The following is a 72,089-nucleotide window of genomic DNA, read 5'->3' on the forward strand; positions in this document are numbered from 1 at the left end:
CACTGATGCCACGCTCACACACTTGCCACCTGCACGCAAAATACTACGAGCCTCAATAATCTCTCGAACAATCTTATCATTGTGGCGGGTTATGATTTGGCTCTTCTTAAAAAGTGGCATGCACGAATTTGGAAGGTCCCGTTTCTCAGCCTCGACCTTGCAATGACGACAGTGTTGGCTTAGGTGGCCCGATTTGCTTTCATTAACATTGTAGTCATGTTCTTTTAGCCTGCTATTCACACATCTCCCTGTTTGCCCAATATACTCATGGCCACAAGACAACGGTACGACCACACCGCTAGCCGCGAGAAATCATGGAGTCTGCGCTTACGTCACGTTTCACGTCACTGCGTCCTGTAACGTCATAAGAGTGCGCCGTGAGGTCATAAAGTTCCCGAGTATGAATCGGAGTGGCGAGAAAAACTTTTTCAACTTTGAATCCAAATTTCTTTGAAATAAATGCACCTTTCATTCCCGAACAGGCGGCAACAAAGCCTTGAAATGCCGAACTATCAGATTTTGCTAACAAAAATAATTTGATAGAGTTCTCCTAACTGCCCCTTTAACAGAACCTGCGCTTATCCGCTAACCAACGTATTAGGTGGCGGCATCTATGCACGCCACTGGAACCCCCCGCCCACTCACTGAATAAAAAAAAACCTGTGCCGATGCTCGGAATCGAACCAGGGCAATTGTAGTTTGAGGCGGATTCTACCACTCCGCCACGACGGCTCAAGATTTAACCATGAATAAAGGCGCATCTAGTGAGTGCATTCTTCCGATGCAGAAGTCTCCGCGCTTTCGCTACGTATATGCTGGCCTAACAGAGCTAGGCCATCAGCATATTTTTCTTAACTGCCTCGTACCCTGTCTCCCGTCTCTAACAAAGAATTTTGGTTAAGTAGTTTGAAGTTGACTGGCAGAGCCAGGAATGTTTCGCTGGGCGAGTGTGCGAAGACACCAGCGCTCTTTGTACTACGCACTGCCTTGTACGATCACCGACCATCGTGCCATCATGGTTTTTCATCGACCGCGGCAATCATCTGACCAGCCTTAATAGGCTCCTTCAAAGGTTAACTAGCACTTGAAGCGGCACTTGGAGTTCCTCTGCTGTTCGGCGCTTGTAAATTGAGACGCCTCAAAAACAAAACCATGAGGCACACAAAGCTCATAGACGCGAAGCGCCATAACAAGCATCGGCTTTCTTTGCTTCCAACATTCAGGTTGTCTTTTGTCTGTCTTCCTTGTGTGATAAAAGTGCACTATCGGTTTTAAAACAAAACTTACTTCAATATTGACCCGCGCATCCTTCTTATGTCAGCCTCAGATTCGCAGCTTCATGTCGGAAGGAAAATTCCTCCAAGGTGGCGTCTCTTTTCCAATGACGTCATTACGCTTGTACTTGCGAGGTTGCCCTGTGGCGGCGATACCTGTATTTTGGCTCTTGCTATTTTCTACTTTACAAGAGCTTTGTTTTTCAGTAGGAGGGGCGTTTTTGTGATCAGGAGCTTATATTCTATCGATACAAGGCAACCTCAATTTCTCCTCAGTGTTCCTTTAATTGCCATCTCCAGGGGATATTAAAGCACTTTGAGTTTACTATCACATTACACTTCTTGAAATTTGTCTCAGTTGCAAGAAATAATTCTGCAAAATAATGAAACGTCAACAACTAGAACACAAACAAAAACTGCATTTCGACCACAAAGCCATCGCTAAGCAAAGCTGCTCTGAGCTGCCACAGGTTAAAATTGTGCCTAGGGCTGATCTGCAGGCAATTTTTTTGTGCTTCATATCATTCGGACAGAAAATTTCCCATTTCCGAGAGGTGTGCAGAGATGCTCATCCCCATGTTTCCAGTTTCTAGATTGTTTGCCTGCATTTAACAAGGATGAGAGCTAAAAGCATTTCAAGCTTACAAAATCATTCTTGTAAGATCGACAATTGGGCTTTGATGCCCCAGCGCCCCGTGCTGAAGAAGGAGCAAAACACAGGCGGAAGACGAGGCTGACAAAGTTCAGTTTGGCGCACAGGAACGCTTGGCTATCGAGGTGCGCTGTACTAGCAATGATTGTGGCCGTCGACACTTCTTGTTAGCACGGTGCACCCAGCCCCTCCACAAGTGTAAAGACACAAATCAAACAAGAAGTATGGACGGCCACAATCTTTGTTAGCACGGCGCACCCCGGTAGCCAAGCGTTCCTGAGCACCAAACTGAACTTTGTCAGCCTCGTCTTCCGTCTGTGTTTTGCTCCTTTATTAGCACTGGCCGATGGGGCATCAAAGCCCACTTGTCTTACATTCTAAATATGCGACACCTTCATACCTGGCTGCTGACCTCAGCAAGATATCCGGGTTCTGTGGGGCAGCAGGATCCATGCTAGTGGAAGACTGCAAAGTATGAAAAGTGTTCACATTTGCTACAAAAGACTAATGTACAAGGTAAATTAAAGGGCAACTTCAGAGTATTTTAAACATATTCAGTTTACTATCACATTACACTTCTTGAGCCTGGTCAGAGTCCTGAGAAATAATCTTTCCAAATAAGGAGCAAAGAAATAATAAAATACCATTAACTAGAACACAAAAAAACTTGATTTCAATCAACAGATCAAAATATGATGTTAAAGGGTTTGACTGGTAACACTGGTGACTCACATTCTGTAATGCACCAACTAGCTTTAAAGGAGTATAAACACCCATCTTTTGGGTGTGTGTTTTTGCTTTCTAATGAGGCATCAGGCATTATCATACATGGATTACCTTGTGGTATTCTCCTATTCTCAAATCTAGCAAGAGAATAGCAGTTCACAATTGGTAGCAAGGTAAGGGAAGTGGTAAAGGAATACGTCTATTTAAGGCAGGTATCAATAGTGACAACTGATCCGGATCATGAGGGAATAACTAGAAGGATAAGATTGCGATGGAGCGCATATGGCAGGGTCTCTCAGGTCGTGAATGGCAGTTTACCAATATCCCTCAAGAGAAATGTGTACAACAGCTGTATCTTACCAGTACCCACCTATGGGGAAGAAACGTGGAGGCTAACAAAAAGGGTTCAGCTTAAGCTGAGGAGAACGCAGTGAGCCACGGAAAGAAAAATGATAGGCGTAACGTTAAAACAGTATAATATCTACAGTTTGGGTGCGTGTTTTCTTGTTTGTAATGATGCGTAAGGCATTATTATACATGGAGTAGCAGCTAGTAATCTCTTACGACTGCTTAATAATTCATAATAGCATTTCTTTTTCGTCCAGTTTCGGCTTCAACGCTTGAACAAGGACAATGACGTCAATGTGTGCTTACACGTCACGAGACATGAAAAAACAGCAATATAATCGCTGCTTGCACTTTTGTTGTCATTTCAGCAATTGAGGAAGGCTGATTTCAACACTGCAGTAAATTAAAACAATGAAGCAGCGATTCTATGGACACTTTTCCATGGCTCACGTGAAGGAAAAGCCCTCTTTGACGTCAGGGCCATCGTTCGGCTGTTCTAAAACTGAAACAGCATGACAGAAAAAAACAATTATAAATTATTTAGCGGTTGTAGGCAAACATCACATGGTGATTCATGCATAGTGGCGTCTTCTGCATCATTGAAGAAAAGGAAACATGCCACGAAAATTAGGTGTCTATACTCCTTTAAGAGACCGGAAGCAGGAAGAGTGGTTGAGGGAAAACACGCGGGTTAATGACATCCTAGCCAAAATCAAGAGGAAGAAATTGGCTTGAGCGGGGAATGTAATGCGAAGGTAAGATAGCTGTTGGTCCTTAAGGGATTCCAAGAGAAAGAAAGCATAGCAGGGGGCGGCAGAAGGTTAGGTGGGCGTATGAAATTAAGAAGTTTGCAGGCATAAGGTGGGCGCAGCTGGCAAGACATGGTTAATTGGAGAGACATGGGAGACGCCTTCACCCTGCAGTGGGTGTAATCAGGCTGATGATGATAAAGATTCTCCCATGACTACTAAATAATTTATAATCGAATTTCTTTCTCGCGGTGTTTCAGTTTCAAGAGCTGAATGGGGACTATGACGTCAAAGTGAGCTTATAGGTCATGCGAGGCATGAAAAACAGCAATATAATCGGTGCTGCTACATTTGTCATTCCGACTATTGAGAAAGGCTGGCTTCAACATTGTACTGAATTAAAACGGTCAAGCAGCAATTATATCACATTTTTTCCATGCTTCACGTTACATGTAACCTCTCTGATGTCACAGTCTTCACTCCGCTGTTGAAACCGAGACAGCATGACAGAAAAATTCGATTATAAATTATTTATAGGTCCCAGGCAAACACCACATGATGATTCATTCATAGTAGTGTCTTCTGAATCATTGTAGAGAAGGAAACATACCACCAAAATTAGGTGTCTATACATCTTTAATGGACCATTGGGCTTTTTCAAATTGCTGCGCTAGGAGAGCCTGTTCGCTGCCAGAAAATTCACTCCTGACAGGAAGGTGCATCATGCTCACATGAACTGGTCGCCGCCAGAACCAGCCTGCTGGCAATCATTGCGCCAAGGCCGTCCATGGATCACGGAAGGCGAGTGCCCTCTGCTGCTTTGCGTGCTGTGGCGTCTCATTGCTCGCATGCGTACGGTAGAAATCTGATCCTTGGGAGCGAAAGAAAGGACGTTAGTTATTCAGGGCAGCTGCGGACTCTTGCACTCAGATGCATACATCGGCGGCAACAACGCAAGTATATGTCCTTCAGTGCATTGTGTGCATTCGTGAGGTCTGCATGTATGCTCCGAGATATCCTCAAAAGAATATGTGACGGGCAGTCACACTCTAAAGACATGCATTTGACACCACACAGGAGGATGAATTGGACAGCGTTAATTGGAAAGACATGGGAGAGGCTTTTGCCCTGTAGGTGTAGTGAGGCTGATTATGAAGAGGAGGGAAAAACTGCGCATGTACTGCTCAAACAACATGCTGTGGTCTCAGATTATTGCATATTTGTTAAGTACACACTAATTACTTGGGCGCCAATGATCGACCCTGCCTATACTGACTCTCCTGTGGTAGTTGAAATTTCTGTTTGTGAACTAATTCCTGTGGGCTGTAAGCAGAAAACAATCAGGATATGTTCCGCTCAACTGCAGTCTGCCACCCTCCAGCTGTTAATATTGCTGCCAGCAAGTAATGCACGCATAATTTTGACAAGCGTGCATATCAGCTGGTTGAACATTTTTCTGAAGTGCGTGTACTGTACAAATATAGCTGCACATCGTGTCTGTATGCTATCGCTTTTACTGCAAAGCTAGCACTCGAATGAAAGGCATTACAATCTGGTCTTGCATATCGGCCCCGCACTGTGTGTGCAGGCATGATGATCCACACTAGGAAATTTTTCTTTTTGATGAGTCAAATGCAAGGTGAAGTATGCATACGGTATTTCTCAGGTATTTTAAGCACTTGTGGCAGAAGACCCGAGCACCAAGCTTTATGGCAACGACCGAATTGGCACACGCAAGGTTATGCTTCATCTTCAGCTGTCAAATGAAAATTACCTCCGTAGAGAATAAAAATTTTTAACAACAAATTTGGCAGAGTACACATGCACGCCAGCCGGCAGCCACTACTTAAAGGGCCCCGACCACCCTCTGGCTGAAAATGTCCTCTACCAAGGTTGTTGTGAGGCACCGTCCCCGGAACACACAACCGCAAATAATTCTTTAATAAAAGACATTATATTGGAGTTACATATATGGCAAACTAGCTACTTTTCCATGCTCCTCTCCTTCCATTCCCTCTCAGAGGTTTTTCTCCCTTCCGCTTGGTCTACTAGCTTTAGTCCTCCATCCCTGCTTGTTCTGTGTGGCTGCCCTTCCGTTTACAAGAGTAGACAGCACACCTTTTGTTTGCAAGTCAAATGGAGAGCTTTCGGTGGCGTCCGCGTTGGGCCTGTTATGAACGGAATGCACACCAGCCGAAGAGGATTAAGATGCAGATCCCATCGACAGGGATGACCACAGTGGCGCAGCAACAGCAGCGGCAATTCCGACAGCGTCATCAGGTGGACGACGACTGCACAAAAAGGATGACTAGCTGGGAAGGAGCCTGTTTTTCCTACGCTCGGCTCGATGCAAATGACCTTCCTCATTTGACTGGTTCCCTGCAAGAAGCGAGCGACGATGGACAGATCACGGGAAGAGGGAAACGGTGCCTTCCAGTAATTATTCGTGTCTTGACAAGAGCCGCCCCGACCGGAGAGAGCCCACCGCAGTTGTAGCCCACAGGGCGGCACCGGTGTTTTCGATAGACACGTGAATAATAATTATCACCCCTCGTGATTAATAATTATGAGAGGCCCTATCCGTGTCTCACGCGGCCCGGTTCGCTTTGGTAAGCCGCATAACCGAAGAATAGCAGGGCTTATAAATTTCCAGCAATACATATATTTAACCAGCATCATGGCACTGAGAAAACAGGCCACCGAGTTTCAAGCCGTAGCTAAGACAACGTGCTGCAATGAGAGAAGTGCGCTGTCCCTCAACGCCGTATCGGTGGGCTCGCTACAAAGCTCTCTGTTGCTGAAGGCAGCCTGGCTGCTCCCCTAAACAATAAATATTTTAGACAACAATGCGAGGGGGCAATACGAAAAATGAAACTTTGACCTGACATGAAGCACACAATATATGAGAGAACAAAAAACATAACGATGCTTCCATTCCACATGCGGTTCTCTAGTGTCCTACGCAATCTTTTACAATGGTAGCATTTAAGCAATATCTCTATACTACAATTCAAAAATCCGCTACAAAGCTCTCTGTTGCAACCATAAATATTTTAGACACACACAGACAGAGAGGCGTCTGGCTCTGAAGTATGCTGCTATGTAATGTACATATTGCGACTGGTAAGCGTGCGAGTGGCAGTAGCAGAGGCATCCGCAGTAAAACTTCAATCAGCACATACATGTATCTGTGCAACTGTTGTTGCTGGCTCATACTTTTCAAGTTCCATTGCAGTGATTTTTGCTCTTCGACATCCTCTGGATAAGCTCCGCTTTTGTTACTGGAACACAAGAAATGAGAGATAAAATAATGAAAGCGACAGCAAACACAGGGCAAGCTACGGAAACGAATCAGTTAGTGTGTCGCGTTCATTGCTTTCCAAAAATCATATAATGCGAAAAATGAGCTGATCTGAACACAGCCGATTTCTCCCTGCCTCATGCAATTACTTGAATTCATGAAAAATTCACGAAATATTATTTCGCTCAGAGTGACGCTCACGTCGAGACCTGCTACAACGCGACCACGCAGTTTTCCCTTCTTTGGGAAGCGTGCGCTGGGCTGCTGTGTGCTCGGATCGCAAGCACAGAGGAAGTGGTATCGTAAGCGTTCTGCAAGTGCTCGTAACAGTAAAAAAGCATGTGCATCGACTTTATGTAAAACGCCACCAAGCTTTGCTAAAAGCGTTAGGCTTGACTGTACACTCATCACACGTTTGGCACTTCTGAAATCTGACCACGAAGCGAAGTAACTGCAAAACTCACCTCCAAGCTCCATTACTTGAGCGGAATAGAATGCCTTCTCATCTTTTCCGCCGCGCCAGTAGGCGTCCTTTTTTCGCCAGGTCGCTAACGCCAGTCGGTGAGGCACCATGGAGAGGTGCAGCGCAAAGGAAGCAAGGACGACATAGAGACGTGTACGATAGCTTTTGCACCGTCGGTCGAAGTATTTCACGTATGCATAGCTCGCCGCAGCTGATGAACCCATAGTGGAAGTGTCACATGTGGCTGCAAAACACACAGTCCAATAACTGTAACAACCACGCACACCGACACGAGTGATCAACGTTGGACGCAAACGACCACAGACTTGGATTGGCTTGGCGACGCGCACCGCACAGGGCGCTGCATACTATGATGATGATACCTCTTCGTTACAAACCAGAATAATAAATACGTTTTATTCGTTCAATTTCGTCTGTTTATTTCCTGCGGCAGAACTTGCGTCTCCGACCGTGATCTCTATACCCTCCATGTCGCAGCCTCCTCGTGCAGCGCATCCGGCCATCCAGTTGACTGCTGATTGACCGCATGTAGTAGCAGACGACGCGGGGCTCTACGCACCATGAAATACTTATACTTGAAAAGTTACAAATACTACTTTGAAGGGGGAATAGTTATCAGGTCCGTGTCAAGCCCTGCCACAGAGCGTTGGTCCAACATAAGCAGAACCAACTATAGAACCAACTAGCCCGTCAATTCGGTCTTGCACCTGTGACTGCCCATGGAGTGTGAATAGGGCGGCTTAGTGTAACTCTATAGGCTCTATCATGTATGAGCTTTATGGTACCGCTTAACCTAAATGTCTGAAGTGTTCTGCGATTTTTGATCGCCACTGCATTACACAAAGTAGTCGCTATGTGACAAATCGCCTTCGGTTTCGGTTTCAAAGCTCGTACCTATAGTGGCTCGCGGTGCCTGATTGTGCTTTGCGCTTTTTACTTAGTGCTTTAAGCAGGAAGTTTTGTGTGGCTTACGACAAACAGGAAGCACTATAAAGTCTGGGCCTAGCCGTCAGACGACGCTAGAACATTTTCAGTTTCGGTTTCGATATATAAAAGCTCCTGTTGCCCGGTTATTGATCATAAATAACGCTGGGCCCTTCCCTGTTCTCTGCGCTGTAAACAGCAACTTCTGTGTTATCTACGATAAAATAAACACTTCTTTTAGAACTCTCCTAAATGCAGCAAGTGCTTGAAAAGTCTGTAATTGCTGCAAAAAAGTATTTTCTGGCACGGTGCGTAGTAGATATCATAATTATGTACTATATTGCCACTGACCTGAAATCAGCGACTTAGGACCAGCAGAGGGGGAAATATAGATTGCTGAATAGGTAAGTTGATGCACTGAAAGAATTTATGTTAAGAAATCAGAAGTGTGCAAGGTACGAGGAGGAAGAGGCTCTCAAAAATAAACTGCTAGTGTGCGCTAGAACACGGAACTGGGTAGCACAACCGCGCCCTCGATCGAGGTGCTTCGATCGAGGTGATCGAGGAGCTCTATAATTATAGTTTCGCAGTGTTCTCTGGCACACCGCTGTCGCGTCCGGGTCGTAATGGCAGCGGGTGAAGGTTTGGGCTATGCTCGAGACAATTAGTATAGCGCAGGGACTCCGGAACTCTTTTTTTTTTGTGGGGGGGCAGGACTTCGAACTTATTTTGTTATTTATTTATTTAATGCTCATTTACATAATAAATTGTATATATATATTTTTTTCAATGTTCAAAGCTTGATGCAAAGTATCACGTTGCGGTGACGACACTCCAGCTGTCAGGAAGACAACAAAAAGGCTTCCAAAATTAACTGTTTAAGGGGCTGACTCACGCCCACTAAGAACTGAATTACTCGGCGGCTGCAATAGGCTTAATTACGAGTGCTCGGCGGTCATCGACCTGAATGCCATGCAGTTCTTGGTCGTGCTGAATTTAAAGCTGGCAAGGAACCTTCGAGATAAAGAACCAAAAGCAGCAAGAATCTGGAAAAATGTGGAATCATTTGCACGTGGCCATGATCAACGGCATAAGTCTGGTCGCACCTCGTATTCCAAAACAAAATGATAAAGCCGCGTGCCGGAGGTTGTAAGTGCGAACGAACAAACGGTGCAAAGATTTATGGCAATATAAAATTAATTGAAATGAGGAGCTTATAGGTGGGAAGCTGCACGCACGAGGAGTGATCAATTCCATTAAAAAAGCCTGTGCATAGTTTGTTTAAATTCTGCTAATCATGATCATGTACACGGTCAGGTCGACATATAGTCGACCGAATTCTGTAGGGACATGACCGGTTTAGGTTACTCATATACCAAATGCTTTACAACTGGCTACTAAGCCAAGCAGCTCATGCAGTCCCACTGTGCTTTGAATTAAGAGTCCTAGAACTAATATGTGTTTCAATTTTCAGAAATCTGATACAAGTAGAAGCAAATGGAGATTGAGGGGGCACTTCCCCCCTGAAAAATGTGGGGGGAGGTGACCTTCCCCATTGCCACCCCCCTGTTCCGTGGTTCTTGAGTATATCCCACCTGAACTCGGGTAGGCGGCCCTATAGATACGTGATCGGCACACTGGAGTGGGTATATCTCGCATATTGTATATCTGATATTGGTCGCAAAGCCGATGTATATTGGTAAACAAGTTTAAAAAATCCGAGGTGTTCTGAGAGATGTTCGATCCAATGAAGCATTCGGTCGGGAAAGACCTTTGAAGGCAGTTCGCAGTGTATACCGGATTGTTTTTTCCGAATATATAGCTTTCGTCGAACTATAGGAACTTTTTGGAATTCTTTTATTGGCATATCTCAAATAAACCCTTCATTTCAGCAAGAAAGAAAAACACACAAGGGGAGCAACCCTATAGATACGTGATCGGCCCGCTGGAGTGGGTATATCTCGCATATTGTATATCTGACATTGGTCGCAAAGCCGATGTCTATTGGTAAACAAGTTTGAAACATCCGAGGTGTTCTGAGAGATGTTCGATCCGACGAAGCATTTGGTCAGGAAAGATGTTTGAAGGCAGTTTGCAGTTTATATCGGATTGTTTTTTTCCGCATATATAGCTTTCGTCGAACTATAGGAACTTTTTGTAATTCTTTTATTGACATATCTCAAATAAACCCTTCATTTCTGCAAGAAAAAAAACACACATGGGTAGGCGGCCCTACAGATACGTGATCGGCCCGCTGGAGTGGCTATATCTCGCATATTGTATATCTGATATTGGTCGCAAAGCCGATGTCTATTGGTAAACAAGTTTAATACGTCCAAGGTGTCCTGAGAGATGTTCGGTCGGACGAAGCATTCGGTCAGGCAAGATCTTTGAAGGCAGTTCGCAGTGTATACCGGATTGTTTTTTTCTGAATATATAGCTTTCGTCTAACTATAGGAACTTTTTGGAATTCCTTTATTGACATATCTCAAATAAACCCTTCATTTCTGCAAGAAAAAAAAACACACACGTGTAGGTGGCCCTAGTAATAGAATGGTTAACAGAATAACAGAATGGTTAGAAAGGGCCAATGCAACATATTTTTACTAAGAACAGAAATTATGTGGACATGTCCTTAGTGTCCCTTTGAGAAGCAGTATTTTCTTCTGGGTGTTGTGTAAATATAGTTGAATACAACTCAAGAATGAAGTGGCAAATGCTTCTCTATAAATCACTTCGCAAGTTGTTTGCATGGAAGGTACGACAACCTGAGCCAATCAGGATGGCGCACACTATATAATTGGGTTGCTGCATGCCTACCACACCCATTGCCTTGTGACAGGTAGCTCCATTTCTGTGAATGAAGGTGTACTAGTGTTTAGGCTGTTTATTTCTTCAGCAAGTGACACTTGATGTCTTTTTATTTTTATGTTTGTTTTCCGATGGGTAACATGTTCACACAGTGAAGAGGGCATATATGGCCCACTTTTCGTTTTGTCATTACCTGTCCATATTCAGTTCTTTAGTTGTCACGTCACAGTTGTTTGGATGGACATTTATTCACTCCATTGTGGTCTATGCCCAAGGAAGCTGAGTCAAATCCAGGCGAAAGCAGCCAAATGTTTATATAGGTGAAGTGGAAAATACGCCTCTTTGCTGTGCTTTGTCAGGGCATATGCAGTTGAAGTTAATCTGAAGCCCTCCACCATGGCGTTTACAATATCTCATTAGAGACATTGTCATTCTCATTTTTGCTAATCTCATTGTGGCAGTGCTCGATGTGCTCGTCTTGTATACGCAGACGTTTAATGAATCACATTGGCCTGTTAACGGGCTCACATCTCATCGTCATCATCAAAACTCGCATGCATTGCTGGTTGTGTCCTCCTCCGTGCTCATTACAATGCCTGGTCCTTTGAGAGGTATCTGCCACTTCATTTTTAAGTTGTATTTGAGTATAGTAAATATGGAGAAATGTAACTAATATTGTATGTCACTTGCTGCTGTGTTGTTCGTGTGGTCTGTGTACAAAACTCTTACTCTTGTTCCATGATATATTATTATATATGTAGTGTTTTTGTTTATTATGTAGGGTTGTTTCATTAAACAGATGGTATTGGTGGATTCTGTTTATACGAGGTGTGATCAGTGTATTTTTTACCTCCTGGTCTGTAACACATTTATTACCTCATGAAAGGGAAAGACGTTACAATGAAAAGAAAGTTTGATGTTCCCACTTTTCATGATATTTTCATTTTGCACATGGCACCACTGATATTGAAGTAGTCACAAGGAAAATGTTAGTATACATCTGTGTACGGTTATAACAGTTTTTCGAAACCAAATTTTGAATGGCAGAAGGTGTTCTCCCTATCATTATCCACCATCGAATGAGTCCAATTTATGATAATGGGTATGTTATGTTTCCAGTCTGAAGGTGGGTACAAACTGTACGTACATGCAAGATCCAGCTGTGTTGAGTGTGAAAGACGAGGAGTGCAGTGGATGCCTACTCTCTGCCTCTCGCATCTGAGCTCGTGGCACATGTGGATGAATTTATTTGTGATGATTGTCATATTAAGCAGACGGTTATTGCGGGCATTCTTGAACTTGAGGATGCAGAAGGACCGTGCACTTTTTCTTATAGTTTGTCCTAAAAAATCCATCATTAAATGTGACAATGCTTGACATGACAACAAGTTAGGTTGCAATACCGCCGTGTTGAATAAGCTGCAGTTTCGGGATGTTCTGCATCACCCACCAATAGCTCTGACCTAGTGCCTTGTAGCTACTGGCTATTCCGTAGCTGAAGAAACATTTGAAGACCTTTAGTGTCCAGTTGTAGCCATCAGCCTCATTCTTCTCTGAGGGCATGTAAACAACAATAGTGCATCGATGACGCAAGGGCATCAGTGTATGTGGGGGACGATATCAAAAAATGAATTACACCTCTGAAAAAAGACATCTGAAGCTTTGTTTATAATATCTTTCACTTTCAGTAATTACCATGTTATAGACAAGGAGGCAAAATATTCAACACACCTCTCAAGCTTCGGATATATGTATGGGAAATTTTTGCATCTGTATAGTCACTTCCTTATTATTGGAAGCTACTTGAGTCATTTATGCCATGAACCAATGTTTTGTGGCCTTATTATCTACTATGTTTTATATGGTGTCCTTGGCTTAATTTTACTTTTCCTGAGGGTGTTCTAAACTTTTTTTTCGAATGTGTGCGCTTCAGCTGAGATGTAGCTTTGAAACATGACAGTATTGGAATGCCATATGCTTGCCCATTCATGTGCTAAGCTGATACAGCGTAAAATGGTACTATACACGGGATTTAACATCCCACCACGTTAGAGGGATCTAATTTGATCACCTGTGTTTTTTAATTATGAGCTCAAGTGCACCGCGTGAAAGACAAGATGAAAAGTTATCCATTTAATTTCATACGAGCCTTATAAAAGACACACATATTGTTACGTGACGGATAACAGATTGCGATGGAATGATTTAATGGCGGTGGGCCTAGCGCGGGAGCTCCGTGCCGCGCCACTGCCCACTTTGTCGTCTTCGAGTCCGTGACACTACCCGGGGCTGCCGAGCGATCGTCCCGATCGCGCGAACTGAAAGACCGGCAGTGAAGACGAAACGCAGGGCGTGACGATGAGCGTGACAGGACGGATGAACACAGAAGAGAAGAAGATGTAGGGTTTGCCGTCACGATGAAAGAGATGAACAGATGATGATCAGATGAGCGCTGGTCCAGGAAGCTTCCGGGCCGTAGCTAGCTAGGTCACCTTGAGCCGACGGCCGAGGCCCATGATCACACCGAACGGCATGGGCAGTGGCTGTGTTCGAATATGTTGGCGGCTTCTAGGGTCAGCGGGGTCATAGGTTCGAGTAGAGGCGGCGTCATCAAGTTGTCGTGTCTTCTGGTCGGGGCCGGGGACGGGGCTGGGGTGAACGACATGGTCGGTTCTGGTCTGGCGGGCTGGGGCACAACCGGGCGGTGCGGGCAGGAACACACGACCGACGACCACGGCACACGCAGGACGCCGAAGCTCCAGAACCAGGATGGGGATGAACTCCGCACCTCACGCCAAATGTTACGTGACGGCAAGCAGGTGAAGACAGTACTACATAACAGATGGCGATGGAATGATTTAATGGCGGTGGGCCTAGCGCGAGCGCTCCGTGCCGCGCCACTGCCAACTTTGTCGTCTTCGAGTCCGTGACAGTATCAGCTGACTGAGAGATGCAGTTCAGCCATATGAGTGATACGAGAGCTGCATTATGGCTCAAATGAGTGATACGAAAGACACATCGCCCATTCGGGTGATACAAAATCCATATTTCGGCTCAAACAACTGAAACGATAGACACGTATCAGCACATAGAGGCAACCGAGGGACACATATGCCCATACGAGGCATACGAAGGACACATATCAGCCCATACGAGGGATACGAAGGACATATGGCCATACGAGGCATACGAAGGACACATATCAGCCCATACGAGGGATACGAAGGACACATATAAGCCCATACGAGGGATACTAGGGACACATATCAGCCCATACGAAACACATATTGGACACATATCAACGCGTTAGACCACATACTAGACAGATATCATCTCGTATGACCACATACTAGACACATATAAATTCATACGAGACACATACGCATCCATACGAGATTTTTCGATAGGGCACCCTTGTGTACCTGTACGAATTAGTTTCTACCGGAGTAATGCCGGGATCTTTAATCTTCACTGACATCGCACAGCACAGTGACTTATTTTTATTTTTGCCTCCATCGAAACGAGGCCGCCACAGGCGACCTTTGACCCACCGTGCTTTTGCTCGACAGCCAAGCGCCTTACCACTCTGCCACCTAACGAGCTAAGTAAAACAAAAATATGTGTTTTGAGGAAATCAAAACGCACAAATTCTACACGGAGTGGACACCGCAACCACTCGAACCGTCACGCTATTGCTAGGAAGCGCAAGACGTTACTTCTAAGCATCCGTGGCATCCGAGAGAAAGAAAAAATTGCATTTGAGGAAAGGGAATGCTCAGTAATTTTCTCACTTCTCGGTGGACACCTCAGCCGTGAAGCGACAGAATACATGGAGAGAACAAAAGAAAGAAGTAAAAACCTAGGCGGATTCCTCAGCTCCACCTTTACAGTGTGACGCGACATTGACATGTGTTCCTGACTCTTTACAAACATACTCATCAGATACAGTCGAAGGATGCGATTTAAAGGGAAAGACCCCAAAACTTACATATCAACTCCCACTTGTTCGTAAGCCATTCAAGCGTGCCTTGAGTGGCGAGTTTGGCTCCCAACCGAACGATCCGGGGATCGAACCCCACCTAAGTTTTTTAACATAATAAAGTCAACTCATTAACTTTAGGAAGGTAAATCATTTCAGACAAGCAGCTACCTTTAATTCTCATTACATTGCATGTTGTAATCACTTTCACTCCAGGCATGGTCAGGTTTCACATGAGCGTTGTGGGTTCTTTAGAATTCCTGCGCGAGGTCATATGACGTGATGACCCTGTCGAGCAACCACGATATTCACGTAACAACGCCACCAACGCCTGCTTCTCCGCGACACGAGTTCCTTAAGCTATCGCGTTAAAAAAGGCAGCAATGGAAGGCTCCGGTACATTTCGAACAGCTGGCGGCGTTCTTTCAGAAGCACGCCCGGTAAGGTTAGCGGCGGAGGGGATGAAACAAGGGGGTGGTAGTGTAAGGCAGAGCAAATTAGCGCTTTTGTCAAGAGCGGAAATGGCGCAGTAACGGCCTCACCTCTCGGTGTACATGTCAACCGCGTTTTAAATGAGGGGAGGAATGGAAGTGAAAGAAAAGAGAGAGGAGTGACGTTGTGACTGCCTGGAATATTTTCTACCACTCGGCACCTCGGCTTTTTGTCGCACCTTTGAATATCATGCCAGATTTCTCGGTCTGAGAGAGCGACGATTTTTAAATAGGAGTCGTTGTCCTCGCGGCCAATTTGCGCGTCTGGTGAGAGTTGCTGGTGCTTTTCCGCTTTGGCGCAATCGCTGTGAGGCTGTTTCGTCAGAACGCCGTCACCGGGGCGCCTTCGTGGGGAGCTTGTAAACTTGCTTTCGAAAGAGTAGTACCTTTGGAGGAAGAGTTCTTCGTCGTGCCATTTCGAGTCCGCTTCGGACAGGCATGTAAGAGTCGTTTTCCGGCCGGCCTGGTTTGTGTAGCCAGGTCGTAATTCTCGTGTATTATCTATCTCTTATTCAGATCACACAGTGTACGTCAACATCACGGTTATTCACATGTATTCACTGTATGTATATATATCCACCTAAATGCACTAGATATGCTTTTATTGTCAATCACTGTATTTGTATTCATTCCTATCAAGTATTCGCTGTATATAGTTTCATACTCATCACTGATGTAATAGGATGGAAAGTTGCGCTTGTTGGGTTACGTACATTTTTAAAGGAAAAAATACAGAGCAAACATAGACGACGGACGAAGAAGAGGTGCGCACCACAAGCGCTGTCATCACTGCTGTCTTGATTTTGCTCTCTGTATATAATTTTCATGACTAGCGACTAGCATGTAAGTAAGGACCCATTCTGTGTGGTGTGATGTTCTCAACTTCTTATGTCTGAAATGGACACTGTTCAGTTATCATTGTGCTGCACTTTCGTTGTTCTTGCGTCTCGTGATCGCTCGTGTCCGTTCTCAACGTGAATTAAACTTATTATAAATCGAGTATAACCGGCCATTGTAGGGTGACTCATACGCTCCGCTTTAAAGGCGTGATTTTATTGCGGCTTACAGTCCTGACTAGTTACAAACACACCCATTAGTATATAGCCGAAAGATGCCACTTCACGTGATAAACCACGTGGCTTACACATGAACTCCCTTGTTTCCAAGTCGGTCATGAGTACCTTATGAGTCCTAATCGAAAGCGGGTCTGGCTCCCAACTGAAAGATCTTGGGAATAAATTCAGCCTAAAGTTCTTAACATAAAAATTAAGTACAATTACATGTCATGTTTTAATCACGTTCCTTCCACGCATGACGTTACATTTCACGTCAGCGTTGAAGGCTGTTTCTAATTCCCGCGCGAGGTAATGTGGCTCTGTTGTCACGACCCTCTCCAACGATCATGACTTTCGCGTAATAACGCCACCGACGCCGGCTTTTCTGCGACACAAGCTTCTTAACACTGTCGCATTAAAATAGGCAGCCATGTAGCGCTCCGCGTTCTGGGCATACGGTCTCTCCATCTGTCCGGTGGACCCTCCACTGCGCGCTTAGAGAACTTCAAGAACTGGCAGGACTGGGAGATCCTGATGCACTGAAAATCCGTCCATACAGAACATCGCCATCGGCCGGGCTACCAGTGTTATGAACGTAAGGAACATAAACTCTTGAGTGCAGTAGGGTGGTGAGTGGAAAGACGGGTGTGCCTCCAATTCCTTTCCGATGTTAATTTTGCATTGTAAACATTTATTGCGTCGACAGCAGGTTGCAGGAGACACGTACTAGACGGCCGCTTGCCCATGGCTTGCGGTGACTTTACTGTCCCGCTCGATTGCCCGTACTTTAATCTTGGGGTCCCAGCTGACCAGCACAGCCTCCCATCGCCAGGGAGAAGGGAGCTGTATAAACTCCGCCAGAGGCACCTGATTCGCGCAGTTCCAAAGAATATGGTGTTATGCGGCTCTTTTCCCGCAATTATGGCAGTTTTGGTCGTACTGGTCAGGGTACATATGGGCAAGCACTGCCGGATTCAAGAGAGAAGGATTTTGCCGTCGGCGCCAGATAACTTCCTGCGCTTTTGTTAACGATTTGCGGGGAAGGGGATATGCGCGCCTCTCGAGCATAAAGTGATGGGTGATGTCATGAAATGAGATAAACCTGTCTCTCGTGAAATTCGGGTCGGAGGGCCCGCTCACTGCCCGGTCGACGAAACCTCGGGATTTAGCCTGAGCCGCCTCGTTCCCCGCATTAGACGACTGGGCTGGGAACCACATCAATTCAATTTCTCGAATCGGAAGGGGATTGTTTTGAAGGATGCGGAGTAAGGAAGATGTCATACGGCGCCTCGCAAAATTCCCAATGGCTGTTTGTAGTCGCTGAATATAATATCAGCATGCGTGTTCGCTATAGGTACAGCTATTGCCGCTTCCTCCACCGTCTCGGAAGAGGTGGTCTCTGTCGACGCGGCCGCCAACGGGGCGCCGTTTAAGTTCACCGCGACCAGTTCAAGCGCTTTTCTCGGTGTTTCTCGGCATTCCGCAATGTCCACGCACCCCACGGTGTCGTGTCGGCCGTACTTGGTGTGTAGGACGCGAGCCCTCGCTGTGCGTCGGGCTTAGAGGTGCACTGGATGCATGTTCTTCGGCAGGGGTTTCATCAAAAGAGCTTGCCTGATGTGCGTGGGTAACTGCGTTTTCGCGCGCCTCTGTGAGAGCTATTCGCTAGGATGGCCCTTCCCGCACTCGTACGAATGGGGCGTCCGAGCTGGGAAACGTGGTGCGCCTCGCACAGCTCCGAGAGTGTGTTGTGAACCGCAAGGGTCAGCAACTTTCCATGGACGTTCTGTAGGGGAGCCCAAGGGCCGCCTTGTAGGGCTGCCGTATTGTAGATTCGACCTTGTTGCTTTCCTTGAGATGCAGTTGCAGCTGAGGGAGGGAGTAGAGATCCTGCTCAGCACGAAAGCCTGCACAAGTCGACATAAATCTTTCTCTTTCATGCTTTATTTTTGCTGGAGATCCGTCTTATTAGCCGCACAGTCTGACCATGGACGTGAGCCTGTTGGTGTTTCTGTGTTTTGCGATTGTTCTGTATGTAGATGCCCCAGTATGCGTATAGTTTGGACCTCTTTGACCGGAAGTCCTTGCACATATACAATCAGAGTGGTCGCATAGTCCTGATTGCATTTCTACCGCGTGGCTTGGCCTTAAAACCAGCAGTTCCGATTTTGAGTGCAGGCATTCAAAGCCCGCTTCCGGCGCGTAAGTTTCAAAAATATCAACTGCCTGCTGCAGGATATCCTCTATTTGACCGTCATTCCAAGTGGTTACCCACAGGGTGATGTCATCCACGTATAAGGTATGCTGCAGCCCCGGCAAGGCAGCGAGTTTGTGGTTAGTGCAGTGAGTGCAAGGTTAAAAAGGAAAAGCGATAGCACCGACCCTTGTGGCGTGGATCTGTTACACACAGGAATGGGCTCTGATTTGAGGCCACCTAATGCAACTTCTGAGGTCTGCTCAGATAGGAATGATCGGACGCAACAGAATGTTCGTTTTCTCGGGTCTATTTTAGAGAGGTTTGTGAGGATGGTCTCATGCGAGACGTTTCCGAAAGCCCTGTTCAGGTTTATTCCGAGCCATGCCTTCGTCCCGGTTCCGCGTTGAGGGTTCACCATATCCTTCTTAATCTGAAGCGTCGCGTCCTGCGCGGACAAGCTAGCCCTACAGTCAATCATTGTGGGAAGAAGTAGGTCGCGGTCTGCCTCGTAACTTTGCAATCGGTTAAGGATGACATTCTCCATGAGTTTATCGATGCAAGGCTTGAGGGAGATGGGCCGCAGATTCTCGATCGAGAGTTTCTTTCCCGGTTTGAGGAAGAAGCTATGTCACCCGTGCATGCCTCCATTCCTGGGGGATCTCGCCTTCCCTACTCCAGTAGGTGTTCATTAGGCCTGTAACCGCCGCGAAACACTTGGGGTCTACGTTTCTGAGCGTCTTGACGACACTTTTCGTTCCCACCGCGGAGGCGGTACTGAGCTGATTGGATGGCTCTGGAATAAATTCCACCACCTGTGAGTTTTTAACCTGCACTGACATCCGTACAGTACACGGCCGCCTTTGCGTTTCGCCTCCATCGAAACGCGGCGGCAGCGTTTCTATGGCGGCGAAGCGCAACGGCGCTCGTGTGTTGTGCAATGTCAATGCATATTAAAGATCCCAGGTGGTCGAAATTATTCCGGAGACCTCCACTACGGCACCTCTTTCTTTCTCTATTCTTTCACTCTCTCTTTTTTGTCTCATCTCTTGAAAGAAGAAAGGTAGAGAGAGGTGCCGTAGTGGAGGGCTCCGGAATAATTTCGACCACCCGTTAAAGATCCCCAGGTGGTCGAAATTATTCCGGAGCCCTCCACTACGGCACCTCTCTCTACCTTTCTTCTTTCACTCCCTCCCTTATACCTTCCCTTACGGTGCGGTTCAGGTGTCCAACGATATACGAGACAGATACTGCGCCATTTCCTTTCCCCAAAAAAACAATTATTATTATCATCTCTTACGGTGCGGTTTAGGTGACCGCCGAGATGTGAGACAGATAGTGCGCAATTTCCTTCCCAAAAAACTACTTTTTCTAATATAGCCAAAGTTACGAGGAAGGGGAAGTGCGCCGCCGACCACTCATGCCTCGCGCTACCTTCGGCATCTTCGGGTGGATAGTGAGCTCACCTGTGATCACTAACCCGCCGTGGTGGCTCAGTGGTTAGGGTGCTCGACTACTGATCTGGAGTTCGCGGGTTCGAACCCGACCGCGCCGGCTGCGTTTTTATGGAGGAAAAACGCTAAGGCGCTCGTGTGCTGTGCGATGTCAGTGCACGTTAAAGATCCCCAGGTGGTCGAAATTATTCCGGAGCCCTCCACTACGGCACCTCTTCTTCCTTTCTTCTTTCAATCCCTCCTTTATCCCTTCCCTTACGGCGCGGTTCAGGTGTCCAACGATATATGAGACAGATACTGCGGCATTTCATTTCCCCAAAAACCAATTATTATTATTATTATTATTATTATTATTATTATTATTATTATTATTATTATTATTATTATTATTATTATTATTATTATTGTGATCACTAAATGGCACTATGTGAGACAGTTATTGAGCCTTTCCTCCTCCTATTCCTCTTACCTCTTTCCTAGAACAACCAATTGTTCATTTTTCCGGCACACCATACCTAGCGTCTCATGCAATTTAGCTCTGCCTTGCCTTGTCATTACGCCTTGTCACCCTCCTCAAACTACGGCTTCTTTCTTTTCTTACGAGCCCTCTTGACAAGAGCCCGGGCCGCCCCGGAGGCTACAGGGGTCCCGGAGTAAGAATCTTTCGTAATGATTGTGAGGGCCCGGCCGTTCAAGCCCGGTCCAAGCAACACCTCTTTTGTAAATAGTGGAAATAAATGTTTTGCACCACCACCATCTCCTTTTCCATCTACTTTGTCGGCAGCTGAAAACTGACTGACATTGCACAGCTAATTGGGCCAATGCGTTTTCGTTTATAGCGTTAAAATTGAACTAGAACTCTTTGGTTGGGCAATGAGGACAGTCTGATCCCTCGTTTCTGGGTCTTCCGCTGACTTTTCGATACACTGCTTGAAGACCTTCCTGCGGATACACTGTTGAGATTTTTCGCATTTTCAGTCGCCGACTTTTGAGCTAGGAACATGAACAAACACACCAATGTTCAGCTTGCTATTACGTACAATTTTTAAGGCGAATGTTTCATACCTACAGTCATGGGACGCCGGCTATTTTTATATCGGCAGTCAATTTTGTCAGCATGAAGTGTAAAGATCTAGTAACTGTCCCACTTCTTCGTGCACACATGAACCGACATGTGAGCGACGGGTGAAGGAGGGCGTGAAAGTAGGAAGCGAGAAAGCGGCGCCATAGTGATCGCGCAGAAAGATTGCACCAGCTTCGCATATGGCTGGAGCGCAGGACGCGACGAGACACTTCCGCCTGACTGCTAGCTAGGTTGGTTGGTTGTGAAACTTTATTTCCAGCGGATATAGAGGAGCGACACGAAGTCGCCCCCCGCTTAAACGGCGGCCGCTATCCCTTGGGCAGCGGCGGCGTCTTCAGCCAGCTGGAGGAGCTTGATCTGTATCCCCGGGTCGGGGCTGAGCAATAGAGCCTCCCAATGAGCAGAGTCGGTAATGAAGTGACTCGCGGGAAGGGACTGCGGGCAGTTCCAGATCATATGATTTAGATCGGCTTTCGCATCACAATTTTTGCATTTGTTTGAGTAGAGTCCTTCCGAATAGAAGCTACACAATTGGGGATTTGGATAGGTGTTAGTTTGAAGTTGACGCCAGGCTTTGGCCTCTTGCTTGGAGAGCGTTTTATCTGCTGGGGGGAATCTGAGTCTTGCAAGCCTGTAGTCCTGCAGGATTTCTCTGTAAGAAAACAACCTGTCCTTGCCAGAGTATAGGGCGGGTGGGCTGCACGACCCAGCTCGGCGGGACAGTTCTCGAGCTAGGTTATGAGCCGCCTCATTACCAGCAAGGGAAGCATGAGCAGGCGTCCAGATTAGGCGAATGCGCCGCGTGGGCTGATACTTTAGCAGAATCCGTGCTGCTTGTGGGGAGATTATTTCAAACGTGTAGTTACGTATAGCCAATTTTGAGTCGCTGACAATGGTTTCTGCCGAGGATCCCACAATGGCTAGAGCGATGGCTGTTTCTTCTCCAACATGTGTGTGCTGAGTGCGTATAGTGCCCCCAGTTTTGAGTGTACCACGTTCCGTGGTGACCACAGCTACCATCTTGTCAGCCGAAGAATCTGCCGCATCTACATATACCACAGAGGTATCATTAATAAAGCGTTTGCCTAATGATTTGGCACTCTCTGCACGACGTTCAGCGTGGAAATCTGGGTGCATGTTCCGAGGTAGTGGAGGAATGACCAGAAGCTGGCGATATGTTTGGGAAGGTCAGTTGTGGGTCCGCCTTGTCGTTCGTATGTTATGCCTAGTGTGGACAGAATGTGTCTGCCAGTTGGTGTGGCCGATAGTCGTTCGTACTGCGAGACGGTTACCGCTTCAATAATCTCGCTTAGGGTGTTATGAAGACCGAGACCTAACACTTTCTCAGTCGCTGTGTGCATGGGTAGCCCAACTGCCTGTTTGACGCATTTTCTGATTATGGCCTCCACGTTTTCTTTTTCAGCTGACTTGAGATGTAGGTAAGGGCATACGTAAGCTATGCGGTTTATCACAAAGGCTTGTACTAAACGGAGAGTATTGCTTTCCTTCAAGCCCGAGTGGCGGTTACTAATGCGGCGAATGAGTCGCATAATTTGCTGCGAGGTTCCCTGAAGCTTCCGAATTACGTCACCATTGAAGCCGTGTTCTTGTAGAATTAGGCCCAAGATTTTAATTTTGGGCACTCGAGGAATGGGGACTCCGCGAATACTGAGTTCGATGGCCGGTGGGGTTTGCGCAAGGGATCTGATGTTGCGGAATATGAGAAATTCAGATTTGGCTGGAGAGCACCGCAGCCCCCTAGGGTCTACATAGTTCCCCACGATATCTATTGCATGCTGCAGTCTCTCCTCGATTTCGGCATCATTGCCCTCGGCGGTCCACAAGGTGATATCGTCAGCATAGAGGCTGTGGTGGAGTTGCGGAACCTGCGCTAATTGGTGTGGAAGTTTCAACATTGCAACGTTGAAGAGAAATGGTGATAAGACCGATCCCTGCGGGGTGCCCTTGTTGCCGAGGGGGAAGTCATGCGAGTGGAGACCTCCTACTTGAAAATGCGCCTTTCTACCTGAGAGAAAGTCGCGGATATAGTTGAAAGTGCGGGCTCCCACCCCGAGTTCATGCAGGTTCTCCAAGATCGCATCATGTCTGACATTGTCAAAGACCTTTTCCAGGTCAAGTCCAAGAATTATTCTGGTGTCCCGCGTTTTTGCCTCAATAATCTGATGTTTGAGTTGAAGCATTTCATCCTGCGTAGAAAGTTTTGGTCGAAATCGAATCATGGTTGGAGGGTACAGCTCGTTCTCCTCCATAAACCGGTTGAGGCGGGTATGAACTACGTGCTCCATGAGCTTACCTACACAAGACGTGAGCGAAATCGGCCTGAGGTTCTCAAGGCTGAGTGCCTTCCCTGGCTTTGGGATGAGAATGATCTCTGCCGTTTTCCATATTTGTGGGATGGAGCCCTCCGACCAGCATTTCTGCATATACTCAGTTAGTAATTGTAGGGACACTTCATCCAGGTTGCGGAAGATCTTGTTCGATACTGCATCTGGGCCAGTGGCGGATTTGCAGTTTAGCCTGGCAATCTCTGCCCTAACCTCATCCACAGTAATGGGGGAGTCGAGCTGCGTGTTTTCCGGACCAGCATAATCTGGGAAGGCTTGGATAGGAGCATTGCCAATATATCTATCTTTAAGTTCAAGGAAAAGGTCCTCTGGTGGGCCTGCATACTCATGCACAAGCTTCTGCAGGTTCTGCCTCTGGGTGGTTCTGCTACCTGTAGGGTCAAGTAGATGACGGAGCAAGTGCCAAGTCCTAGAGACTCCCATATTGCGATCCATTTGGTTGCATATGTCATCCCAGTTTTGTTGAGTAAGTTTAGCTGCATGATCCTCGATCTCCTTGTTTAGCCTAGCTATTCTTCTGCGCAGATTGCGGTTCCACCGCTGTCGTTTGAGTCGGTTCTCGAGTCCTCTCTTTGCCTCCCATAGGTGAAGAAGCCGGCTGTCCGCAATCTCCAGGTGGTCAGCCTGGTCTAACGTATGGGTTACTGCTTTGGCATCTTGACAAAGATCCTGTGCCCAGATCTCTATGTCTAGTATTTCGGGGGTATCAGCTTCTCGGGCGGCTCTTTTAGCGCGGAACGTGTCCCAATCGACAAGGGTGGGGGCTCGAGCGCTACGACGTTTGGGGCCAGTTGAGGTCACTATTTCCAATATGTAGTGATCGCTGCCGAAGTTTTGCTGAGTGTTTATCCATGTTGGAGTGCCCGAAGTTTTAGCAAAAGTCAGATCGGGAGACGTATCCCTGGAAACACTGTTACCGCAGCGGGTGGGGACTAGTGGATCTGTAAGAAGAGTCAACCCACACTGTTGTGCGGTGAGCCACAGTTTTCTACCTTTAATGTCCTCCTGTGCGTAACCCCAAGCCGAGTGTTGGGCATTAAAGTCTCCCGTGAAAATGACGGGGTGATTGCCTGCGAGCTTCAGGGTCGCCTGAAAAAGCGGGGCGAAGCTTGCTTTCCGTAACTTTGGGCTGCTATAGACATTCAGCACAAACAGACTGTGGTCGGGTTTCCGAGGCGGAATTAATTCGACTAGCACGTGTGTGACATTTGTGACTGGGGTATCGTGCTGTACTACCGTAATATTTCGTTTGACAAGAGTCGTGACTCCAAGCGTTCCACCCCCCGATGAAAAGGATTGATACCCAGCTAGCTTGCTATTAGTTTGTGTCTCTTGTAGTGCGATTAAGTCCGGTCCGTCCCTATTGTTGAGAAATTGTTGGAGTACAGCTCGTTTGCGGCTAAATCCTCGGCAGTTCCACTGCCAGATAGTGTAATTGGGTTGTGGCGCCATGTTGTTGCTAGTCGGATACCGCTTCAGAAGAAGCGGGTTTGCGAATTTTGTGAGGAAGGAGCCTGCTCTCTGCTTCCTGCTTCCAGCTGCCTAAGTTAATTAATTCCTGCCGGTGTCTGCATAATTCTTCCATGATGGAAGTCATTGTAATCTGCACTTGAATGAGGGTGCTGTTAGTCTGCGTTTGCGCTTCTTCAATTTTGTGAATGGTGTCGGCTAGTGTTTGGCCTTCGGACAGGGAATCGCCTGCTTTTTGCTTAGGCGGGGGTGCCCGCGTTGATTCAGCATGCATGTGCGCTCCGGCGGAGGTTGAGGGGGTAGGGTTATTGGCGCCATCGGTCGTAGGCGGTGACCCAGCCTGCATTTGTTGCTGTTTTAGAGCGGCATTTTCTTTCTTTAGGTCCTCGACCTCACGAAGTAATTTCCCTACCAGCACTTTCAGGTCTGCTAGCTCAGAGGGGTTGGAGTTAGATTTCTGGGAGGCTTTATCTGCCCAGCCTACCTTTTGCGTGCCGACGGCGTCCTGGTTCAAACCTGGGTTCCGTGGCTGGTGTGAAGGAGTCCTGGATTTGGAGGCCGACCGGCCTCTCGGTTCCAGTCGTGGAAAGGAGCTGGATCGATTTGTTCGTCCCCTGCTTTTGGAGCGGCTGCGTCGCTCTTTAGACTGCGGCGACTCTTGGCTATGCTGGGTCAGATGTTGGCGTTCCTGTTCCCAGCGGCGTTTGCTGACAATGTATGGAGTGCGGTAGATTTCGCGGCATTTGTTGCTGCCCAGTTCATGGCCCTTACCGCACAAGGCACACTCAGGCTCGCAGCTATGTGTCTCAGGAGGATTGGCCACGCCGCATCCGCGGCAGCGAGCGTTTTTCGGGTCCGGGCAAACGTCTCTGCGATTTCCGAGTTGTCCGCACAAAGAACACACTTCGTATTTTTTTTTTGTAGAGGCAGCAGCGAATCATGCCACCACCGAAGCTGATCCAACGGGGATCTCGCTCACCGTTGAAGAGAATGAGGACCGTCTGCGACTGCGCACCCATGCGCCGGACTCCATATATTGGAGGATTCCTTGGATGCTGAAGGTTCGCAAGGATGTCAGCGTCCGATAGATGTTTCGGAACGCCTTGGATCACTCCTTTACCACTGCCATCCGGCGTGGCGACATACGAGGTGATGGCGATCTTGTTCTCGCCGTAGATGAGCTCCTTGATGTTTAAGTAGCGTTCCACTCGTACCGCGGAATGGGTGGCCACCAGTATGGTGTGTTGCTTGAAGTTAAGTAGCATGCAGTCTTCAGATGATTCTGCCAAGTTGAGGCCCGCGGCGTCCCGGATGAGTTGAAAGATGCCGAGTTGGCCACAGCTCTCGAGTATACGGAGGCCGCCCAATGGCCGGAATATCACCTTGGTTAGGCCCTTGGGTAGGCGAGGTGGGTTCGACGCCTCCGATTGTCGAGCAAGTCGTCGGCCAAGCTTTTTCGCAGAGGAGTCGGCAGAATGCCGCATGCTGCCCTGTCCCTGGGCGCGATCGGTTCCATTGTGTGCCGCGGGGTTATTCCTTTGGGGTTCGTGACCGGAGCGTTTCGATTCACCGACGGTGAACCAACCATATTGGTGCGAAAATTCTTCGGGGCTAATGTCAGTCCCCTCCACGGTGACTTCCATGTCCAATGTTGGAGAAAGATCCCACTCAGATAATGCGGCACAGCCCCGTCAGAGCGGGGTCGCTACGCCTGGCGTGGGCCTAGCGGGCCGTGCGTACCGGCGAGAGCCAAAACGCAGAAAAGTCCGCAGAAACAGGCAAAAAGGGACTTGCCGATGCGTCCGACGGCGTTATCCGAGCTTCGAAGACGAAATCCAGGCAAGAGCGGTGTTGACCGTCGCTGAATTCAGCGGTGGGCATGGGTGAAGCGAGGAGCGTTCGCGCGAGCGTCCGATCCACGCCACGTCCGAGCCGGTTCTCCTGCTAGCTAGGGTCTTTCGGCATAATGGTCTGCTGTAGGCGACAGGACGCAGCATGCGTTGAGCAAGGATGCTCGTGTCTCGAGCTATGCTATGACTGGCGCCTTTGCTCCACCCATCAGGAGCCGCCTGAAACATGCTTCTTTCAGTACTCAGGGTATGTCTTAAGGCGCTGCTGTCTGCTAGAAAACTTCACTGTATGATCCGACAACCTCGTTCAGAAGCTTCGGCGTTGTACGTTGCGCGGGAGCGATCGCCGTTGCCTGCGCATGACTGGTCGTTCGGGGAGCAGTAAAGGCACACCCAAAACAAGGATTGAGGGGTGGAGAGTAATAGTAAGCGACAATTGGTTCATTCTGACCTGTCACGTGAAGCGCGCTGTCAAGAATGAGATGAAGGTGTCAGGGAAAGTAGAAAGTGTGGAAGTACCACCGTAGTGGAGTTCTAGGGATTAAAGACTACCGGAGTAATTTCGGAATCTTTAATCGCCACTGACATCGCACTGCACGGGCAAATTTTTTCATTCCGCCTCCTTCGAAACTGGGTCGCTGTGGACGATGTTTGATCCGGCATCCTTTTTCTCGACAGCCGAGCGCCTAACCACTCAGCCAGTTAACGGGCCAGGAGAACAAAAATAAAAGTGCTCTTGAGGAAATCAAAGATGCACCAGTTACACATTTAATGGACACCTTAACCACGCCGTGGGGGAAGGGGTGAAGGATGGATCAAAAATGGGGGAAGAAAGGAAGAACCGCAGCGTTGAAGACGTCCGGATTAATTGCGACCACTTGAGGATCTTTAATCTTCCCTTACCGCACACACCTCACGGACGCCTTTTGCTGTATGCCTCCATCGAAGCACGCCCGCCACTGCCCAGACTCCATCCGGCGCGCATTTTGCTTCGCAGCCCAACAGCTAACTTCTAAGCCACAGCGGTGAGTGAGAGAAAAAAACAAAATTCCTTTTGTGGAAAGGAAAGGCTCAGTAACTGTCTCACTTCTCTATGGACCCGTCAACCATGACGTGAGGAAAGAGATGGAGCATGAATCGGAAAAAAATGAAAGATAATTGGTTTCTGAGGAAAGGAATTGCGCAGTAACTATCTCACATATCTCGGTGGTCGCAAAAACCAGAAAAGATTAGAAGAGACCCACCGCGGTGGCACGATAGTCAGAGCGCTCGGCTAATAATAATAATCGGTTTTGCGGGAAAGAAACTGGCGCAGTATCTCTTTCATATATCGTTGGACACCTTGCCGCGCCGTAAGAGAAAGAATAAAGGAAGAAAAAAGGTGCCGTAGTCGAGGGCTCTGGAATAATTTTGACCACCTGCGGATCTTTAACGTGCACTGATATCGCACAGCACATGGCGCCTTAGCGCTTTGCCTTCATAAAAACGCAGCCGCCACGGTCTGATTCGAACCCGGGAACTCCGGATCAGTAGCGAGCGCCCTAACAACTGAGCCACCACGGCGGATACTGATCCGAGTTTCCTGGGATCGAACCCGACGGCGGCGGGCGCGTTTCGATAGAGGCGAAAATGCTAAGGCGCCCATCTGGTGCGCGATGTCAGTGCACGTTAATGATCCCTACGTGGTCGAAATTATTGCGGAGCCCTCCTCAATGGCACCTCTTCCTTTGTTATTTTACTCCCTCCTTCATCCCTTTCCTTACGGCGCGGTTCAGGTGTTGTCCGCCGATATGCGAGACAGATACTGCGTCATTTCCTTTCCCTAAAAACCAATTTTCAATTTTTTACTCTCCAGCTCCACATTAAATGTATGACGCGACTGTGACCTGTGGTCATTACAAAAATACTCATTAGCATACAGTCAAAAGATGCCTCTTAGGGCGAAAGACCGCACTACTTAATTCTCAACTCCTATTTGTTTCCAAGCTGTTCAAGCGTTCCTTGTGTGTCCTAGTCGGTAGCAAGTTTGGCTCCCAACGTAAGGACCGGGAAATCAGACCCCGCCAAAGATTTTTAACGTATTAATTAAGTCAAAACAAAATATTTATAAGGTTGAATAATTTGAGACATGCAGCCACCTTTAATTCTCTTTACATTTCATGTTCTATTGACTTTCATTCCACGCATAATGTCATATTTCACGTGAACGCCCAGACAACACCAAACATCCTGAGGACGTCCTCAAATGGTCCAAATGTCCTCGGGGCCTCTAAAACATCCTCAATATGTCCTCATAATGTCCCAGGTTGGATTGTCCTCAGAACGTTCGCAGAATGATGTTCTCAGGTCATACCAGCGGCTTCGTGGTCCTCAAAATGTCATTTTGAGGACATATGTTTGTGAACACGCATGCATGAAAATTATCAGAAAAATAATGCTTGTATATATATATATATATATGTGTGTGTGTGTGTGTGTGTGTGAAATTTGATTTCTAAGCATTTACTTCCATTAAGTTTTATTTGTGATGCATTACTGCGACGGCGCTCTGAAGTTTTATCCCATTGACAGTATGCATGCAGTTTTTTTCAACGACAGCGCGCTTAGACCGCAAATTGCTGCACGCGGAAACGAGAGAAACCACCGCTTTAGGTGACTACCGCGCATGCACGCTGGTTCTAACTGCAGCCCAGAGAACGCTTGCTGCGTGCCAACGACAGAGAAAAAAGTTTGAAGTGCGGTTCCGGTAAGGCTCGTGCAACGCAGTATTCAGCCACCCGCATCGCTGCTGGTTCATGTCCTGAGAAAATCGATGAGTTCTGGTCTACCGTAGTTGTGATTGCCGTTTTTTTCATGTGACGACGCTATCGCGCACAATTAAAGCTTCTGCAAATTGTTTTCCTTCATGCAAGGCTACGTGTTGTACGCAATGCCGCTAGCTTTTCCTTTGGCGAAGGAGCACGATTTTATCCCGATCACGGAAAGCGGGCTTGAATCCGGGGGACCGTCTGTGTGTTGCTGGGTAGGCAAATTACAGTGTTTTTTATTTCAGTAAAAAATGTTCTTTTTCACAAAGTCAATCGTTCCGCAATATTTATTGCCTCTTAACATCGCATCGCACGATCAACATCATCATTACCGTGTGTTGCCGCTTCTCGTTTAAGCCAAGCCAAGCCTGCATCCGCAACGTCGTGATCGATCACCGTGACGGCGAAGCGCGCACGCTACTCGCACGTGCGTGTTATTCCGCGATGGATGCCTCTCAGAAAAGTGAGTGACGCCTTTTAGATTTGCACGATGTCAACGGAAAGTCGTGCGCGAAAGTTTCGCCGCACTAGGAAAAGACGGGTTGACGTTAGCCTGCAGCTCCCCGCGTGTGCCGAAGCTGGTGCTGATCCATTGTCAGAACAGTGCAGCCAGCTTCAGCGTGATGTGAGTGTGACCGAACGTTTTGTGCCCGATACTGAGGATGTGCCGACCCCAGACCCCACAAGTCAAGATGCTGAAGCTGGAACCTCATCACTTTTTGTAGATTTAAGCTCCGATCAGGACCTTTGTCCTCAGGTTGACGGCAGGTTTGATTACGAAGCCGATCATGAACGCGCTGACGAGGACGTAGCGACTTTCCGCCACCAGCTTCAAACTTGGGCAGTGGAGTCTGGGTCGTCGCATGCTGCTGTCACGTCACTTTTGAAAGTGCTCCGCAGCCACAAGTGTTTTTCTTCTCTCCCATCATCGGCGAGAGCGCTGCAACAGACACCGAAAAAATCGAATGAACTTTCCGAAATTTCGGAAGGCCAGTACCGCCACTTCGGTGTAGAAGCAGGAATACGGAAAATCCTGGGACAGTGTCGAGACCTGCCGCCGGAACTGAATCTGACTTTTCATATTGATGGCCTACCATTATCGAAAAGTTCTAGAGGCCAGTTTTGGACAACTCTCGGCCGCATAAGCGACCTCAAGCATGCGGCACCATTTGTGACGAGTGTTTTCTTCGGTGACAGCAAGCCGAGAGATGCAAATGAGTTCCTATACAGCTTTGTTGAAGAGCTAAATGTTCTTTTATCGACAGGAATTGCTGTTGAAGCTTTCACAATACCTGTAAAGCTAAAAGCCATTGTGTGTGATGCGCCTGCAAAGGCATTTGTTTTGTGAGTCAAAAACCACACGGGCTATTACAGCTGCACGAAGTGCACTGTTAAGGGTGCGTACATTGAAGGAAGAGTCTGTTTTCCAAACATTAGCAGTGAGCTGACAACTGACTGCAGTTTTAGACAGAGGTCGCAGGAGCAGTATCATACTGGAAGCAGTATTGTAGAGCAGCTGCCAATAGACATTGTGAGGGATGTCCCGCTAGATTATATGCACCTCGTTTGCCTAGGCGTGGTGCACAAATTGCTTGTATTGTGGTTCCGTGGCCCGAAAGCTATAAGGCTTGGCAGCAAAGTCCGCATTGAACTGTCAGTGAGAAATGTCAAGGCCGCACCGTTTGTTCCTTGTGAACTTAACCGAAAGCCTCGTAGCCTCACAGATCTGGATCGCTGGAAGGCCACAGAGTTTCGTTTCTTTTTGCTGTATGGGGGACCCGTGCTCCTGTCATCGCTTCTTCCATCACAGATGTATGAGAATTTTCTAGCTTTGCATGTTGCTATTACCATTCTTTCAATGCCTAATGGCACAAAAAGTGAAGTGCAGTATGCAGGGCAGCTTCTGAACCATTTTGTTAAAGGCTTTACGAAGATATATGGCAAGGAGCATGCTTCGCACAATGTGCATGGACTATGCCATCTGGCATCCGATGTTGAGCACCTGGGGCCATTGGATTCATGGAGTGCGTTCCCATTTGAGAACCACGTTTGCTCTGAAAAGACTGCTCCGAAAACCAGAGCGACCACTTGAGCAGCTCTCTAACAGACTATCACAGCAAGGAGCTGTACTGAAGGAGGCTCAGCAGATGCCAAACTTCCCACTGCTCACTGGACAACATGAGTCTGGGCCCCTTATTGCTCCATGTCAAGGGCCTCAGTTGAAAAAAGTGAAGCTGCCAGGCAGTGTAGTCCTTGCCCCTGGCAAGAGGACAGCTGCTGCATTCTGCAAGATGGATCTATAATTGTCATCGAGAACTTTGCACATCTGCCAACTGGAGCGCCTTGCGTTGTAGGAAGAAAGTTCATTCAGCTCGAGGACCTGTACTCCTCTCCATGCCGATCATCAATGCTTGGCATATATAGAGCATCACAACTGTCTAGTCTGCGCGCCTGGCCACTAGAGAATGTTTCACGCAAAGCTTTGAAACTCTTTTTATTCAGAAATATCAGCATAACTGACTGTATAAACCATGAGTTTATGCCACAGTGGCAGAAGCTGAAGGCTTTTTCTATGGCGGGTGGCATGTTATCTTTTTCCAACTCCAAATGGATGCTTTCAAGCAGTATCTCTCATCATTGCATTTCAACTTGGCCAGTATTATTTATGTGTGCTACAGAATTATCGGCGGGATTTTATTAAATTTTACTGAGGGTTTTCTCAGTTTTCTGGTTCATGTCAGTGGGGCATTTGTACACAAAAGACGAGAAATTCTCTATTTACTTTAGCAAATGTGTGAAACAGAAATGTAATGCTTGCTGAGGGGCTAGTTGGTGCATATTTTCGTAAAAGGACCTAGTGCCAAAACAGACAGCATGCAGTAAGAGAGAAGGAACAAGCGCTTGTCTTGTAATGTTTGCTGCCTGTTTTGGTGCGGAGTCCTTTTATGAAAACATAAATGTAAAGAGGAAGGGAGTGAATAGCTTAACGAAATGATCGACTGACCAGTTCACCTATGGCTGTTTTTTTCCTTTCCTGCGCCTGCGCATTTGTCATTTTTTCCAAGTATTTATTTCGCTCTCGCACTAAATACACTCAGTTGTTAGTCAGCGCTCGAGTTTGTCTTTCTTGTCCTGTGTGTTTTCTTTTGCACTGTTTTCCCTCTGAATATCTCACCAGCTTGCCCAACAACACACCTTGATATGGCTTGATGTTTGTGTGCATTTTCTTCCCAAATATACACTTATGTGCAAGTATTTATTATTGGATGAATTATTTCCTTTTTGGATCCACAACATGCAAAATAATAACATGATTTGCCTGTGCTCCGGTGTTCTACTATGTTTGTTTTGGTTTTGTAAATGTGTGTCCTCATAAATGCATATTCCATCTCTGATTTTCCAACTCTATTTCTGTAGGCACCACAGAAGACAGTCGCAGCTCAGAAGAGCAGTAAAGGAGCCCGTGAAGCACACCGGGATAACACCAAATGGCAGCAAGCAGCTGAGGAATTTAATGAATAAATTATTTGCACAAATTTTTCGCGTTTTTTTATGCAGCTTGACCAGTTATAACCTCCTCAGAATGTACTCAAAACATCAGAAATTGTCCTTTTGAGGCTATTCTGAGGATGTCCTGAGGCCGGACATGAGGACCTTTCTAGTACATTTTGAGGACCATTTGAGGATGTCCTGAGGATAAAGAATGTCGTCAAAAAAACATCCTCAGTATGTCCTCAGGATATTTCAGTGTTGTCTGGGCGTTCTGGGATGTTTGGAGTTCCCGCGGGAGGTCATGTTGCTGCGACGTCATCACCTTGTCAAGCAGTCACGATATTCGCTTAACAACGCCACCGGCGCAGGCTTTTCTCCGGTGGTGGCGGTCAAATTATTTTAACTAAATTGTTTAGGAGGTTGTAGCAGCGGTTGGAGCTCTCAGTTTGCAGCCCGATTGGTGTTGGCTGCTCTCCGGGCTCTTTCGATTAGTTATTTTTAACTCGTTTCGTCCAAGGTAGTCACAGCTGCCTCCCACCCCTCCTGCGTTGGCTGGTTAATGACAGTGACCGCCTGATTTTGTTGGCAGGCTCATACCATACGGTACAGGCGTACCTTCTCCCCGCAGGACTTGCATTTAGAGTCAAATGACTTCAGTTCTCTTGCGTGGAGGCTTCGTGAGTTGTTGTATGTCTTGGCCTGTATCTTTCGGAAGCATATGGGTAGTTCCTCCCCTTTGTCTGGTGTCTTCGCTAGCGGTGGGTAGACCCGACAGGATAATCTTACGTGCTGAATGAACTATGTCAGTGTCAGTTAGTAATGGCGTGGGAGGTTTCATGACATCCGTACTGGGTGCCCGGGGGAGAAATGCTCGGGCCCACTCGTTCCCAGGGATGCCTTAGTGCCTTGGTACCCATATTAAGTGTTTGTGGGTGGGTTGGTAGCCCGGTAGCCCCGGTGCAACTATCTTGCAGGATTTTAGCTTCTAGCGTTGCGATCCTGCCCCTGAAGTATTTGCGATACGGTGTCTGTGCAACTGTAAGAATATATTCCGAGGTAGTGTGTTTTGCAGCAGGAGCAATTGCCACTTCTTCCGCAGCCTGTATGTCCTGTGTAGCATGTACTAGCCTATTGTTTTCCTTTGGTGCACTACCACGATGGTCGTGATTCCCTCCTCCAGACCCGCATCATCGACATAGAACACTCTCTCGCTAGCGCCGTAGTGCCTTTTCACAGCTTCGGCTCGTACTTGTCGTCTTAACTGGTGAAAATTGGGGTGTATATTCCTTGGTAGTTGAGCTGCTTTGAATTTTCTGCTACACGACGCTGGGATGTCGTCTTTGGCGGTTGCGACATGAGCTCCTTAAAGCTATCGCGTAAAAAAGAGCTTCAATGGTAGGCTCCGGTAAATATGGGACACCTGGCGTTCTTTCAACTGTACGCCCAGTAAGGTAAATGGCAGAGGGGGTGAGATAAGTGGGCGGTAAGGTAAGGCAGAGCAAATTAGCGCTTTTAAAGGAAAGGAAATCGCGCTACAACTACCCAACTTCTCGGTGGTCATCCCAGTCGCGTCGTAAGGGAGGCGAGGAATTGAAGGGAAAGAAGAGAGAAAGGAGTGGCGTGAGGTTAGGCTCTGGAATAATTTCTACCCGTCGCCCACTGGACTTTTTGTCGCACCTTTTAATACTTAATGATAAAAAGTTGCAGCTATAGGTTTTTTTTTTCAATTGGACGTTTTGTTTATGAAGTTAGAGAAATTAAAAAGATTCGACACTGTTTCTCGTCTTGATCTGTATGAAAGTTCAGGTCGCCAGTTTCTGCACACGCCGGTTTGTACATACTCACCACTCATCGCAGCCACAATGGCTTTCGGCGTATATCTACGCTGCGTAATTAGCTACGATGAAAGGCGCATTTTGCGTCCGTCCCGTTCCGCCAAATTGGCTGCCTCTGGCACTTTTTTATGCCGCTGCAAGTGTAGCTAACCCTACTGGGACTAAACGAAAACAGGCACCACAAAACCAAGTAGGCCTGATTCTCGCAGTGATTGCCTGGTCCGTGTTTTAAAATCGCGATCACCCGATTACGCTTCCACTTGCTTGCCTAGCCGTCTCATGATTCGCGCGAAGCCCGTTGATTTTCCTGGCGCTATTACTTATCACTCAGCGCGGCCCTGGCGGCGTGATCGGAGCGCAAGCACTGAGAGGAAATGAGGCCGAGAACCCACAAGCAGACACACCGCTTTACTAAGGCCGAGCATGAGCACGGGAACCGTAACTCAAATCCAGAGCCTAACGTTAGACGGCACTGACTTGCTCCGCAGAGCACTGTCGGCGTACTCTATAAGCAGGGCTGCTCAGCACACTATCTGTCCAGACGAAACTCGTCAAGGGCAACAGCGGAAGCGCTGTGGAGTGCCATTCGTGATGAGTGGGAAGTGCTTCAAGCTCACCGCACGCACATCATCTCTCTTTACAATTCTAGGCCATGAAGGTTGTGGGAGACCATTCTCCCTAAATTTACAGAACGCAGAGGACGCCTTCCCTCAATGGTATTTTTTTGGTGCTTCTGAATCCTCTATCAATTTTTATTCTTTCATGTTCAACCGATAACTTCGCTGATATCTGCTCGCATTATTTTTCCTCAATTAACGGCTTATTTTATTTTATGTGGAAAGTGGCCTGCTTACCTCGTCTCCTGTAATGGAAACCAAGTAAACCATTTATCAGAGGAATACCTTTTAGTTTTCAGTGTACTCGTTCGTATTGCAACATCACACAGTATGTCTAAACCAAAAAGCAAATGCTGAGAAGAGAAGAAACCCTATATGGGGCGCCGGTTTCTCGCCGAGACACGTATTTGTTATCTGATCGGGCTAAAGCGAGCAGCACATGCGTCACCCTTGTCGTGTCCCAGCTAAACTGCACACGTGGCGTAGTGAATAAAGAAAGCGACCCCTACCCCCAAGAGCTGCATGTATTCAGCTCGTCCGCTGCTAGAGAGGAAAAAAAATGGTAGTGGCTTAGCTCAGCTGGGCCGGGATATACATACAGCAAGGTACGGTTTAACTTGGCTTTGCTTTGGCGTAGCCGTAATTGCAAAGCAGTAATGAGTCAATGTGTGAGAACCAATCGTTTATTCACTGTTCATCACTGTTTATCGCCGTCGTGGCCATAAGACTTGTCATATGGTCAATAAAGTAAACTGAAAATGTCGCTTGCTATACGCTCGGCCAACAGCCGCGTCTTCTTCCATTGCGCCTTCTCCCAAGGATAGCGGCCGCTCCGCATCTTATATCCTCCGCCGGGGCGCTGTCGCTAAGAGCATAACGCATGCGCTGTGAGCCGCATAGCTAAGCGATAACGTCACGGGCGGCACTGCGCGGAGACCGGGATTCCTCCGCCGGCTGCGAGGTGGTCGGACGTGCGTCCGACTAGCTCCGACGACAACGGGGGCGACGCAGCACCTAGGAGTCTGGTGCGTAGAAACTGTCTGGAATCACCGACCAAGGAAGCTCTATCATCGAACGCACCGATATTCACAAGGTGGGACCGAGTTAACTTGATTTTCGAGGCTTGCGGAACCCCACGTGTAGCAAGCGGAGTTAAGCCTAACGAGGCTTAGGTCGGCGAAGGAAGGAACCGAGGCCTAAGGGCCTCCAGCAGGTGATTCTAAGAGAAATGGAAGTCGTAGAAGGCACGGATATAGATCCGAAAGAGCTGATGATACCGGGTCAATGGTTCAAAGCGAAGAAAAGCGGGAAAATAGCCCCGGCGGAGATAGAAGATAGCGGCCACGTGGCCGGGAACCGAGACGCGCGAGAGCGTACAGTGGAGCGACGCGAAGGAAGAAGAAAGGCAGAGAAGTCGGTGGAAAGGCAATATACGAGAATTCCGCCCGACTACGAGAAGATAATTATGAGACCTCAAGGGGGACTGGAAAAATTACTCAAATTCGTAGGAGGCTTCCTGGCTGACGCAATCAGCGCAGCGGCTGGGGAAAGCGACAAAGGCGTGAACGACATCATCACGTTCAACACAAAGCAGCAATCGAACCTCATCGCTACGAAGGACAAAATAAAGAGGAATAAATACGCAGCGACCAGAGAGTTGACGATAGGCAAGGAAAAGGTGAGCGTCAACGCATACCTAGCGGCGCCGGAGAACAGCAGAAAAGGCGTCATATACGACGCCCCTCTATTCTGGACTGAAGACGAAATCAAAGAGAGACTGGAGTACTTCAGCGCGAAGAACCCCCCAATCCTAGGAGTGAGAAGACTGGGAAAGGCAACGAAGGCCGTGCTTATCCTCTTCGAAGAGAGCACGGTTCCAAGTCAAGTGTACCTTTCACCCACGCCGACGAGATGCGTCTTGTACAAGAAAAAGTACGAGGTATGCTATGCGTATGGCCGAATGGGGCACAGATCGGACGTGTGCCCGAACCCAGACAACAAAAAGTGCCGAGGATGCTCAGAAGAAAACCCGCAGGAAGGTCACCAATGCGAAGCCAAGTGCCAGCTCTGCGGAAAAGAGCACCCACTCGGCGACAAAAAGTGCAGAGAGCTATACCGAACACCGTACGAAATCAAGAAAAGAATCTGGGAGATGAAAAAGGACAAACAAGAAGAGCTGGCGACTCAGCAACAGAAACCCCCGGCGGACGGAGGCAAGAAACTCCGCAAGGAGGACTTCCCCAAGCTGGGAGGAAACAGCAAACGAAACCCGCCGACTGCCGGGAGCCAGGAGACCAGGGGACGTAGGAGATCGAGATCAAGGGACCCAAAGGACCCCAGGGGCAAGAGAAGGAGCAGAAGCGGGGATCCAAGCAGAGAACCCAAACAAATAAGCTTTGTAGAAGGGCCCTCCCAGGCTAAAGATGATGAGGAGAGAGAAAAAGAACAGTTAAAGAAAAAAGTATACGAGCTTCAAGGGTTCATAAATAACCTCATGAAAGCACACAAAGAAAGAGAAAAGGCAACATTCCCCCTCCCCGCACACAACCCGCACAACCCATACAGGTAGCTCAACAATCTACCCCCCCCCAACACTCAAGAGGCAGGAAATGGTAGGAGAGAAAAATAATAGAGGAGGCAGAAACAGTCAGAAGACCCCCACTTAAACGAAAAGCAGATAATGAAGCAGAAATATGGTAGAGCTAAAGAATGAATGTGAAGCAAATAGGAACGCGATAAAAGCGATGCAGACAGAACAAAGAGACTTCATGGCGCAGGTCATGGCTGCACTCAGCCAGATACAAGAGAATATAAATCAAAGATTTGAAAGCATAACAGCAGAACTGCAGGCGCAGAGAACCGAACTACAAACAAAAAGAACCGAGCTCATTGCCCTTGGAGAGCGACAGAAAAGCTTAGAGGACACTGTTGCTCAAATTCAATATGACCAGAAACGCACAAAATAAGTCTATCATTTGGCAGTGGAACTGCCGAGGATTCCAACGCAAGCGAGCGTTACTGCAAAACTACATAGACACATTAGTAGAGATGCCGCTAGCAATAGCGCTGCAAGAGACCGGGAAATTAGCATCCCTTCCAGGATATCAGGCGTTTCACAGTGATAAAGGGGAAAAATCGCGGGTAACAGCTTTAGTGAAAAGAAACATAGCAACAATTGAACACGATATTCAATGCAGGAACATAGAAGACGTCTTAGTGGAGATGCTTACGGGTAGGAAATAAGAGCCCAGTCTCTTTCTACTGAACATCTACTCAAGCCCTAAACATAAAAAGATCAGGTTCAGGGCCATCTTCCGAAAAGCTCTAAAAGCAGCGGGAAAGAACACCCTCTTCATCGTAGGAGACTTAAATGCGCTGCATGAGGAGTGGGGATACAACAGGAAAGACGGCAAGGGAAGGCAGCAGTGGGAGGATATACAAGAACTGAGCCTCTCACTACACACCGACCCAGGAAACTCAACTAGAAAAGGAAACAGTGTTACCGCGGACACCACACCCGATCTAACACTCTCCAAAAACACCAGAACAGTAACGTGGGAAAATACAGGACAAGACCTAGGCAGCGACCACTATATAATTGCCACTACGCTAATGAAGGGAGTCAAAGAAAAACGGTTAAAACAGCCAAAAGTCACAGAATGGGACAAATTTATAAAGCGGAGGGAGGAATCCTCAGCCGCAACCATCACGGACCTAGGAGAGTGGACAGACACACTCAAAAGACATGCCGCCGAAGCAACGGTAACTCTAGAAGGCCAAGACGCCCCACTCAAAGCAGACAACTAACTACTGCACATGTGGGAGGCAAAAGGTAGTCTAGAAAACAGGCTCAAAAGGCAGAAATGGAACCGGAATCTAAAAAGAAGAATAGCCAGATTAAATCGAGAAATCGAAAAATACGCACTACAACTATGCGAACAAAATTGGTGCAGCAAATGCAACGACATGGAAAAAAAACATGAGTCTAGCAAAAACATGGAACATTCTAAGGCACTTACTAGACCCAACCCAATCCAGGTCGCAAACAAACATAAGACTAGCCATGACGCGAAATAAATACGACGGAACAGACGAGAGCTTCATGGAAGAAATCAAGCAAACATACATAGTAAACGTGACTGGCACCAGCCTACCAGAATATGGGGGACCCCATAACGCACCCATAACGGAGGCTGAAGTAAGAGCGGAAATAATCAGGCTTAAAACAATATCGAGTACCAGATGGAATAACAAACAAAATGCTGCGAAATCTAGACGATGAGTCGATCACAGCTATAACAAAATATGTACAGCAGGTATGGGAGAAGGGTGAACTTCCGAAACAATGGAAAGAAGCTAGCATCATACTAATCCCCAAACCGGGCAAGCCCCCTAAGCTTGAGAACCTCAGACCAATTTCCCTCACATCGTGTGTAGGGAAACTAATGGAACATGTAATCCAAACGAGGCTAACCCGATTCATGGAAGATAATGAACTATGGCCGAATGAGATGGTCGGATTCCGGCCGGGCCTAAGCGCCCAGGATGTGATGTTGAGACTCCAGCACGACATAATAGACTCGCGATCGAGAGATATGAAAGCAATCCTAGGTCTAGACCTCAAGAAAGCTTTTGACAATGTGAAACACGAGGCATTCCTGACCGCACTTCAAGAAATAGGCGTAGGAGGCAGAGCCTACAATTACATAAAGAACTTCCTGACAGACAGGACGGCAAAGATAAGATACCAAGATTTGGAATCGGAAGAAATAGAGCTGGGAAACAGAGGTATCCCACAAGGATCGGTACTCTCCCCACTCCTTTTCAATCTGGCAATGAGGGGTCTCCCAGCTAAACTTGGGAGAATTGAAAACCTAAATTTCAGCATGCATGCTGACGACATAAACGTCTGGATAAACAAAGGTAGCGACGCAGAAATAGAGAGCAAGCTGCAAACGGCTGCAGATACAGTGGTAGAGTACGTAGCAGCTAGGGGGCTTGCCTGCTCACCAGAAAAATCAGAACTCTTAATGTACAACCCCAAATCATTAAGGCTGAAAAAAGACAGCGATCTCAAAATCATGGTTGGAAACAAACCAGTACCCAAAGTAGACAAAATAAGAATATTAGGTCTTCTCATTCAAAGTAACGGATACAACGACGAAACCATAATAATGAAATTGGAAGGGTACGCAGCATAGATGACTGGGATATTCAGAAGAATAGCCCTCAATTGAAGAGGGCTAAAGGAAATGAGCCTAGTTAAGCTGGTACAAGCGTACGTCATCAGCCAACTCAGCTATGCTACACCATATCTAAACATCCGGGCCTCAGAAAGAGATAAATTGGACTCAATAATCAGGAGATGCTACAAACGACCACTCGGAATACCCATAAGCACCTCAACCGAAAGACTCCTAGCAATGGGAATCCATAATACAAGGAAAGGAACAGCCGAAGCAGTAAGGACCGCCCAGCAGGAAAAACGCAGCCAAACATACACAGGCAGGACCGTTCTAAGCATGGTGGGACTGCAGACGGACAGAGGCATGCAAAAAAAAACAGGATATTCCAAGAAAAATCAGGGAACAGCTGAGGATTGACCCGCTTCCAGAAGAACATGCATCCCACCTTCAATAAGGAAAGGAGGGAAAAAAGAGCTGAAGCACTAGTCAAATGCTTCACCGAAGTAAACAGCGAGACAGTGGCATACACAGATGCGGCGAGCGGCAAACTGGGAGCAGCAGTAGCCTCGGTAGTAGATGGCCAAGGTAAAGCAATCTTGGCAGCAACAATACGCAGCCGCAATCCAGAGAGAGCGGAAGAAGTAGCAATAGCGCTTGCTTGCGTAGGCACCAAGGCAAGTTACATAATAAGCGACAGCAAAACAGCCATCTACAATTACGCAAGGGGCAGAGTAGCACCAGAAGCGGTGCGAATACTAGTTAGAAGGAATATTGATAAGAAAATTAGCCTCATATGGGCACCAGCTCACACGTCAGTTCCAGGCAACGAGGCGGCGCACCTCTTAGCCTGAGATCTCTACCTCGGGGCAAGAGCAGAGCCGCCCGATTGCAAGGAGCTTGACGAGAGACTACAGACATACACAGAGATAATATAAAACTACAGATTACAGCGAGGAACTGTCCCTCCACCGGACAAAGAGCTAGGAAACAGAGAGGCAAGAACTTGGCGCAGATTACAGGCAGGAAACTGCATAAATCAGGTATGGGCATCACACGTCCTGAAAGACGAAGACATAGACGATAAATGTAAGGAATGCGGGGAGAGGGGGACCCTCGACCACATAATCTGGCAATGCACACACTCCCCAGGGGTCAATGAAGGAATAAATAGTAGAGAAGCCTGGGAGACCCTTCTGCAAAGCGCGGACCCCGCCATGCAGAGGAAAGCCATCCATCTGGCGGTAGAGGCCACGAAGAGCCAGCAACTCTTTGCCTGCATCTAGTCGCGGAGGCCCCGGCCCCTGCCCCTAGGCCTGCCCGCCAGAGTAGGGAGTAGGGGGTCTCCATTTCTGATGGAAATAAAAGTTTTTGGAATGGAATGACGCGGAGACCGGCGAGACGCAGGCGCGCGGCGAAGAGCTGCGACAATTAAGGTGCAGCTGGTTGCCGTGGTTACGACGCATGCACAGAAGTGACTAGCGCGGACCACCTGATATGCGCGGCTGACTAGCCTAGTGTAGCTTTCGCGACATAAATTAAGGAGAGGTTAAACACGACTAAACCTAAGTGGACAAAGTGAAACCAGAAGGTTGTGCGTATACTTAGGTAAGCTCGAAATTGGTAATCTGTGGTGTATCCGGCAACCAGACGGCGCTTGGTGCCTGTAACCTTGAGTGCGTTCCGGGCATTGAAGGCAGCGCACCCACCCCGACACCCTTGCACACGGCTGCGAGCATGAAAGGACTGTCACGAGCACAGCGATATCTCGACACCAGAAGCACAACGTCAGGTGGCGCGGTGAAGCAGTTTTAGCTTACTTTGGCTTCCTGTCCTGTGGCCCGAGTTATTTCGGCAATCGTCCGGGCCAAATTATGAGGTCGCCATCGTGTCGGGCACACTAAATGTTGGTTGGCATCGAGTTTTGTTGTGGGGTGTTTAGCGCGGTTTGCACACTGCACTCAGCACCAACACCACTCCGCTAGCTTGAACCATAGCTGCAGCCGCGAAAAACACCGCCACCGAGGTTTATCCCGCATGCAGAACCGTTTATTGCGTTCTCCAAAATCCGGACGACCTCCCTTGTTCGCGCGCAAGCAGCAGCACCGCAGCATCTACGTACCACCAAGCACAGTAAGAGGCACGGGAAACAGTTTGGGCCGCTGAGGTGTCGTCGACTCCGTCCGCTCCGTACAGGTTCTCGCACTCAACTCCTCGCTGCCCGTCACGTGTCTACCCGTGTGGTTGCCGTGGAGGGGGGGGGGGGGGGCTGCCCGCGTCACGATGAATGGGCCCCAGCTCCGCCCCGTGTCGCTCCCGGGTAGTCGAGAACGGAAGGCCAGCGGCGGGCCCCGAAAGGGAGGAGGGGAGCGCTAGCCTCCAGCGGGTGAGGGAAACGTGGTTTCCGACATGGTCCAAATCGATTTCGATGGTTGCCCGGACAGAACTTTTGGTAATGACCCGGGCCATATTTGAAGGACACCATCGTATCGGGCGCACTAAATTTTAGCTAGACATCATCTGTTTTCCAATTTGGCCAAGGTAAAATTTCAGGGGACACCAGGCTACATCGGGAAGTCCGAGTGTCTGGCACAGTCAATTATGGTCGGACATCGATTTTTGTCCAAATCGGCCAATATCAAATTTCGGGGGTTGAAAATTTAAAGTTTGTTTTTGGAGCAAGCAAACGGCGCAGTAAATGTCTCACTTATCTCGATGAACACCCGAACCGCGCCGCAAGGGAAGGGATAAAGGAGGGACTGAAAGAAAGAAGAAAGAGGTGCCGTAGTGGAGAGTAATAATAATAATAATAATTGGTGTTGGGGGAAAGGAAATGGCGCAGTATCTGTCTCATATATCGTTGGACACCTGAACCGCGCTGTAAGGGAAGGGTAAAGGAGGGAGTTAAAGAAGAAAGGAAGAGAGAGGTGCCGTAGTGGAGGGCTCCGGAATAATTTCGACCACCTGGGGATCTTTAACGTGCACTGACATCGCACCGCACACGGGCGCCTTAACGTTTTTCCTCCATAAAAACGCAGCCGCCGCGGTCGGTTTCGAACCCGGGAACTCCGGATCAGTAGTCGAGTGCTCTAACCACTGAGCCACCGCGGCGGGATAGTGGAGAGCTCCGGAATAATTTCGACCACGGGGTGGTGGTGTTAGTGGTTTTATTAAAAATAATAGTAAAAAGGAAGGAAAAGATTTTTGCTAGCCCCGGCATCTGCCATCGATACTGAAGCACCTGAGCTGGGGCAGCGGAAATAAAGGGCAGCAGGCATAATGGAGAAATGAAATGAAAGAGGTGAGGGGACAGGAAGAGAGGATAGGGGGAGAAGTAATATGTACAAACTATTTACACAATAAGAAATGTGTCCAGGTTGTGCGCGTGATTAGTTCATTTTAGAGGAACGAAAATGAAAACTGTTTTTTAGGGAAAGGAAATGGCGCATTATCTGCCTCACATATCGAAGACACCTGAACTGCGCCTTAAGGGAAGGGATAAAGTAGAGAGCGAAAGGAGAAAGCGGTGCCGTAGTGAAGGACTTTGGAATAATTTCGACCACCTGGGGATCTTAAACGTGCACTGACATCGCACAGCACACGGGTGCGTGCCTGGGCCAAATTCTTGCCACTTGGCATCACAGTTGTTATGGCAACGAACGGTTTACAAACGCGTGCCCGTTGAGTACGACCGTGTACGGCTCGAGACACTGTGCTCGCTACCTTGGTTTAGTGCGTGCGGCTACTCAGCAGAGAGCACACTTTTTTCTGGGCACTATACCGAGAATTTCTAGTGCACTACGACATGCTTGCGGGTTCCTGCATTAAAGAAACGTGGCTTTTGTTGAGATCAATGAGGCGCACCATTATATGTGAATTTTCGGACGAATTAGTTTCGACAGCTTCCGCTAAAGGGTCCGAATAACTTGTGTACATTGTCAGTCTTTCCAGGTAGACTTGGCAGGCAATGCGTTTGTTTGCTGGCTTGGATGAGCGGTAGGAACTGTGCAACGCTCCACAATATTGTTGCTAATCTTGTTGCCAAGATACATTATGTGGTCCCGTGCGCCATTTTTGACACAATATATACACATTCATTGCTAGTCTGGCCGTGAAATAAACCCGTTTTTGTACAGTAACAACAGATTTCCACTTACAATAGATGTGGAAGGTTTCGGCAGTGTTTGTAAGAACACCTAGGTTATTAATTGGGCACGATTGATTGGTTGCGATTTCCTTCGTCTAAACGGAAAATTTTACCGCATGTCAAACGTAATAGCCGTTAAACGTGGTTTCCCAAGCAAATCTGGTTCGAAGCGAAAGTGGAAGGTTTTGCCCATTGCATGTAATGCCTGCGCAGTAGGAAATTACAGTTTTCAGTCTGTGAAGCTGAAGCAGTAGAGGCGCGCATGCACAGAAGACCGTGTGAAAAACTCTCGCTTTTTTCATACTATATATTACACACTTTCAGTGACCTCGACACCAGTGTGTTGTTTATTAGTTTTTTTTAAGCGCTATTCACGCGGACGACCATCGGCGCAGATGGATGTGAAGAAGAGGTGTGCGACGTCACCGATTCGCCGGTCTGCCCCTGCCCTTGGATTCACGCTTCACATGGGCAGCAGGGAGCCGCCGAGAGGGACGAGCGAAGCGGCCGGTCTTCGCAGGCAGAGGGGGAAGGGTCGAAAAGGAAGGAAGGGGCACTAACAATACCCACTTGGGGGGCTGTGTTGGTGTCCTGACACTAGAGGCGAAGAAAAAAGGCATATGGGGAAACAGAATATATTCACCAAAGGAAGGACCCGCCGCGGTGGCACAGTGGTTAGGGCGCTCGGCTACTGATCTGGAGTTCCCGGGTTCGAACCCGAACGCGGCGGCTGCGTTTTTATGGAGGAAAAACGCTAAGGCGCCCGTGTGCTGTGCGATATCAGTGCACGTTAAAGATCCCCAGGTGGTCGAAATTATTCCGGAGCCCTCCACTACGGCACCTCTTTCTTCCTGCCTTCTTTCACTCCCTCCTTTATTCCCTTCCTTACGGCGCGGTTCAGGTGTCCAACGATATATGAGACAGATCCTGCGCCATTTCCTTTCCCCAAAATCAAATTATTATTATTATTATTATTATTATTATTATTATTATTATTAAAGGAAGGGAGATAAGAGAGAAAGAAACATCGAGGGGGAACAGACAAAAAAAATTGCTGATGGCCTAGCTCTGTTAGGCCAGGATAAACATAGCGAAAGCGCGGCGACTTCTGGATCGGAAGAGATGATATATAAAACCCGTGCTTTCAATGTATGCGCCTTTATTCATGGTTAAAACTGGAGCCGTCGTGGCGGAGTGGTAGCGTCACCGCCTCAAACGCCAAGGGCACTGGTGTCATTGCTAGCCTCGACACAGTTTTTTTTTAATCAGTAAGCGTGCGGGTGTCTCAGATGCTCTTTTAGATGACGTAAGGGCGGGTAACGGTAAAGCGGGTGAGGGCGGCTCCGCGGCGAGGCGCGCGGTGTGACGTCATGCCTGATGGCGCGGCGAGCGCGCGGCGTCCGCCCAGCTGCGGCGGTTGCTAGGCAATGGCTCAACGTCTGTCTCTGCGCCTCCTCGGAGCACCGCCACAGAGAAATCTCAAGTTCGCGACCCACCGCGGTGGCTCAGTGGTTAGGACGCTCGGCTACCGATCCCGAGCTCGCTGGTTTCGAACCCGACTGCGGCGGCTGCGTATTTATGGAGGCGCAACGCTAAGGCGCCCGTGTGCTGTGCATGTCAGTGCACGTTGGAGATCCCCTGGTGGTCGAAATTATCCCGGAGCCCTCCACTAGGCACCTCTTCTTTCACTCCCTCCTTTCACCCTTTCCTTACGGTGCGGTTCAGGTGTCAAGCGATATACGAGACAGATGCAGGGCCATTTCCTCCTCCCCCCCCGCCAAAAAATAATATTGTTATAATGGCCAGTATAGTGTTCTAGACGTCATTGTAGTGGCAAAAGCGGCGCTCTCCCCGTGAGGATCTAGAAGCGGTGGCCCTGACGCGACGCTTGCGTAGACTCCTGGAGCAGAAATAGCGCGTCGTCGGCAAGCGCCGCGCACGGCTACGTGGGGCCAACAGGATTGTCGCGCTGTTTGTTATTGCGTTTTCACATAAATGTCCTATTTTTTAATGCATCATCACTCTCCTGCAAATGAAAATGCACAAAACGAATGGATAAATATTTTTAAACTTTTAAAGGGAAATCAGTGGCTCGTGTTTCAGTGACGGCGCCAACGCGAGGCAAGAGATGGCAGCCGCTACCTCGAAAATTGGCCCGGCGTTCCTATCTGTCCCTAGAGGAATTGATTTTGTTCGCTCCCTAGCACCTCCACGGCTTAATCCTTGCGTTGCGTCATGCGCAACGAACATATCGCTGTGTCAATGCCGCAATTTGTACTTTTTATTTTCTCTTGCAAAGGAACAATGCCACAAAACCAATTCCCCCTTTGACGTACGCCACTTCCGTAAGATATTCCGGGCAGCCCTAGTGATGATAAAACCATAACCTACCACTTTTGGCTGCAAGTTTGTTCGATTTGAAAAAAGCAACTGCATATTAATCTTGGTTTTTCCGGGGGTTTTTTCGTTATATTTTTTTTAAGAAAATCAGGTGAAACATCTTCCAGACGAAATAGGTTAGTGCTTGAACGATTAGTCGACAAGTTCCTTCTACTGCTTCGCTACACTCGTTGAGGTTTAGAACAAAGGACACCAAATCCTTGATTTTATCCTATGCAATAACTCCAGCACCGTTCTGATTGTAGTTTTATTCGTGAAAATTTTATAATGCTATTAAAAAATCACGTATAGATACCCTTCCATCGTACGACATTTCATGGCTGATGGAACAGGCGGATGTAGCACCAGTTCCATGTGAGTACGACGCCCACTATTTTCAAAATGAAGCATATTCATTCATTCATGCAAATCGCCTTATAGTGCGCCGTTTTCCAACGATAGTTTCAGTGCTTGTTCTTTGTTCAAGTTCACTTAAATTGGTGTCGCCGTTAATTATAATGGCTAGCTAATACTGTTACTGGTTCTTCCAATACTCGCTTCTCAAAGGTTTAGGTTTCGCAACTAATTAATTAATGCAAACCTTATAATTGAGTTCTATGTCGCTCCTGCCTGGTCTTAGAAATGACTGTTCTTCAAAACTTCAGTTTAACGTTAACGTAACCACAAGCCAAGGAAACGCAATTTCATAATTGTAAAATGCTAGTTTTGATGCAGTTAACAACGCAACGAACTTCCGCTTTTAATAGAGCATTCATTTCGGCCTTGGACATACATTCTCAGATGGGACATATTCACTAATAAAATAACAGCTGTTATTATATTCACATGGTACATATATGCAGTAAACTGTTCCGTTTCTACTTTGTACTGGTGCTCAAGCGATGGGAAGAGTGATTTAAAGGGACCGTGGCGGGCGCCTTAATGGTGTCACTGCAGGGACTGCGGCTGCCTGCCAGTCTTTGAGAGTTTCTCAGTGACCACGAACTAATAGTGGCAGCCTTACCAAATAAACAACTGAAACCGTTCAAATTACTTCCGCCGCATCAGTGAGCCCTCTCTCATTCTCACAGAAAGGAAAATATCGTTTCTGTCTCTACTTTGTTAGTCTCTTCCCATAGTTTTATTTATTGCCTTCCTTTTCCTGCTTAATGAGCATTGTTTTATTGTAATTTTTTTATCCTCTTCTGTTTTCTTTTGCCGCCGTGATGGCTGATCAGTTGTCGTAGGGCGCGCTCTGCTGCTGACCCAAAAGATTCGGGTTGGATCCCGGCCACAGCGATCACAGTTAGGTGAAGGCGAAGTACTATAAAGAAACGCGTGTACTGTGCGATGTCAGAGCACATTAAAGAGCGTACCCCAGGGGTTTGAAATCATCCAGAGTGGCTAGGGCGTCCTCCGTAACCTGAGTCACTTGTCCCAAAGCGACTCAGGTTACGAGGCTAAACCCCAGGCTGAATCCTATAAAAACGATCCAAACCTTTATTTTTTTCTTCTCCAACACCTCCCTTCGTTCCTTTTACTTTTCGTTCACACCCTTTCATTCTTGCTTTACGGTCTTTTCATACTTTCTCCGAGTGGTTTCACCTCCATTTCCCATTCAGCCAATCTTCTTTCAAATCTTCCTCGAGCGTCACTGCTCGTCGCTTCTAATTGTTCGTCAGCTTGGCGTCAGCCTTGCAGCGCACTTTCCCTGCCCCAGATGGTTTTTTGCTCTATGTGCCTATGGTTGGCAACGCGTCCTCTGCGTGCCCCCCTCAGGCGACATTGTTCGCGGTCGGCTGGGTGTGTAGTCGTTCTCCCGTTTTGTAGATTTTTGCATATTTTTATGTCTCCGAGGGACTCGCTTGCCCGCTTTTATTATCCCAACGAGCTTAAAGCGCTAGCGTTTCCCAACGAAAATGCTCAAACTCGCTGAGTGCTGCGACGCAGCAACGCAGACGGCCAGCTTTTCCCCTCCAGTATTCGACGGCAGCACCGCGCGCGGCCGAACGCTTTTCTTTTATTGCTTCAACGCCTCCCATCGAAACCCGCTTCGCTCTTGCCACTACAAAGCCTTCTAGAACACTGTAGTGGCCAGTAAAGCAGTGGAAACTTGTCCGGCAGCATGTCCGGCGCGCCGCTCCAGTCGCCGCTTGGGAACTGCCGCCCAACTGCAAGCGGAAACACATGGAACAGCGAGCGCCGGCAACGAACGGCGCAGCGCCTGGCTGCCCTGGTCGTCGCTAGGCTTATAGCCTGTTTCGCATCGAAGCTTCACCGCACGCCCCTTCGGAAGTGCCTATGCTTTAATAAAAGGCCTTCTCTCTTGACATCATTTTAGCTGTTCACGGCATTATCTCATAATAAAATTAAAATATGGTCGGTTTCGGCAGCGTAGTTAGCGAGCGATAGGCGAGCCGCACCACCACGGCGGGCAGCGGCCGCTACAATGTCGCTGCGGCACGAAATTTCCTTCTATCGCAGTCATAGAGGAAGGAAGGAAAGAAGGAAGTCACAAAGACAGCCTACTATGTTCTAGCAACGGCGGCATGCTCTGCGCGAGAGCAGAGCTTTCGGAAACGACTCCGCCCTCGGGCTTGTCTGCTGCCTGGCTGCCCTGGTCGTCTCTAAGGCTAGCCAGTTTCACATCGATGCCGCTGCTGAGGGCGTTTCGGAAATGGCCAGCGCATAATTATAAAGGTATTAATTACTATTGTCCCCGCTTTATTGTGAACCCGGTATTATAATATAACAGATATGCTCTATTTCCGCGCAGCCTAAAGCAGAGGAGCTAGCAGAGCGTCAGGCGAGCAGCCACAGCAAAGCGGCTATACGGAGAAATCTGCTTGTATCGTTGTTATCACCTCCACCACCCTAGGTATTGACCAACGATTGTTTTTGACATTCCTCTATCTTAGGGCGTGTTATGAACGTGAGCAAACAATACTAGCGCATTTCGCAGGCGCCGGAGGCCGGCATCCAAGCTGGCAGGCCGGCCGGCCTCGAAAGGATCACTTATACGTCATCATGATGACGTTGGCGCTCTACGCGCTCGCATTGGCTGCCCGCCGGAGCCACACGCCGCACCTTCGCTGGAGAAAGGCCTCTCCATTTCCTCCTTTCAACTGGCCGGCGTCATCACGGTGAGATCGGCGGCGGATCACGGCTGCCCGGGTAGAGCACTCTAGCCCGGGCGCAGCCGACGAGAAACCGACATGGCTTGTCTCGGCTCGCTGCTGTCGACGATTGTGGGGCCAATCGCACTCTAGGGCGCGACCTCAGTAGCTTTTTAAGCCATCCAGTTAAATAAACGTACTCTTCTCGCTACAGATTTTCCAAACAACATATTTTTATTGCTGGCTGGCTTGAATACTACCACATGATAATATTTACTGCCCAACAGACGTGGACATTTCAGGCTTCAAAACTCGACAGATCCGTAGCCGATAACGCGTATCGTGCTCTGGCTACATTGTGCTCAAGCCATGTGTTTTTGAAGTTGGTCGCATCGGTCGCACGCTACTCGGTGACTCTCATGGCTTGTTTTGACAACCGAAGCAGTATGCCTGGATGTTGTTGTGCCCTGAACTGCAATTCTAATTATGCTGGCGACCTTCAGTTTACGTTTACAGGTTCCAGGCCAACGCCGCGGAAAGAACTGCGTGGACGCGCGCCGTGCCGCGTAAGGATTTTGAGCAAACGAAATACACCGTGGTAAGGAAGTCTTATTTTTATTTCAGTTCACTTCGCTCTCATAGTTCCGTAGTTGCTTTGGCGATCGCATAATTGCAAAACCTACCGAGTATTTCTCTGGTAGATTTACTTGCAACATGCCGTCCGATTTCAGCGCTGCGAAAAGCACCTCCATCCGAGCGACTTCATCACTTCTACAAGCTACACTGACACGGAGACGGGTAAAGTCGTTGAAGTTCCCCTCAAGCTCACGCGTCTAAGACCGGGGACTACGCCGAGCATTTTTCCCGGATGCCCCGCGTACCTTTCTCAAGAGAAAAGTACAGACCGCGAGGCCCCAGAAGAAAAACGGGCTCGCCTGGAGGCTCAAGCGTTGCAAAAGGCAGTGCTACAGTCAATCAGAACTCAAGAAGAACAGGAAAAGAAAAACGCAGTCTCCTATTTCATAGACCTTCTGTGTCTTGTGAACATGCTTTCCGCGGGAGAGTTCTGGAACGAAGTGGTCACGAAAGACAAAGTGCTTTTCTTGAACCTTGTGCCTCAAGGTGCTCCGGTTGTGCGCTTTGCTGTGGTTGTGAAAGCTAACCTATCTTTGAAGGTATGCTTTGGAGAGACGCGGATTGAGAATGTGGGCACCATGGTTTTCCCCGTTTCTATTTCTGACATCAGAAAACTAGGAGATACACTTAATCATCTAGAGGAGACCCTTAATGTTCAGTAAAGAATGAGGCAAAGGTTGAGCTTCTTTTGCGGCAGACATTGGCACTGCTAGATGAACTGTCGACTTCAGAGTTTCAATCTGACTGGCAGGCAGAAGTAGTGAAGTTCCTCAGGCAGCAAGCCAAGATTGTTTTGACTAAAGATGTGAAGTACCCTGCCGAATTGATTGTATTCGCAAGTATTATGTTTACCATATCACCTCGTGCTTACAAGTTCATGCGAAGTACATCAAAGGTGAAGCTTCCCCACCCAAACACCATTAGACGTGTTTGTGCTGCACATAGCATTAGCCCTTCATCAGAACAACAAGATGAACTATATTTGTCGTATGCAAAAGAAATGGCATTGGCACTGAAAGACCTTGAACGGACATTGACACTCATGATAGATGAGATTCATTTACAGTCTTATTTCGAATACAAAGGTGTATTCGTTACAGGCGCAGCCACAAACAGCAGTAGTGCTGCAAAGTCTGCGTATGTGTTCATGGTTCAGAGCCTTCTCTAATCAAACAAAGACGTGCATATTCAACCTGTTTCAAAGCTCGATGCAAAAGACCTACATTGCTTTCTCAGACGCATCATTAAAGAGCTAGAGGATGCTCGACTTCAGGTGATTTCAGTCATTTCAGACAATAATTGCATAAACCGGAAAGTAATGTCATTTTTTTCTGATCCTCCCAAATGTAATATTGTGTATGCACACCCATCTGATCCTTCAAGACCTTTGTTCTTTTTCTTAGACAGTGTTCACATTCAGAAATATATCCGCAATAACTGGCTTAATCAACATAATCTAGGCACCTGCATGTTTTTTCCTGATATTAGTGAACTTTCTAGTAATACGCAGGTGCGAACAGCATCATTTGGCACGTTGAGGAAGGCACATGAAGAAGAAAGTAATGAGCTCTTGCAGTTGGCCCCCACATTATCTTTAAAAGCCTTAAATCCATACAACTTAGAGCGTCAGAATGTGAAGCTTGTCTTGAAGATTTTTAACACTTCAACAATTGCAGCATTGACCAGCTCCAAATTAGCTAAACTTCAGCATGCCAAAGGCATAGCTGAATTTATTCGCATTATCTTGACATGGCGGAACATTGTCAATGTAAAAACACATCACAAAGGACAGAGACTACGTGACAGCTTTCAAGAGCCTGTCAGAATTCTGTGTTGCCCCAAGATCGACTTCCTGAACAGTGTATTTGATTGGCTACATTTCTGGGAAAGCCTAAAACATGATGCAGGTCACCTCATCCGGGAAACACATAGTGCATTCCGTCACACTTCCCATGCACTTGTAGAACTGTCGCGGTACTGCATTGAAGAACTTGGCTTCACATATGTACTGTTGGGAAAGTTTCAAACCGACTGCCTAGAAGACAGATTTGGAAAATATCGGCAGTTGGCAGGAGCACAATATCATGTGTCTATACGGCAGATATACGAATCCTAGCACTAACTCAGACTCCAGAAAGTGCTAGAGCTGCCCGAACTCCCTCAGCTAGACGTGATCACTCCCTGTGCTGGTGTTAACGGCCTGCAAGCTATGAAACAGTTCAATATTGCTGTAAGAGAGCAAGATGTTGCAAAGAAGCAGCCGATGCTTCCAGCAATTACATATGTGGCTGGTTATTGTGCACACGCAACTGCAAAACAGCTTGCATGTACTTCTTGCAAGGAGAACCTTGTGCTAGAGAACAGGAGCTTCGACACCGATGATTTTTCGTTAATTTCTAACGCTACGAGAGGTTGCGTCCGGTTTCGTCAGCCCGTGGTTGTACATGCAGTTGTAACAATGGACATAGTGTTGGAGCAACTTGTTGATGAAAAAAAATGCCACGAAGTTTTATGATTGTGCGAAGCAAAAGAAGCTTCTTGTTGCCTTAACATCGTCTCTTAATGACAGCAATGAAGATCTTGACAGGTTTGATCATGGACATTCACCACAGCACGTCATGAAGTACATTTTGAGTGCGGCTGCAAATGTTTTACTAAACAATCTTTGTAAAGTGCAGAATTGCAAGCTTGCAGCCAGTAAGCAAGAGAAAAAGCGAAAACTGAAGACACTGGAAACTTAACCTTATTTTGCTGCATTTTCAGGCAATGTTCATTTTGATATGTTGGTTTTTATTTCCTGACAATAATTTGCATTTTTTGATGACATTCTCATCTGTTTGAATGAAAAATTGTGCGTACATATCTGCATATTATGTTGTTCACTTCAAAGTGTGTTTCTTAATAGCTGAAATTGGGATTTGTTTGAATGAAGAATGATTTCTTTGTACATAATGGCATGCCGTGTTCTTTTTAAAATGAGCGTGGTAATAAATTACACTTTGTTCCTTCGAAAAAAATGTCTCTTACTTGTTTTTGCAAATAGATTCAAATACCATACAAAAAACTGGGGTATTAGTTTCAAGTCTAGAATTATTTCCTGCATCCAATCTCGATGAGTCACGAAATCATGCAGCAATGTCCTTATCTGCCACTCTCCCGATCCCTAGGGATTATCAAGAGAAGTAACTAAAAAAAAACTCGAGAATCATAATGTAAATATCAGAGAAAAAATGGGATATCGATTGTAGGCAATGGTGCCTTGTGGATGCATTTTTCTCGTGCCAGTAAGGAAGAATATTGAGAAATCATTTTCATTCAGTGTTCTGTAGCCTAATAAATATTGGAACGGTAAATTTAAGCTCACAGGCTTTTGACACGCGAAAAACCACATTGGTAGCTCTCTACTCGCGTTCGGGCGCAGTGAAGCCGACTACCACGCGGATCTCACCTCCGTGACGTCACTACGGAGTGGAGAGGCCTTCAGTATCTAGGGGGTGTTGGCCGGACGCGGTGCGCCGGATATATCTACGTGGTTTGATGCATCCGGCGCTCCCTGGCTGGCCGGAAGGGCTCCGCCGGAAGCGGGGAGTCGGACCGGATTCGTAGCGCTCGCCGGACATGTGTCCCCGCCTTAAAGCTTTCGCTCTAAACGAAAGACTGCAGCGGGCTGCACCCCAAGCATGCCACCGAAGGCCACATCTACAGGAGAGACAGGGACTGAACGTACCGGCCGAATGAACGGTCCCCTCCTCGGTCGGCGGCGGCCGCCGGAGCAATGGATGGATGGATGGATGGATGGATGGAAGCATGAAGTGTACGAGCGTCCCCTTCGAAACGGGGTGATGACAGTTGCCACCATGCTCAGCTTTTTTTTCTTTTTTTTTGTTTAACTATGTGGTACGGCATTAACATTCGCCATTTTCTTTAAATACGTATTCCTACACTTTTAACCTTAAGTCATCTCTCTGCTTTTGAGCCAGCAATCTTCCTATCGGTGTTTGCTAATTTCTACCGAAGATTTATTTACATGACTATCGTCATCTTTAAACCCTAGGGCCTCAGGAAGAGTGGCTGTGCCTGCATCGACATCGGGATGGATACCATCACATTTTAGCATGAGGTGTTCTAGTGTTTCTACAGGTTTACTACACACAGGACGTGTCATATTCTTCGTTAAATATCTTTTTGTAGCTGCGCGTTCTAAGACATCCGACCTAGCTTCAAAGAGTAGGGTAATCCCTCTTGAGTAATCATAAAACGCTTCCTTCTTGACCTGCTTTTTCCTGTATCGATATAGTTCTACACTACGCTTGTTTTTCCATTGAAGCTATCCAATTTTTATCTTCCGCGTTTTTAACCTGTCGTTTAATGCTCTTTCTTTCTCCGTCCTCGTGTCTGGCATACCTACTGGTTAGCTTCCTAGTTCTTATCCGCCAGTGTGTGTCAACGCTCTTTCTGTATATATTTAGCTACTTTAGCTGCCGATTATTATCGTCCAATTTCCTCAGGCGTTCTTCGTATATAGTATTTTATTCTGAGCTTTACATGCTTCGAACGATGCCCAGCCCATATCCCCCTGTACTGCCTCGTTGGTGATTTTCCCGTGGGAACCTAGTGCTAATCTTCCAACAGCTGTCTGATTTACTTCTAATCCCGACTGAACCTCTGCCCTTAAGCACAAAACCGCATTCCCGAAAGTAAGCCCCGGCATCATTATTTCTTTCCAAATACCTCTCCGTACAATATACCTGTTGTACCCCAACAATGCCCTATGTTTCATTATCCCGGCCTCTCTCTGCGCCCTTTTTCTATGAGACATTGTTCGTGCTTTTCCGCGTACATCTGCCCTTCGTTTGGCATTACCCGAGGTGTTTGTATTCGGCCGCTCGGGGTATTTCATGGCCTTGTATTGTAACCTCCTGATCAGTTGTATCGCTGAAAATCATCACACCCGACTTAGTTGTGCTAAAACTGAAACCAGGACATTCTCCTTCGTATTGTAACCTCCTGATCAGTTGTATCGTTGAAAATCATCACACCTGACTTAGCTGTGCTAAAACTGAAACCAGGACTTTCTCCTTCGCCCCGCCGCGGTGGCTCAGTGGTTAGGGCGCTCGACTACTGATCCGGAGTTCCCGGGTTCGAACCCGACCGCGGCGGCTGCGTTTTTATGGAGGAAAAACGCTAAGGCGCCCGTGTGCTGTGCGATGTCAATGCACGTTAAAGATCCCCAGGTGGTCGAAATTATTCCGGAGCCTTCCACTACGGCACCTCTTCTTCCTTTCTTCTTTCACTCCCTCCTTTATCACTTTCCTTACGGCGTGGTTCAGGTGTCCAACGATATATGAGACAGATACTGCGCCATTTCCTTTCCCCCAAAACCAATTATTATTATTATTATTATTCTCCTTCGTCTCCACAGTAATTATCCTGAGTTTGCAAATCTTCCTGGCTCTCTGCTAACAATACAAACTCGTCCGCATACATTAAAACTTGTAGTCGTTGCTCAGCAACCCTTCCGCCTAATCTCTACGACATATTATAACCTGGATTCCTTCCTTGTAGCCTTCTTCCTATACTTATCATATAAAGCATGAAGAACAGCTGTGATAGAAAACAACCTTGCCTTAATCCTTTGTGTCCTCGACATTTGTCATACTCTTAATTCCTCCCCATGTGATTTCAACTTTCTTGCCCTGATATCTTTCCTGTAAAAAGTCAATTACCTCATGACTGTTACCTTCATCTTTTAATATGTTCCACAGGAGTTCCTTGTTCACGGTGCAGTATGCACCGCTTATGTCCAAGAAGGCTAAAAACATAGGTATGTTTTCCGTTTTAGCTATTTCTGTGCACTGGGTAAGCACGAACAGGCAATCATCTAAGCGACTGCCCCTTCTGAACCCGTTCTGAAGTTATCCGAGTTTTCTATTAATTTCTACCCATGACTGCATTTTTAATTTCACCGCCTGCATTGCCAGCCTGTATAAACTGTTATCGTAATCGGTGGGAAGGATTTTATGTTCGTCTTTTCGCCTTTATAATATAAAATCAAATTCACTTTACTCTGTTCCCAGCTGTACAGAATTTGCTTATTTGTTAAGGCTGCCTCATATGCTTTTATCAGCGTTTGCTTGCCTCTTGGGCCAAGCTCATTAATTAGCTTGATTGCAACTTTGCCTATCCTTGAGGACATTCTTATTGGAATATTTGTTTCCGCCTTTTGCCAGTTGATATTGGTTAGATCTGAGCTGTTTTCTATTGTGCTGTCTTGTGTTGCTCTCTCATTTGAGGCGATTAACCATCGTCTTTTGTAAATGATTCAGCTATAACTGATACATATTGTTCACAGCGTCAGCTCCCTGTAAACGTTTTCCCTCGGCGTCTTGAATCTGCTCCTGTTTTCTTAGATTCGTTTTACCCAGCCAGCTTATATGGTTCCAGATTTTCTTGGCCCCGTTTAGCTGCATCGCAAACTTTAGCCAGGCAGCGATCAGAAGACTGGTTTATTTTAGCCTGGACGAGGACATGCACTTGCTGTTTGTTTTGTCCATAAGATTCCCATTTTTGGCCTGTTTCCTTCTTCTTCTTCATTTTCTTCTTTGTCCTCTTAAGACATGGCACATAGCCTATTTCTTCTTCATATAACTTCGTCCTCTTTTGATCTGTGAACCCGTGATGCCAACCGTCGTTGCTTGATGGCCTCACAAATTTCCTTATTCCACCAACTTAGTGGCTTCCTCTTTCCTCTTCAGCGGTTTACTGCTTTTACTTTCTTTATTTTTGTACGAATGAGTAGTTCCAACTGATTACCATCCAACTTTTGTGTGGGACATTTCTCTATTGCTTCCGCTATGCTGGCCGCTATTAGCGCAATTTGTTCGTCATTCAATTTTGCCTACTCTTTCTGACTTCCCTGCATTTCTCTTTTTAGCAGGGTTCCCAGCTGTAGGCTGTTACCTTTATGATCACTTGCGAGGCTGTACTTCCTCTCTTCGTCTATTTCCATTGTTTCAAGCTTGCTATACATCCCGTGGAGACATTAAGCAGTAGTCAATGGTCGTTTGCCTATTACGAAATTCCCACGTGATCTGTCCCTCCCACTAAGTTTCTCTATTTACAATAACTATTGGTTGTGTCACTCACAGAACTTTATCATCAACTTCGCGTTACAATCTGTGTATCTATCCAGATTCTCGATGTGGCAATTCATGTCACCCATCACACTAATATCGGCACCTTTCTCAAACTGCTTATATCGTCATTGAGACACTTAACTAGATCCTTGTTTTCTACCCAGCATTTGTCCCCTGTCCCTAAATAAACTGCTCCTAGCTATGTCAATTTACCAGCAATTGTATCCGATACCTAGATATGTTCTTGGCAAGTTGACATTATTCTTTGCCAGTTTGTTCCTTGATATATCAGCATACCTACCCCTCCTCGCTTCCTCTCCGTTGTTGTTCTGTTGCTCCCTTCTCAGACGTAGCCATCAATAAACAGTGGATCTTCTAGATCCCTTGGATGTGTCTCGCATAGCGCGTTTACACCTACTTCTCCGTCCTTTGAGTGGTGTTCTATTTCTAACCACCTCACTCTCTTTCTACCACCTTGCATGTTTGTGTACCTGATCCTGCAGTGTTAAATTTCTTTTTGGTTGTTTTCTTCCTAGACCTCCAAGTGGCCATTTTGTTGTAGTCAGCCGCCATTGTTACACTTTATACTTTGCTTCTACCTACCCGTACGCCCTGAGCAGCAGTGGACCCCCTACAAAGCTACTACCCGGCCTGCCAGGCGCCAGTCGATTTCGGCTCCTAGCCTTCCATTGAAATGTATGCCATCTCGTGTAAAGCCTTTCGCAAAGCCCGCTCTATGCACTTCCCTGTTTATGTCGGCCACTTCAAAGCCTTTCTCCTGGCTTGACTTCCTTATCTCTATATTAACAGCCACAACGTCCTCGGCAACTTCTCCGTTCCGTCCTTGCACCTCCACCCCTGTGCACACCACGATTTGGACTTGTTGTGCTATCGCCCTTTAATAGTCAGCTCCCTCCGTTAATCTTTCCACTACTTTGGCGGGTTCACCATTCAGGAAAACATTTAGCCCCGCTGACACCACTCCCAAATTGCGCTCTGCAACATTCTCAGAAAGTGCGGTTTTTGTCTCTCTCAGTACTCAGTGCGTCTGTTATTTCTTCTGAACGTTAGAAACTGTGACCGTTGACACCCCGGCAAGTAACGACTGAGCCGCACTAATTAAAGCCAAACTGCGCGTAAGACTCGTTCGGGCGGCGGGGCCGCGCGCGCGGGAGCCTCACAAAACGACGCTCTCTCGGTGGCTTTCACTTTCACACTGACTTTATTTACACGGGTCGAAGTTTGACACAAAACACATGGATACAAAAGGGAACAGTGGGAAGGGGAGAAAAGAAGGCATCTCGAGCGGTTGGCCTCGGGCAGTCGGGAGAAAGAGAGATAGAGAGCCACTTGTGACCTTGGTCAGACCCGGCGCGAGGGCGGCTGTCGCGTTGCCCCACGTTTGGTGTCTTCCCGTTCCGTCCCTTCGGGGCCGTCTCCTATTTTCCACAACCTCCCCCGCAATGAGCTATTTCGGCTCATTGTGCACTGCGTGACACGTCCCAACCTTGAAGTTCGAGAGGGAAAAGGGCTTGCACTGGCCGACGCATCTCCCCTCTGTTTGGGAGCACAATCTTGCAAGCGCGCACATTACCGTCCCTTCCTGGGAAGGTCTCCTTGACTCTCGCCATCGGCCACATCTGGGGGGCGTCCGTTCGTCGCCGAGCAGCACAATAGCGCCTTCCTGTATGCTTCGCTGCTGTGTAGGCCGGGTGAAATGAGCGGACCTCAGTTCTAAGAGATACTCCCGCCTCCACCGTTTCCAAAACAAATCCACAAGTGCGACGCGGTACTTCCATTTTCTTTGCAGCGTTCCACGCGTCGACTTCGCAGAAGTGGCCGCAGTCGTGGACGGCAAAGCTGTTAGCCGTCGTCCAACAAGGAAATGAGCGGGTGTTAGAGGAGCTGGCTCCCCCGCATCCGAGTGGACATATGTGAGGGGACGGGAATTTACGACCGCCTCGACCTCTGTGAGAACTGTGTGGAGGCTGTCGAAATCCAGGCTGCTTCTGCCGAGTGTTTTGCGAAGGCACGTTTTCACGGTCCGAACCATTCTTTCCCAGAAGCCGCCCCACCAGGCCGCTCTTTCCACAATGAATCTCCAGGACATTCGGTGTTCGCTGAGATATGCCTGGACCTCTGTTCCCCTCGATGCTTGAAACATCGCTGCAATGTCTTTTGACGCTGTTTTAAAGGTCAGAGCGTTATCGGAATAGATTATTTTGCACATCCCGCGTCTAGAAACAAACCGTCTGAGAGCCTTCAGGAAAGAGTTGGATGTGAGGTCTCTCACGAGCTCGAGATGGACTGCTCTGGTTGTCGCGCATGTAAAGAGAGCGATGTACGCCTTGCGAGTCACTCCATTTTCACTGCAGAATAGCGGCCCCGCAAAGTCGACACCTGCGATCTGGAAGGGGTCAGCCTTGGTGACGCGTTCAGGTGGAAGAGGGGCTACGGGTTCAGCTGCGGGACGGCAACTTTGTCTCTGGCATGGAACGCAGCGCCTAATCACCGACTTTATTGCTTGTCTTCCTCTCAGCACCCAGTAGCGCTCACGGAGGTGGCATAGGGTGTCTCGCACTCCAGCATGCAGCAAGCGCATGTGCTCGCGAGCGATGAGCAATAATGCGAACCGGTGTGCGCAAGAGATTACTACTGGATGATTTGTTTCTTCCTCTTCGGCGCTATATTGGAGTCTACCACCTACCCTGAGTAAGCCATCAGCATCGAGGTAGGGGTTGAGAGCTAGGATGGGCGATCTCTTGTCGAGTGGAGTTGACGACTGAAGTGCGCCTATTTCCTTCGAGAAGCTTGTCATTTGTGACAGTCGAAGCCAGTAGTTCTCGGCCTCCGCCAGTTCTGGTGCTGTTAACTCTCCTTCTCGTTTCAGTGAGGGATTCCGAGAGTTATGCAGAAAGCGCTGAATCCAGGCTGTTACGCGAAGGACTCTGGTCAAGGAGATGCTGTTTTCAATATCTAGCAAAGGCTCCGATGCACTGCAGCTCACTGTATTGAGCACTTGCACGACTCTTTCCTCCTCTGCGCAAATCTTGTTATCGATCTGTGGCAGAACAGTGGGGTACACTGTTGAAGTCTTCAGCCAATCAGGTCCGGTCCACCAGGTTTTACTGTCAATCAAGCTGGATGGCATTATGCCCCTTGTCAACAAGTCCGCGGGGTTTTCCTTTCCAGGGCAATGCCTCCAGACTAAAGGATCCGTCAGAGATTGAATCTCTTGCACTCGGTTGGCAATGAAAGGTTTCCACCTCAGAGCAGAGCTCTTTATCCAGCTCAGTGCAACAGTCGAATCACTCCAGCAATGGACTGAAAGCGCTGTCACATTCATCTGCTGAATAAGCGTTTTGGCCAACCGAGCTCCAATTAGAGCCCCCATTAGCTCCAACCGCGGCAATGACAAGCGCTTTAACGGAGCCACCCTTGACTTTGCCATCAAAAGGGATACAGTGAAGCTCCCGTCTTCATTTTTTGTCTTCACGTAAGCTACGGCACCGTAAGCTTTGGGGCTGGCATCACAGAAAACATGTAGCTCCGGCTCGGCATGTTCTCCCTTCAAGGCGATTTTGCGAGGTACTGAAATGCAGCGAAGCTCAGTAAGCTGCTGGCACAAACTGTTCCATTTCTCTAATACGTCTGTTGGCAGCTTCTCATCCCAGTCTGTACCGCGCTCCCAAAGGGTTTGAAACAAAATCTTCGCTGTAGTCGAGATCGGGGCGAGGAAACCGAAAGGGTCGAAAATACGCGCTGACGCTTGTAGCAAAGATCTCTTCGTATCCTGCCGCGTTCTCAAGAAATCTATTAGGGTGTTCATCTCAAACACGAAGTCGTCAGCGTGAGGCCTCCATTCGACACCGAGGATCTTTGTCGTCGTGAGCTCCGGCAAGCTGCCTCGTGCGTTATCACTTTCGAATATCATCGTTGCAAGCTCTGCCGCATTCGATCGCCACTTGCGCAGATGCATGCCGGCCTTGTTCATAATGCACTGCGATTCTTCACAGATCCGCTCCGCCTCCTCTATGGTGTCAGCGCCCGTCACTAGATCGTCCACATACAGGTCATTTTTGAGTACATTCGCCGTGCTCGGATAAGTATCCCGCATGGACCCTATATGGTGTTTGAGAGTTGCCGCAAGCAAAAAGGGACTCGATGTTGCTCCGAACGGCACTCTCGTCATACGGTACTCTTTGACAGGGGGCAGAGGTTCCGACTGCTTGGGCGCTCGTTCATACCACAGAAAACGCAGGGCGTCGCGGTCACTTTCGGCGAGCTGCACCTGGAGGAATGCCTTTTCTATGTCTGCCATGATAGCGATGCTGTGGGTTCGGAACCTGATTAGGATGTCTGAGAGATTTGGATTCAAATTTGGTCCCGCAAACAGAACATCATTGAGTGAGAGCTGACCTTGTGCGCTCGAGGACGCGTCGAAAACAATTCTCAGCCTGGTTGTCTCACTTGTCGGTCTGACAACGCCTCGATGCGGGAGGTAATAAATAGGTCCCTTTGGGGACTCACCATTTCTGTTGACCTCCTCGGCGTGTCCGGAAACCAGGTATTCTCGCAGCGCTTGGTCGTAAGCTTGCATGATGTCGTCACTTCTCAGCAGCTTGGCCGTTAATGACCGAAGCCTCTGCGCAGCTACCCCTTTATTGTCAGCTAAATCTGACGCATTGTGCTTCCAGGGCAGGACCACCTGATAACGACCATCTCTGTAAGTGACGGTTTCTTGGAAGTTTTTAAGAACTTCGTCTTCCTTGTTTGTGGCTTCCCTGTCGACTATCCCAAGGTGTTCCAGCTCCCAAAATGATTTCAGCTGTCTGGATAGGACGTCGTTGTCCTGTTGGGTGGTCACCAAGATGCGCATGACTCCGGTGGTTGTCGTCAAACACGTCGTCGCCGTTGTTTTAGAAACTATACCTTGTAATGTCCACCCAAAGATGGTTTCCACGGCAACGAGCTTGTCGCTGACACGCTTGACTTTTCCGGTGGTGACGTCCCAGTATCGGTCAGCGCCAATCAAGATACAGACGCCGGTGTTCTGTCGATGGTCGCCAGGAGCCAGATCAGCGAGCTGGAGCCCTTGGTCTGCAGCCAGGCTGATAGCGGAGGCGTCCGGTGGTTGTAGAGAGTCCCCGGAAATCTCAGGAACTTCGAGGGCCTCGACTCGAATTATGTTGTCGTTATGCCGGCTTCGTAGCCATAACTCGACTCTATTGCACGTTTTGATGCTTGGCTTCGTGGTCCCAAAGGTGTGAATGGCGAGACGTTCTTCGCCCACCACTCGAAGCTTAAGACGCCGGGAAACTTCTTCTTTTACGAAAGTTCGTTGGCTGCCACCGTCGAGCAGTATTCTAACCAAGGCGCGATTCTGTTTCGCTTCTGCCCAGGCTTGTGCTGTCTGCAGGAGCACGCTCGGAGTGGAGTTAGTCTGTGCCATCTGTAACGATGACTGCACGGTAGTCTCAAGAGGTGCAGGGACGTTTCTTGCATGAGATGGTGTCGGCCTGTTTAACTCGCAGACGCCTGTAGCGTGCCGGGCGGAACATTTCGCGCACTTAAGCCACATGGCTGATCGGCATTCGGTTGCCCGATGGTTCCTTTTCGCGCATTTGAAGCACCTTCTCTCTTTGGCCATGATTTGCTTCTTCATTTCTAGCGGAACGCTGACCACACAGTCCTGCGGAAGGTGATCTTCTGCACCACAAAATGAGCACTGCGACTCTCTGCCTTTTACAGCGAAGACTGCTGCGGAAGGTGTCTTTCCCTTTAGACTTGAATCCGTCGGTTTGAGAACAGTGCTCTGCGACTGGCGGCTGCTGTACTGTGCTCGTTCTCTGCTCTCCACTTCCATTCTTAAGAAATCTAGGAAATCTTGGAGTTCGTCTTGGGGACTGGCTTTAGCGGTAGCTTTCTTCCGGCAGTATTCAAGGCACAGCTGATCAGGAATGCTTTTCCTTAAGACAGTCAGCAACAGCACGCCGTACGTACTCGATGTCACTCCCAGTGCCTCGAGGCTTCGGACTCCCGACTGGATTTCATCATAAAGGGTCCTAAGCCTTTCCGTGTCGTGGAGGTTGTGTACCGGGCGAACACCGAGCAACCGTGACATGTGTTCTTCGATTATGACGTCTTCTTTCCCGAATCTTTCCGTCAGGGTCTTGATCGCTACTGCGTAGTTTTCATGGCTTAGGGATAGCCCTTCGATAGCCGCGGCCGCCTTTCCTGTGAGGTAACTCGTCAAGTACTGGAATTTAGCGATTGCTGAAAGAACTTCATTCTTGTGAATTGTTGATTCGAACTGATTCCAAAATCTCTGCCATGATCGCAAGTCTCCGCTGAACTTAGCGATTTCCAGCTTCGGAAGTTTAGTAGTTGCTGACGGTAGCTGGCTCGTGGCGATGCCGGTGTTCACTGAAGACTGCGAATTAGGCTCGGGAAGAGCCCCCGTTACTGACGGAGTTGTCGATCTATCTTCGCTCGAGGTTTGGTTACGTAAGGCTCTTTTGATGCGTGTTTTCGTGACGCTGATTTTCTCACTGAAGACAGATACGGCTGCCAATTCGGCGTTGAGTTCCTGCAGGTCTACCCTCTTCTCGATGCTCTCATTAACTGCTTTAAGTTCTTCTGATTGCTCGACAAGGAGGTCAAATTGTTCTTCCAGCTCACCGCTCTGGACTGCAGGCTCTTGTAGGAGCGTGGTGGCTGCTGTGATGATCCTGTCGATCGCTTGTCGTAGTGCGGCTTGCTTCTTCTGGAGTCGTTCCATGGCGTTCTCGATCACTGTTAACTAAGTTTCCCGGGTTTCGGCACCAAAAATGTTATTTCTTCTGAACGTTAGAAACTGTGACCGTTGACACCCCGGCAAGTAACGACTGAGCCGCACTAATTAAAGCCAAACTGCGCGTAAGACTCGTTCGGGCGGCGGGGCCGCGCGCGCGGGAGCCTCACAAAACGACGCTCTCTCGGTGGCTTTCACTTTCACACTGACTTTATTTACACGGGTCGAAGTTTGACACAAAACACATGGATACAAAAGGGAACAGTGGGAAGGGGAGTAAAGAAGGCATCTCGAGCGGTTGGCCTCGGGCAGTCGGGAGAAAGAGAGATAGAGAGCCACTTGTGACCTTGGTCAGACCCGGCGCGAGGGCGGGTGTCGCGTTGCCCCACGTTTGGTGTCTTCCCGTTCCGTCCCTTCGGGGCCGTCTCCTATTTTCCACAGCGTCAATTGTCCTGCATGGGAATACCCCGACTGCTACCCGCTAATCACTCTTTACGCGCTCCATTACTGTTATTTTGCACCTCCTCACATTTGAGTCACCATCGATAAGCACTAGGCTATTCTCTTCCTCCCTTCTAACTTCCAGATTATGCTGCCTCTCATCAGTGACTGTGACCTCATTGCTTGGGTTAGCTTGTTCCGCTTCTCTCCATCGCCTACACACTTCTTAGCTGCCACATGTGCGTAGCTGTTCCTGTCTGAATCTGCCTGACCTACTTCCTTATCGCAGTCCATGCCAGCGCAGGCCCAATCCACGTGGCTGGCGCTGAAATGTGCACCAATATGGCTTCGTTTGGTCGTGTCAGACATTTTAGTCTGCAACAATTGACTAAGCTGTTCTTGAAGCTTGCGTTTCTCTCCCTCTATACTTGTAGCTCTCTTTCTAGAACATCCATTCTTAACGCTAGGTTGGTGTTCGCTTCGCCAGCCCTGTCCGGGCGTGCACTTAATACGCAGCATTTGCACATTAAATTCGCGCCTTTGGCCTCCTGTGCAGATTCGAACCTCGTTTGCATCAAATTCACCGACGCCTCACACTCCTTGCAATTAACCTTCAGTGTCTACCATTTTAGCAGCACTCGAATATTGCTACCGCAAATGGCTGGAAAATCTACAAGGTAAACAAGAGACAGCCGAAAGCACGTTCTCAAACAAAATTTTGCCTGCCGTAAAAACCGATCACCTAAAAAAATCGAATAACTACATGTCTAAACTAGTTAACCTCACAAATGAGCGCCACAGATTTTTAGCTGCCGACAGGAAAAGACCCGGCCGTTAGGTCACGGAGCTGCTCTTTCGCGAGCACTTCACGTAACTAGCCTAAATCTAAACTCTCAAAATATAAAGCGAAAGAACTCATCTATTTGTCGTAGTCACGGCGCTCTCGCTGTCGTCCGGCCGTCCGGTCCCGGTCACCACGCGTAATCCGGAGAGCACCGAAGCAAGCGTCGCACCGCACGGAAGACAGAAAAACCGGATGCTGCGGCACCGCGAGCAGAGAGTGATTACAGCGCCGTGTGAATACCCCGTTCAAAAGCTGCTGAGAATGGCCTGCGGAGTTCAGGAATCGGGAGACGTGACTGCATCGCCGCTCGGTTGAACGCGTTTTTGCGGCTCTCTTAAAACAGGAGCGCCGCAGTATCACAACTTCAGTCTGTTGTGAAGATCTGTACATGTTCAGTACGACTACACAAAATTCCTGCACGACGAAAAAGTAGTTCGTGTTAAAAGTTTTCTTGACACCTAAACAAGAAAATAATAAGAAAGATATTTACAAGCTTTACAGAATTTTGAAACCTGGCTTGTTTGATGATGCCAAACATTAAAAAACTTATTTCGCTTACAGTTGTGATTGATAAGTTAAGTAGAAAGGCCCGTTAAGAACTGCTTTTTTTTTAATTGTATGCTAAAATAGCATCATCATCCTCTTTTTTTTCTGGTCTTCAAATTGAGTTCGGAACTTGCCTTGGCCTCTATTTGCGCCTCTGTCGACCCACAGATTTGGAAAGCACAATAGTGAAAAAAATGAACATATGTCTACCTATGTGCGAGCACACGAGTATCGTCCACATGTAACCCACTATGATCTATAAAGAACTATCATATATCTCATCTTTAATGTCTCATCTTGGAATGCCTTATCAGAAAAAAACGTTGTTTCCTCCTGCTAGAAAAATTCTTGCCAGCCTAATCCTGGTTGTTAACACACTTCCCTAACTTTATTTTTATTTATTTATTTATTTATTCAATATATATATTTTAACTTATCATGGAGAAGCAAGATATAACTGGAAAACATACCAATTAAAAATATCAAGCATCGACTAGTAACAATGAAATAATGTATTTTATTGATACACACCACTGTTTTAAATATGCGGAAAGTAAAAAAAAACTGTTTACGTAATTGCGCGTTGAAAACATCAGCCGAAAGTTGGATGCCGTAAAATCGCTGCGCACGTGTCTGCGCATGCAGTGCAAGTACAAGAGCGTTAAGAAAGTGACATATATAGTCCGCAAGAGGTTATAATCCCTTCTTTTTAGCAATGGTCGCAAATTACACGGGCATGCATTATATTTTATGGCGTGGCAACGGTCCGCAAATTACACGGGCATGCATGATATTTTATGGCGTGGAAAAGTTGAAAAATTGCTTCACCTCCACTCTACTATAACTGCTCGTGTATAGGCTCTCCTGGCGACACTGTTTGTGTGTGCTTTGCTCTGTGACAGTGTTTGTTCGCGAGCTAATGTGTCTGACACAAGGCCACCAAGGATGCAAAACAGAAATTAACCGTTAATTCAATCCGGAAATCTAGCGTCGCATTGTAACCGCTGCAAATTAAGATGCAAACCACTGATTAAGAAAAAACAGCAATTACAAGGTTTGACAGAGTTGAGGGAAAATCACTTTTGATTCCAACTGCAGGTGAAGGAAACTTTAAGAGCGATCCAGCAGTTAGACTTACTAAAAGCCGGTCCGAAATGAGAGGAAATATACAAGATCAACCTGTTAGATTGTATGCATAACTTTGCTTGTAATCATTATATTCGGCCATATGTACGAAAATGTGTCATCAAAAAGTAATAAACATGTGAATTTGCGCTTATGGTGCAAGTGCTTCTGTTCATTTTGTTTTGTTTTATACCCTTAGTACCGCGTGCAGTTAAACTTGTTTGCAAGCTTTCTTGAGAGGTGGGAGTCGCGAGTGGCACTTCAGCGCGACTGGCGCGTTACTAAAATAGAAAGCAATTAGCGGAAAGCTGCTTACACCGAATTAGAATGCCGCATAAGCAAAAAAATGAACAGGAAACCTCGTCACATTTTATTAAAGGTGGAGTTATGAGACAGCTAAGTTATCAAAACGATTCACTCCAATAGTTTTTATGAAATAACGAATTATGTGACTCTTCATTTTGGTTTGATTAAAAATGCATATTTGAAATAGTAATTGCTGTGCTTGCGCAAACCCGTGTGCGTTGCCTCTTAAAGTAGTCTACTTAAGCGATACGCGGCCGGCGTCATGAAACCATGCGGCGACAGCAGCTGCATTCCCCAAGTCCAGTAAAATACGTACCCGCATTCTTCAGTGCAATCTACCTGCGCTGCCATAGGGGCCCCGTGGTTGCAAAGAAATTAACGCAGCGCACATATGAACTGATCGCATGGGCGATTGAAACAGCGCGCAAGCAAGCTGTATAGATTCCAACTTTAATCTATCTATCTCGAGTCTAACTTATGTTAGTTTTTCGACTTTGTGTTCATTTCGCGTATTAGACTACCGTATGCTTCAATAATCAAACACCTTCGGCTATCTGCAACCGACCAAAACAGCGAATAGATCATTTCAATAAAGGCACGTTCGGTTCGAGATCCGAACTCAATGGCATGAAACTAAAGTTATATGTGTACAGTCATGCCTCGTTAATAAGAATAATTTGGTTCCTGAGCAAAGGCGTCCATATATTGTGTTGTCCGTAATAATGATTCATGAAGAAATTCAAAACTAAACATGAAAAAAAGCTTTACGACTGCTTCTCTGCGCAGCGGCGGGCCGTTAAGGTTAAATCTAGCACTCTTGGAAGTTCAAGGTATATTATTCTTGTCGCCATTATATTGAAGGTATTGATGCGCAAATTTTAGCACCTTTGGAGCGCCTAGTGGTCCATGACACGCGTGAAGGCGCTAAGACTCTCTCTCTTTGCTAAGACTGTTCACATCGCAAGAACCCTGTACTCACTCGGCTGGCAGCTGCTGAATGTGGTTTTAAACGTAGCACATAGAAGAAATTTTTAGCAATCGTTCATGCAATGTGGCAAATGAATAAGGCACATTGCTGCTGTAATTCATGAAACCGTACACATGCAAAAAGTCCTTTACTGGGGCATTCGCACTTTCTTACTGTCTTTCTCTGGTGTACTGACACTCAAAATACCAAGGGCGGAAAATCTGGCAAAGTCACTCGGAATTTTGTTCTCATCGTTGTCCACATTAACGGCACAAAAATACATGGGCCCCAATGGTCTCCGTACATTTTCACCCGGTCAATTGTCCGGGAAGCGAGTTTCATGTTAACGAGGCGTAAATATATATACAGAAAGAAACGAACAGCGAAACGAGCACTCACAAACACCAAAGGTCGCTACCGCATGTGTTGTGATTTACAGTTTTGCGATCATGTCTAGATAGTTCACCCATAATGCAGCGCTGCACTGTAATGCGATTTACTGTTTTGTCGTCGTGCTGTTTTGTCGGTGTGCCATTTTTTCCGGCGCGCTGTTTTCCTTTGCTTTTTGTTGCCGTGCTGTTTTTTTCCCTGTGCCGTTTTGTCGCTGTGCTGTTTTTTTCCCTTTGCTGTTTTGTGTGCGCTGTTTTGACGCATTCTGTTTTGACGCGTGTGTTATTTTTTGTCCCTGTTTGTTTCGCTGCCAGTCTATGCATAGATAAAAAAAAACTTTAATTATGAGCAGAGGTTTCAGATTTCAACACTACAGCAGAGGTGGGGGGGATGCCCCCAGGGGGTTGCCATTCGTGTGTTAAGCTCGCATCAGTTGCGTGGAAGAACTCTTCGGCCTGACTGCGCAGAACAAAGTATATTGCTGAGAAGCTCGGGCGAATGACCTGCGCCTGAAGGCGCATTCACACTTGTACATTCGGCGGCGAGAGTGAGCGGAATCCGCTGCCGCGGCAGAGATTCCGCCGGAATGCCCAGCGGAAAGCCCGATTGGTCAAGGACCGAATTCTGGGGCCGCAAAAAATTCTGCCGATATTCACCGGGCAATAGGAAGGCGTGTACAAAGTTGGACTCCCTCGGCGAGTAACATTGCGGCGCCCTTCGATGCAGGACGCCTCGCCTCTGACTGAATATGTTGCTCTTGCTACCCTTTTCAGCGCGTTCACTGGCCATAAAAGAGCCAGCGGTCTTTCGCTTCGTCTCATCTCATCCTTAAGAAAACGTGTGAATGATAAATTTTTTTTATTTTTTTTTATTTCGGGAGACGATTCTTCTCCTAGGCATAGGAGGGGCGTCGATTTGTTGACAACAATGGTTCCCCTCGTACCCGCCAGATGACGCCACTAGGCTTATCTTTTCGCTTTAACAGTGAGTATGTTAGAAATGGCGTTACGACCGGCAAAATAGGTGTATTTAGCGTATACGTAAGCGTGCATGCGGTTACGGTACGTAGACAGCTTCGATTAACCTCTTACTATATCTGCGAACGCCGTCAGCATACGACACAGACGATGAGCGGCGATGCGGGCGCATGACGCGGAGCGCAAGCGACGCATGGCGCGCAGCGTAAGCGAGCGGCCACAGCACGCATGCGGGAAGAGGCGCGAGCGGAACAAGGGCCACCGCGTCTGCGCAAGCGTTCACGGCCGATGCGTGCGAGCCCCAAGGCTTTGGGCACTTGTACTCTAATCCGCAATTGAGAGGTGGCAGTATCATCAAGTACGAGCTTGCCAAACAGAAGCTTCCCGTGAGAGACGCCAGGATCAAGTCACCTGTGAAATATACATCGAACAAATTTGTAATTTGCGGACATAATCGCGCGCGACGCTTCTCTTGAGCCGATCTGTTGCCTCTTTGTCACAAAGAAACTTCTCGCTGGCACCAATGTTTGCCTTTAAATTCAGGTGTACTGTTTGTACCGCCGGTTGCTTGTTTTTAGAAAAAAGACGTACTGATTATCTCTAATCGATTAGAGTGAAAAGTAAAAGAATTACACGATACATTGCCGTTTTAAAAAGTAATCGATTAATTACAAAATTACAAGAAAAGGTAATTTATTACAAGTAATCAATAACTTGTAACGCGTTGCGTACAACTCGGCACTTGGAATGTTACAGAAAGCCCACTGGAACGTGAAAGCTCTCACTAAAAATTGCCTAAGGGTTCATTTGCCACTTATCGTTCATTTTGGCGGGGAGATAACGTCAGCGGGAAGCAGCACCAACACTGACGGCTGTGGCTGCGGCTGTCGCAAACACATCGCAGCGGTTCGCGGTAAATTGTGGCTTTAATGAGACTTGTCGGTGCTGCGCACGCGTCACTATGAACATCTGCGCCTCGGCATTCCAACCGTGCACCTGAGTGTCCCCGGACACCCGTTTATGTAGCTGCGTAGACGTGTTCACGGCGACGCTCAGCCTGGCATCCATGGACTGCTGGTGAATGTTACACGTCCGAAATAAACGTTGGATACCACTAGCAGACGCATCTTCAGTTCAATG

At 47.6% G+C, this 72,089-nt stretch overlaps 2 long non-coding RNA genes and 2 pseudogenes across 2 annotated transcripts; 3 read left to right on the top strand and 1 right to left on the bottom strand.

Annotated features, from left to right (window-relative positions):
* Positions 1–4,496: 4,496 nt before the first annotated feature.
* Positions 4,497–7,694, bottom strand: LOC144112011 (uncharacterized). Its single transcript, XR_013310171.1, has 3 exons — positions 7,515–7,694; positions 6,932–7,030; positions 4,497–4,620 (listed from the first exon to the last, which is right to left on the bottom strand). It is a non-coding gene; the product is annotated as an uncharacterized LOC144112011 (long non-coding RNA).
* A 22,587-nt stretch (positions 7,695–30,281) lies between these two features.
* LOC144111993 (uncharacterized) lies at positions 30,282–33,558 on the top strand. Its single transcript, XR_013310168.1, has 2 exons — positions 30,282–30,482; positions 33,437–33,558. It is a non-coding gene; the product is annotated as an uncharacterized LOC144111993 (long non-coding RNA).
* On the top strand, positions 30,489–33,229 carry LOC144111997 (uncharacterized; annotated as a pseudogene).
* A 17,676-nt stretch (positions 33,559–51,234) lies between the features above and the next one.
* On the top strand, positions 51,235–54,165 carry LOC144112007 (uncharacterized; annotated as a pseudogene).
* The last annotated feature ends 17,924 nt before the right edge of the window (positions 54,166–72,089 follow it).

The sequence above is a fragment of the Amblyomma americanum genome, unplaced genomic scaffold, assembly GCF_052857255.1.
Source record: "Amblyomma americanum isolate KBUSLIRL-KWMA unplaced genomic scaffold, ASM5285725v1 scaffold_26, whole genome shotgun sequence".
Taxonomy (NCBI): Eukaryota; Metazoa; Arthropoda; class Arachnida; order Ixodida; family Ixodidae; genus Amblyomma; species Amblyomma americanum.